Source organism: Primulina eburnea, chromosome 1, assembly GCF_022965805.1.
Source record: "Primulina eburnea isolate SZY01 chromosome 1, ASM2296580v1, whole genome shotgun sequence".
NCBI classification, from domain to species: domain Eukaryota; kingdom Viridiplantae; phylum Streptophyta; class Magnoliopsida; order Lamiales; family Gesneriaceae; genus Primulina; species Primulina eburnea.
In genome coordinates, this window is record NC_133101.1 from 40,075,861 (window position 1) to 40,147,949 (window position 72,089).

The 72,089-nt window shown below is 38.2% G+C and overlaps 1 non-coding gene and 1 pseudogene across 1 annotated transcript; both read right to left on the reverse strand.

The window, feature by feature from the left end:
* Positions 1–24,581: 24,581 nt before the first annotated feature.
* On the reverse strand, positions 24,582–57,795 carry LOC140806979 (uncharacterized; annotated as a pseudogene).
* On the reverse strand, positions 35,957–36,065 carry LOC140815273 (small nucleolar RNA R71). Its single transcript, XR_012114320.1, has one exon. It is a non-coding gene; the product is annotated as a small nucleolar RNA R71 (small nucleolar RNA).
* Positions 57,796–72,089: the final 14,294 nt, after the last annotated feature.

Here is a 72,089-nt window from a genome sequence, read left to right on the forward strand (position 1 = left end):
TAAATGTCTAAGGGATTTTTATGATTTAAGAAAGACATTTAAAAGACATGTTGCATGCTTGGTTTCAAAAACAAAAATGTTATGTTATGCATGATTTTATACAGTAATGACAATGTTAAACATTGAAGGAAGTTAAGTAATTGTGACTCTTCAGGTAACGGTATGTGGTAACGGTAAGAATGGAATATCGTGAGGGAAAAAGGACCCAGAGGGAGCCCATTTATAGGGAAAGGCCCCAGAGAGAACTCGACGATCGTATTTCTATTCGAAAGAGGATAGGCCAGGGCTCAGTTGACCGGTGAGAGTGTTGCTGATGTCCCCCGCCGCCCAGTACTGCGGTTTCATGTAGATGGATCCATCGACTATTGAGGTTTATATCATGTTGAGGAAAGTCACAATTAACGATCTAAATTCAACAAAGGAAAAGGAGAAAGGCAAAATGTTTATGATCATGAAAAATGTTTTATGTTATGTCATGTTGAGGAAAAAAGGAAAAGGAAAATGTTTATGATCATGTTAAAGATTTTATGTCATGTTGAGGAAAAAAGAAAAAGTTAAATTTATGTTTGCATGCCATGAAAAAGTTATTTTTACGTAAAAGTATTTTCACAAGTTGCATGTGGTTTTATGTGTATTATTTGCTATAAAGATTATGGTGTGTTGAGTCTTTAGGCTAACTAGGTGTGATGGATGCAGGTGAGTTTGAGGGAGGTCTTGACGGATGAACTGACTGGACTGAAAGTGCACACAACCCGAGGATCAGCGCTTCTACTTTTTCCGCATTTACGACTTATAACTCATGATTTATGTTAAAGATTTTAAGACTAATTATTTATGATTTGAGATTTTGAGAGGTTTAATATGTGCTATACTTTTCAAACTTATTGATTTTTAGGTTTGATAAAACAGTTGAGGATTTCATTTTATAATTATTGCACTTGATTTTTAAAATGTTAGATGGATGATGTTTTATTTTAAAATGGTAAATCATGTGGTAAATGTACATGGTCAAAAATTGAGTTTTTAGAAAAAAAAAATTTGGTAATTTTAAAGCAATAAAAAGGGTAGACGTTTTAGTTGGTATCAGAGCAATGGTCCTGTAAAGGGTTGTGCCACAATCAGCGCCAGGAAGTTCAGTCGTCAAGCCTCAAAGTTGTAAGTTTACATGCTTTATATGATTTATATGTTGTTACCTGCATGACTACATGAATTATATGTTCACGTCATATGTTTAATAGCTTTATATTAATATATGTTTTATATGCTTTAGAATTTTCATACGTGTTACGATATGAAATAAGAAATTATTTTATTTCAGCGCATGTTGGCTTCGTGGTGGAATTGTACTATGTTGATTTTTGGATTTTAGTATTGACGTTCAATTTTTGGGCCATAAGAAATAGTGAATATTATGAGTGCTTTGGGGATACATAGAATTTTCTAAGAAAATATTTATGATTCGTGGTTACTAGTTGTATTAATTTTGGGAATTTCACCTAAGTAATAATGATTCGAGGATTTGCAACGACTTTGGGAGTAAAAAAATGTATAAATTGGGATTTTGAGTTTGATGTAAGGTAAGATTGACTATAGGAATTGATTTTTTGGGTAAATGAGTGTAAAATTTTGAAATTATGCTATGAGAAACCCATAGAAGAAAATTAAGAATGCCAAAAAAACTTATGGATTAATCGTAAGGGTTTCGAAATTGAAGACCAATTAGGATGATTTTTGAGGAAATTAAGAATTTATTTTTGCAATTGCTAAGGAATTTGGGAACTAGTTTAGCAATAAGTGATAATTGAATGGTTAAATGATAAGAATTTTTGATGATTTAGACTTTTAAGAATATTTGGAACTTTGGGATAACTTGGTTATAATGTTATAAGGAATGTCAATCAAAGATTTTTCAAGATGAATCGATATTAAGCTTAAAAATTTAACCGTTAGCGGATGCGTTTGAAGACTGAAATATGATAATGAATATTTTAAGTATAAAATAAGGAAAATAATATACGATAAATATGTTCATCCATCTTTAATATTGAGAATCGTAAGATAATTGAAATTCGAGGTTATAATAATAATAGCACTAAGTCATTTGGGTCTTTTTAAGTTGCGATTTGAAAATAAGGATTTAGAAAGAAAATTTAATTGGGATCAAGGAGACGTGAGGACCTTCTAGAACTTAAGTTTGATTAGAGTAGCGCAGCGGAAGTGTGGATTTTTGGGATACTAGAACTGAATCTAAACTTTTGGTTCTTAAGGATAAGCGAATTTCGAGGACGAAATTCAATTTAAGGGGGGGAGATTGTAACGTCCCGGAAATTTAAAGGTCCACGCAAACCATATGCATGGAAGTATTAAATTATCTTGTATTTTAATAGCATTATTTAATTATTTTGTGCATAATTGCATGTTCAAAATATACTTTTCTACATGATTGTATTAAATTGTATTTTAAAAGGTTATTCGAGTTACGATCGAGTAACGGAGACCGAAGGCTGAAAAACGTAAAATGTTTTTATTGGTTAATTGTTTTAATTATTTAAAATATGGGTGATGTTTTTTATTATTTTTGAAAATAATGGGTTTTGAGGTGAATTTATAAGCCGGGACGTAAATTTTATCGTGTTGGATTTTTAACAAAAATACGAACGTTTTGGCAACCCGGTTAATAAATTCACAAACTTATTTAAGCAAAATTAATTTTAATATTTTAATTAAGCACCAATGGGCTATTGGGACTAATTTATTTTTCTAATTGGACTAAACCTTGATTAGTGTTTTATTTAGTATTTAAAAAGTGAAAAACCCCACCCTTAACCCTTGCATATGCACGCCCACTTTCAGAATTTGCAATCAAAATTCTTTCCACTAGAAAATTACACGGCATACACAATAAATTGAAGGACAAATTTGAAAGTTTGCAAGGGATTCAAGCCATCGTCTCTTCGTCGTCAACGTCAATTCGGGCGTATAAAATGCAAAGGCACGCCATATTCTCCTTTTACTCATCCATCTCACTTTAGTATTTATTTAAATGTGTTTTGCATGAAAAACAAGTGACATGTTATTTATTTTCGTTTTTTCATGATCATGGAATTTTTGAAGCTTGGGTTTTGTTCCAAATTCATGTTTTTATTTTGTTTAAGGGGCTGCCATGGATAGGGTTTTAATATAGAATGGTTTATAGCCAAAAAAACATGATAAATAATAAGGAAATATCAAGCTGGAACCGAAGGGGAAAAGCTAGAACAAGAGGCGTGAGTTTGTGGAGTCTTGTGTGCATGTGGTGCTTGAGGGGGCTTGATTGTTTGCATGGGGCTGCAGCTTGGTAGGGGCTGGGCTAGGTGGTCTGGACGGTGGCCAAGGAAGGTCCAGTAAGGGTTATGAAGGGCTGGGCTCGGTGGTGGCCTGGGTAGGAGCCTCCTCGCAAATTGGGCAGATGCAGCAAGAAAGAGCGGGCTTCTGGTTCTGGATTCAAGTTGTTCGCTGCAGGGGTTTAGGGGCTGGGCTGGTCTGGGTCGAGTCTAGGCATGGTCTAGGGATGGTGGGGGTCATGTGGGCTCAGTGTTGGCTCGGCTGGGAGAGTCCTAGTTGGGTTAGGAGTCCTATTGCATCAAGGAACACACACACAGAGCATGCAGAATTTTGGGTCTAGGTTCCAAGAAGTTTGATGTGAATCTTTGTACGAACGAATAGCAAACACGATTAAAATCGAATCGCGTCCTCAATTCAATAACGAACAAAGAACCGTTGTTGTCCCGATCTTTTGATTCAAGTATGATTTTTTGATATTCACCTTTAAATTATAAAAACTTAGCAATAAATAATCACGGTTAAACAACTGAGAACAAACGAACCTTTAAAGAATTTGCCCTTGACAATCCCTATGAAATCAATCGAAAAAATCCACAAGAGAGAATCTTGATAAGTTTGATTTTTTGAAGAACACAAAGCAAAGCTTTGAAAAATTTTGAGAGAAAAACTCAAAACCTTGATAAAATATCAATGATAATCTGAAAAGTGTGTAAAATTTCGTCCATCATAGGTTTACATATAAAAAAGATATCAAATCTAGTTACCAAGATAATTAAAACTCTAAATAAGGAAAGAAATATTTTTCTCGGCTGCGGCGCGCTGGGGCGGTGAAGTTTGGCCGCCCTAGCGCGAGACGTTCTGGACAGACGCACTGGAGCGGTGAAGTTTGGCCGCCCTAGCACGAGATTCTCTGGAATTCACCTTCTCGACAGTGTTTTTGGCGCTGGGGCGGTAATGTTTGGCCGCCCTAGCGCGGAAGATTCTGGTCCAAAGTCACGTTCTTCATATTTTAGCACTTGAACCTCCTTCCATTGGCTTCCAAACTTGCTCCCGTGAATCACGAACCCCTCGGGACTTGGCTCCTTGCTTGGAAGCTCTCCTTGATTGCTCATGAGCCCATTCAATGTTTCTTTGAATTTCTTCATTCGTCCCCTCGTAATCGGTCCCTACGGAAACTCTAACGGGTCCCATGCGTTCCTTGGGGCTTGACCTTCCGTGTTCGCATCATCCTCCCGTTCTTGAAAAGGATTTGTCCTCAAATCTAGTTCGTCACCTACATCAAACAACGACAAGTCACTAACATTAAAGGTAGAACTCACGTTATACTCACCTGTTAGGTCGAGTTTGTAGGCGTTGTCATTGATCCTCTCAAGGACTTGAAATGGTCCATCACCCCTAGGTAATAGCTTCGAACGTCGCTTTTCGGGTAACCTTTCCTTCCTCAAGTGTAGCCAAACCCAATCTCCCTTCTCAAAGACCACCTTTTTCTTCCCCTTGTTGGCTTGCTTGGCATATTTCTCATTCTTCTTCTCAATGTTGGTCTTGACCTTCTCATGCAAGCTCCTAACAAATTCAGCCTTCTTTTTCCCATCCATGTTTAACCTTTCACTCACAGGTAAAGACATCAAATCCAACGAAGTCAAAAGATTAAAACCATAAACAATCTCAAATGGCGAGTAATTTGTAGTAGAATGCACGCAACGATTATAAGCAAACTCAACAAATGCCAAACAATCTTCCCAATTCTTTTAGTTCTTTTTAAGAATAGCACGCAAAAGTGTTCCTAAAGTTCTATTGACAACTTCAGTTTGTCCATCCGTTTGAGGATGACATGTAGTAGAAAACAACAATTTTGTGCCAAGTTTAGCCCATAACATTTTCCAAAAGTAACTCAAGAATCTGACATCGCGATCAGAAACAATAGTCCTAGGCATGCCATGCAACCTAACGACTTCTCGAAAGAATAGACCCGCAATGTGAGATGCATCATCAGTTTTGTGACAACCAATAAAATGTGTCATCTTAGAAAATCTATCCACAACAACAAATATAGAATCCTTCCCCTTCTTTGTCCTAGGCAACCCCAAAACAAAGTCCATAGAAATATCAACCCAAGTTTCACTAGGGACGGGAAGTGGTGTATACAAGCCATGTGGTTGTGTTTTAGATTTAGCTTGCCTACAAGTAATGCACTTATCGCAAACACGCTCAACGTCACGTTTCATGTGTCGCCAATATAAATGTTCATGCAATGCACCTAAAGTTTTAGCCACACCAAAATGTCCCATTAGACCACCCCCATGCGCTTCCCTAACAAGTAATTCACGAATAGACGATCTAGGGATGCACAACCTATCTTCTTTAAACAAGAAACTATGATGCAAATAAAATTTGTCATGTGGACCATGCATACATGTTTCAAATACATTCTTAAAATTCTCATCTAGCACATATAATTCCTTCACATGCTCAAATACCAAAACTTTAGACTCCAAGGTAGAGATTAGTACATACCTCCGTGATAGTGTGTCGGCCACTAAATTTTCCTTACCTTGTTTGTACTTGATGATGTAGGGGAATGTTTCAATGAATGCCACCCACTTGGCGTGCCGCTTGTTCAACTTCTGCTGCCCCTTAAGGTGCTTAAGAGACTCATGATCCGTGTGAATCACAAACTCCTTAGGCCTCAAGTTGTGCTGCCACGTCTCTAGAGTCCTCACAAGTGCGTAGAACTCCTTATCATACGTGGGGTAGTTCAAAGCTGCTTCATTGAGCTTCTTGCTAAAGTACGCCACTGGCCGTCCTCCTTGCATCAAAACTCCGCCAATACCTACACCTGACGCATCACATTCAATTTCAAAAGTGTTAGAAAAATCAGGTAAAACAAGTAAAGGAGCATTAATCAATTTGTGCTTAATAAGATTAAAAGACTTCTCTTTCTCCTCGCCCAATTGGAATGGAACATTTTTCTTGATCACCGCTGTCATTGGTGCTGTCAATGTGCTAAAATCCTTTACAAACCTCCTATAGAAGCTTTCAAGTCCATGAAAACTTCGGACTTGACCAACAGTAGTAGGCGATGGCCAATCTCGAATAGCACTTACCTTGTCTTCATCCACTTGTATCCCCTGTGAGCCTACCACAAAACCAAGAAAGACAAGTTTGCTTGTACAAAAATAACATTTCTTTAAGTTAGCATATAGATTTTCAGCCCTTAGTGTGATTAGTACAAGTTTCAAGTGACCAACATGCTCATCCAAGTCTTTGTTATATACTAGGATATCAGCAAAGTAAACAACAACAAATTTTTCTATGTATGCAGGGAAGACAAGTTTCATTAACCTCATAAAGGTGCTAGGAGCGTTAGTTACACCAAAAGGCATGACCAACCACTCATATAACCCGTACTTGGTTTTAAAAGCAGTTTTTCATTCATCACCTTCCCTCATCCTAATTTGGTGATAACCACTCTTCAAATCAATTTTGCTAAAGATACAAGCACCATGCAATTCATCTAACATATCATCTAGTCTAGGTATGGGATGCCTATACTTAATGGTAATGTTATTGATTGTCCTACAATGTACACACATACACCATGAGCCATCTTTATTAGGAACTAATAAAACAGGTACGGCGCAAGGAGACATGGACTCACGCACAAAACCCCTATCTAACAACTCACTTACCTTCCGTTGAACCTCCTTGGTCTCCTCCGGATTACTTCTATAAGCTGTACGATTTGGCAATGCACTCTCGGGCACCAAATCAATTTGGTGCTCAATCCCCCTCGATGGTGGTAGTCCTTGAGGTAGCTCCTCCGGAAATATATCATCAAATTCCTGCAAAAGTGAAACAACAATGCTCGGAAGGGACCCGGCTATATCACTTGTATTAAGGAGGATCTCCTTGTAAAGAATCAACACAAGTGGTTCATGTGTGTGCATCAATTGTTTCAACTCATTTTTTTGGGCCATATATGATTTCTTTTTGGCCTCTTTCCTCTCATTTTCTTTCCTCTCGATTTTTTTCCTCTCATTTTTATTTTGTATGGTTATCTCACTCTTTTGATCACTCTTTTTTTCAGCCATTTCATTTTTACTTTCAAAGGCCATCTCACTCTTTAATTCACTCTTTTTTTCGGCCTCATCTCTCTTCTTTTTTTTTTCAATTGGTCCTCCAGCACTTGCTTTGGGGACGAAGGGAGTAAAACAATGGATTCCTTCTTCAACACAAATGAATACCTATTCTTGAAACCATCATGATACGCCTAGTCACTAGTGCTTCACCTACCACCGCCTCATATCCCTCATCAGGATCCTCTAACGCAGGCATCTCATCATCATCATCACCCTCATTATGAGACTCATACTCACCATAGTCATTTAAGATCATTATCCTCTTATTAGGACACTCACTAGAAATATGACCCAACCCTTGATACCTAAAACATTTAACATCTCTAGATCGATTAAGACGAGTTTCAGATTTACCTTGCAATCCTTGCTTAGGCGCCTCTTGTTTGGTCTCAATTTTGAGCTTGGCCACCACCTTATTCTCCTCACGTTTTACCATATTTGACCGCCAAGAAGATGATTCTAACGCCCCAGATTCGACGACTGTCCTCACTGTATCAAGACGGGTCTTTCCAGCGTGCTTATGTCCTCACTCACACGCACCCTGGGAAACTTCCCAGGAGGTCACCCATCCCAAAATTGCCCCAAGTCAAGCACGCTTAACTTTGGAGTTCTTATGTGATGAGCTACCGAAAAGAAGAGGCACCTTCGTGATATGAGTAGTACCAATCAAATCTTTTAAGCCCTCTTCAACTGTTCAGTCCATTACATTGCCCAGTCTCGGAATCCCTCTCATTCCCGTGTGGGTCGGTTCATTCATGTTCCCTTCACCTAGAAGCCTGCCAGGAGCCGCTCATTGTCCGTGCAACTGATGGCACCGGCGATCACCCCCCGCCCTCTTCGGCCCCGGGCCTCACATGCCCACCAGCTTCCGCTTGGTTCGTCCCCGAACCACACCGTACTAAGAGAGGTCGGCTCTGATACCACTTGTAACGCCCCAGATTCGACGACTGTCCTCACTGTATCAAGACGGGTCTTTCCAGCGTGCTTATGTCCTCACTCACACGCACCCTGGGAAACTTCCCAGGTGGTCACCCATCCCAAAATTGCCCCAAGTCAAGCACGCTTAACTTTGGAGTTCTTATGTGATGAGCTACCGAAAGAAGATGCACCTTCGTGATATGAGTAGTACCAATCAAATCTTTTAAGCCCTCTTCAACTGTTCAGTCCATTACATTGCCCAGTCTCGGAATCCCTCTCATTCCCGTGTGGGTCGGTTCATTCATGTTCCCTTCACCTAGAAGCCTGCCAGGAGCCGCTCATTGTCCGTGCAACTGATGGCACCGGCGATCACCCCCCGCCCTCTTCGGCCCCGGGCCTCACAATGATGAACCCCCAGTTTGATTGGTGCGGCCAACTCCACGCCTTTTGATTTGTTGCTCCACTTTTATGGCCATTTACACCATCTCGTCTAGATCCAAGTAGTGCCGAAGCTCCACTTGATCTTGAATTTCCCTGTTCAAACCACAAAGAAAACGAGCCATGGTCGCCTCACTATCTTCCTCAATATTAGCCCTAATCATGACTACCTCCATCTCCTTATAGTAGTCCTCAACACTCTCCACCCCTTGCCTTAAAGTTTGTAGCCTCTTGAGCATCTCCCTATAATAGTGATTAGGCACAAACCTTTTTCTCATCACTCTCTTCATCTCATCCCAAGTTTCTATGGGCCTCTCATTGTACCTCCTTCTAGTTGTCACTAATTCATCCCACCAAATAAGAGCATAGTCTAAGAATTCCACCACCGCTAACCTCATCTTCTTTTGTTCGGAGTAGTGGTGACACTCAAATACAAACTTTACCCTCTTTTCCCATTCTAAGTATGCCTCAGGATCAGATTTCCCATGGAATGAAGGAATCTTCATCTTAATACTACCCATGTTACCATCTTCCCTATTCCCATCATATCTATCCCGTACGGCTTCTCTTCTTCCTCTACCGAATCCTCTACCTCTTATATTCCTACCCCAATTTTCATTTTGACTCTCCTCGTCTCTACCCAAATCATACTCCTCATCATCTCTACCCAAATCCTTAGGCTTAGATTTACACCCACTAGCACTAACCTCAAGCTTATCTAACCTCTCATGCAAGGGTTCTAATTCATTCCTCATCATCCTACTAAAATGCCCAAATAAGGCCTCCATTTGGAACTTAGTCACCCCTTGGTTTGAATCATCTCCTACCTCCCTCTCCATTTAATTTTTAGAATTGTACTTGCAAGAAAACGTTAGTAGAAAACAAATAGTCCTCACCCAAATTCTCACGGTCACTCCAAAGAAAATTCACTCGTCTCTCCTCCCTTATTTTTTGCTCACAAAAAATACTCACTAGTCACTCCAAAGAAAATTCACTCGCACTCAAGTAATTTCACACAAATGTGATAGTATTCTCGAAAGTGTGCTCAAGCTTTGTATTTGTATATCAAACAATCAAGTTCAACTTGTGAACAATTGTGATCGACTCACTTAGACTGCGTAGACAAGCAATTTGAAGATAAATAATTTTTTTTGACTGTGAGAGGCAATTGATTATGACTCTCTAAAGGAAATAGAACAAGATATCAAAAAGAAATAATGGTGAATTTTCGGAATTTTTGTACTCGTAATTTTTTTTTGGCTTAGTACTTGCTCGAAAATCACCAAAAAAATAGAAATCAACTTTTTTTCGAGAATCATAGATTCACGAAGAGACGCAGAACGATAAACGAAAACAGATCTGGAAACGACGAAGAAATAAATAGATCTGAAAATTGAATAACAAGATACTTACTTGAATTCAATGAACATGAGATCTGATACCAAATTATGTGAATCTTTGTACGAATGAATAGCAAACACGATTAAAATCGAATCGCGCCCTCAATTCAATAACGAACAAAGAACCGTTGTTGTCCCGATCTTTTGATTCAAGTATGATTTTGTGATATTCACCTCTAAATTATAAAAACTTAGCAATAAATAATCACGATTAAACAACTGAGAAACAAACGAACCTTAAAAGAACTTGCCCTTGACAATCCGATTGAAATCAATCGACAAACGCCACAAGAGCGAATCTTGATAAGTTTGATTTTTTGAAGAACACAAAGCGAAGCTTTGAAAAAGTTTGAGAGAAAAACTCAAAACCTTGATAAAATATCAATGATAATCTGAAAAGTGTGTAAAATTTCGTCCATCATATATTTACATATAAAAAAGATATCAAATCTAGTTACCAAGATAATTAAAACTCTAAATAAGGAAAGAAATATTTTTCTTGGCTGCGGCGCGCTGGGACGGTGAAGTTTGGCCGCCCTAGCGCGAGACGTTCTGGACAGACGCACTGGAGCGGTGAAGTTTGGCCGCCCTAGCACGAGATTCTCTGGAATTCACCTTCTCGATAGTGTTTTTGGCGCTGGGGCGGTAATGTTTGGCCGCCCTAGCGCGGAAGATTCTGGTCCAAAGTCACGTTCTTCATATTTTAGCACTTGAACCTCCTTCCATTGGCTTCCAAACTTGCTCCCGTGAATCACGAACCCCTCGGGCCTTGGCTCCTTGCTTGGAAGCTCTCTTTGATTGCTCATGAGCCCATTCAATGTTTCTTTGAATTTCTTCAGTCGTCCCCTCCTAATCGGTCCCTGCGGCAACTCTAACGGGTCCCATGCGTTCCTTGGGGCCTGACCTTCTGTGTTCGCATCAGAGTTTGAGCAAGCTAGGGGCTTGTTTTTCAGGCTGGGATTGCACAGTAGGGTCCCTTAATGGGTTGGCTAGGTTTTGGCTCAAGGTGGCTCGGGCGTGGCTCGAGTAAATTTGGAGATGGCTCGGTGTGTTCGGTATGGTGTCAAAAACGAAAATTAAAAGGCTAAAATTTAATCCATGGGTCCACGAGTGTGGCTCATGACTTGGAAGGGTAGAATAAATCATAAAAATGTTATGTTTAAAATTTGTGAGAAAAATAATGAGTTTTGGATTTATTCGAGATTTAATCGCCGCACAAAACGCTAATTAACGAGTTAATTGAAACGCGTAGTTTAAGCTTTATAAAATTATGAAAAATTAAATTTAAACTTAAATAATTATTATAAGTCTAATTTTTTAATTGGAGAATTTTATATTAAGGTTTGGTTTAATTCGGGATTAAACCACATTAATATGTCTTATTTAAAGATTAATTGAAAAGTCATCGATTTATGCTAAATAAAATATGAGAAAATTCATGTAATTTTTAATAATTATTTGGGACATGTTAGAATCATTGAAATTAAGGAATTTTAAAAAAAGGAAAATTTTACGTCCAGGGTTAAAACGGTCTTTTTACACCTAAAAAATTAGTAAACGTCATGGCAGTACCTTAAATGCTGTTTTTATGATATTATGATTATTTTTAAATGTTTATGAAATGTTCATGACTAAAATATGATTTAAATGTCTGAGGGATTTTTATGATTTAAGGAAAACATTTAAAAGACATGTTGCATGCTTGGTTTCAAAAACAAAAATTTTATGTTGTGCATGATTTTATAAAGTAATGAGAATGTTAAACGTTGAAGAAAGTGAAGTAATCGTGACTATTGATATAACGGTAAGAGGTAACGGTATGTGGTAACGGTAAGAATGGAATATTGTGAGGGAAAAAGCCCCCAGATGGAGCCTATTTATGGGAAAAGGCTACAGGAACCCCGACGATCGTATTTCTATTCGAAAGAGGATAGGCCAGGGCTCAGTTGACCGGTGAGAGTGTTGCTGGTGTCTCCCGCCGCCCATTACTGCAGTTTCATGTAGATGGATCCATCGACAGTTGAGTTTCATGTCATGTTGAGGAAAGTCACAATTAACGATCTGAATTCAACAAAGGAAAAGGAAAAAGAGAAGGAAAAGGAAAAATGTTTATGATCATGAAAAATATTTTATGTTATGCCATACTGAGGAAAAAAGGAAAAGGAAAATGTTTATGATAATATTAAAGGTTTTATGTCATGTTGAGGAAAAAGGAAAAAGTTAAAGTTTATGTTTGCATGTCATGAAAAAATTATTTTTACGTAAAAGTATTTTCACTGTTGCATGTGGTTTTATATGTATTATTTTCTATAAAGATTATGGTGTGTTGAGTCTTTAGACTCACTAGGTGTGATGGATGCAGGTGAGTTTGAGGGAGGTCTTGACAGATGAACTAACTGGACTGAAGGTGAACACAACTCGAGGACCAGCGCTTCTACTTTTTCCGCATTTACGACTTATGACTTGTGATTTATGTGAAAGAGTTTAAGACTATTTATTTATGCTTTTGAGAGATTTTGAGAGGTTTAGTATGGGATATACTTTTCAAACTTATTGTTTTTTAGGTTTGGTAAAACATTTGACGATTTCATTTTATGACTATTGCACTTGATTTTTAAAATGTTAGATGGATTATGTTTTATTTTAAAAGGGTAAAATATTTTATTAAAATATTTTCATGTGGTAAATGTACATGGCCGAAAATTGAGTGTTTAGAAGAAAAAACATTGGTACTTTTTAAGCAATAAAAAGGGCAGACGTTTCACCATGAGTCCCCATGCACAAACCGAGCCACTAGAATCAAGCCAACATGTAGGAAACCCTAGGTTCTTCTTCCCTTGCCATTCCTCAGTTTTCAGCTTTGATGCATAAAAGAGTTTAGAAAACGTGCCTTTGCGTTAAAACATTTGAATATTCAATCGTCGGCGAGGGTGCGAAGTTGGACGACGAAGAACCCAGCTTTTCTTCCTTGGCGATTCTTGAAAAAAAATTTTGTGCGTGCTGTGTGTTTTCGGCTATTAATGGCTTCCAAAAGACGTAGGTGACTTATTTATAGATTTAACTTTGCATGCTAATGGGTTTTGGTTTGGAGCCGCCAAGTATATGAGCAATTGGGCCTACTCAATTTAGTTAATGGGTCCAGTAACTCTTATTTAATTGAAATATAAAATTTTATAAAACTAGTGTAAAGCCCAAAATTAGTATACATAAAATCCATGCATTTATTTAATTTATGAAATTTTATTATTTTACTTATTTATGTTTATTTAATGCACGTTAAAATGTTTTCTTGAGTTTTATGTTTCAGACGATTACTCGAGGCGAGATCGAGGAAAGAAGACCGGGATAATTTTTAGTGATTTTAATTGTGACATTTTATTTTAAGTTGAGGAAGGGACATTTTAAATAATTTATTTTATTCTTAGCAGTTTTAAAAAGACTAATTTAATTATTAGGTGATTTTATAATTTTAAAACTTTTATGAATTTAGTATTTGTGTATTTTATTTTGTTAAATTTGAGGATTTTGTAAAATAGAGAAGATTAACTTTTAATAGTATTTTTAATTATTAATTTAGCATATTATATTCCCCTAATTAACTAAACTCACACACACTCACACTTTCACACACACTCATACACGTATCACACACACACACCAAACACAACACAATTTTTCAAAGTTTTTGACTAGAGAAGGGAAGTTTTTTTAAAACTCTCCTTTCTCAATTCTTCTCTCCATTTCTTCCTCTTCCCCTTTTCCTTCAACAAGCATCTATTCTTTGATATTTCCAGAAAAATTTGGTTGAGTTTATTTCAAGAAAATCGAGCCACGTTCGTTCCGGATCATCTTTCGCTCCGTCTCCGCTTCGGTGTCGTCGTTTCGGTATTGTTTAATCATCAAAGGCACGTATAATCTGTTCTTTCTGCATCGATCATGTCATATTATGTGTTGCGTTGTTTTATGCATAAAAATGTATGTGTGACGTTCGTCGTTTGAGCAGAAAACGATTCGGATCAGTTTTGAATTAATTTTAGATCTAAAATCACATTTTTACTGTCTTCTTAAATACTGCGACTTTTCGGTCATGATTCTGAGAAAGTTTTAAACATAAAAATTGTAGAACGTTTTGATACCTTCGATTTGACAGTAAATCCGAAATATTTGGATAAAAATTGAGTGAGTTATGACCTTTTTCGTGGGACTGCTCAAACTTCGTTTTTCAGAAAATTTTGTGTTGATGTGTTCTTGAAGTTATTTGTTGCAGGCTTCGTTGGGCATCGACGGAATTGTGCTACTGCATTTAGATATGTTGTGGAATGTATTTAGGTGTTATTTGGTGGTTCGTTTGGGTTGGGATTGGCTTGGGATATAATAGAAGTCGTAGGAAGCGAAACGATGCCGAATTACGTGTTATTGTTGTATTGAAGTTACTTGCCGATGTTTGGGAACGTTCGAGGTGTTTGTATGGGTCTGAATCAATGTAATAACATCCTAGGATGAGTTTTGAGGTGTTGGTTCATGGTCCTTAGGCTTGGAGTGAAAGGGTGAATGAATAAGTTAGTGAATTTTCGTGAGTTTGCAAGTCCAGAGGGTACCCGGACCCCTTCACGGACCCCGGCACAGAGTCTGTGTCCTTTTTCCTTCAAAAATACGAATTTCCAGAGCCTACCCGGACTCGTAGACGGACCCCTACACGGGGTCCGTGTACACCCTTTTCAAAAAAAAAAAAAAATTTAAATTTTTTTTTTTTAAGTATTTGCTTCGGGGTTTTATATAATGGTTTAGCACCTTGGTTAAAATTTATTTATGTAAAATATAGGATTTGTTTTGTGGTTTAATGACATGGTTTAGTACGATGATTATGCGAGGTCAGGTCCTGAGTGAACTAGAATGTCATAAGCTACTTATTCACTTTGGTGGTGAGCTCGAGTACCTACGTCTAAGACATACAAGTTAAGTATTTAAAAATTCATGTTAGTATGTGCATCAACGGCCCCAGTCGAAGTCCAACGAATCCCTCAACGCCAAGTAAGTAAGTATGATGACGTGCAAAGAAAATATTTTAAGTTTTGGAGGTATGCTAAATGTCTTGTGACCAAAGTATGTTTAGGATTGGAAAGCGTTAAATTATGAACGGGGACCAATCCGCCCGTTAAATTATGAATGGGTTAGATCGAGGTTGGAAAGCGTTAAATTATGAACGGGGACCAACCAGCCCGTTAAATTATGAACGGGGATCTCATGTATGTGGCAGTGGATACGTCCCTGTCGGCCCAGTACTGTGGTTTGTCTGATCAGGCATTTATTATGTAATGGGTCACTTGCTTTGAAACATCCTCTACGCAAAATGATGAAGTTATGTATGTTCAAGTATGTTCATGTATGCAAGCACGTTTAAGAAAGTTTATGTTGATGGCACGTCTAAGTATGTATGTACGTATGTTCAAGTTTCGTTATGCAAGTTCAAGTTTTAAGTATGTATGTCCTATTTTAAAGTTGCATGTGATTTTATTATGTACTACTCGTTACTACCAGTTTATACGTGTTGAGTCTTTAGACTCACTAGACTTGATCGATGCAGGTGAGTATGTTGATGAGGAGACTGGAGGTGGTGACCAAGGGGCAGGCTGGGACTGAGCGGGAGGCTAAATCTGAGGACCGCCATGTTTAAGTTTTATGCAAAAGTTAAATTACTCTGATTTCATATTTTGATGGGAATACTTTGAGCAAACCTTTTGTGAGCAAATTTTTGTTGTAGTTAAATCCGAGGACCGCCATGTCTTATGGGGGACTTGGTTGAGATATTTTATGGCAGACATTGAAAGTATTTTTACAATAAAGAAAATTTTTAATTATTTCGCAAATTTTGAGTATGAAAAGTACGGTACGTTACAGTTGGTATCAGAGCCAGGTTCTCTCTTAGTACGGTGTGGTTCGGGGACGAACCAAGCGGGAGCTGGTGGGCATGTGAGGCCCGGGGCCGAAGAGTGCCGGGGGGGGGGGGGTGATCGCCGGTGCCATCAGTTGCACGGACAATGAGCGGCTCCTGGCAGGCTTCTAGGTGGAGGGAACATGAATGAACCGTTCCTCACGGGAATGAGAGGGACTGTACAGTTGAAGAGGGCTTAAAAGATTTGATTGGTACTACTCATATCACGAAGGTGCATCTTCTTTTCGGTAGCTCATCACATAAGAACTCCAAAGTTAAGCGTGCTTGACTTGGGGCAATTTTGGGATGGGTGACCTCTTGGGAAGTTTCCTAGGGTGCGTGTGAGTGAGGACATAAGCACGCTGGAAAGACTCGTCTTGGTACAGTGAGGACAATCGTCGAATCTGGGGCGTTACAGTTGGTATCAGAGCCGTGTTCTTGAAAAGGGTTATGCCTACTGCCAGTCACAATAAGCTCACGAAGTCCCATCTCCAGTCTGTAAGTTTTAAAGTTTTGAAATTATGTTATGTAGTAAGTATTTAGTCATGATTCCAGCATGGGCATATTTACAATTTAAGTTATGTGCATCTTATGTAATTTATATTATGTTCATGCATGTTGGGTAAATTTATAACAGTATGCCTCCTAGACGTTTGATTGCCCGTGGAGCAAGGGATGAGGACAGAGAGACTTATGATGGAGAGAGGGCCCCTCCTCCTCCACCACCAGATATGCAGGCACAGATGCTTGCAGGCATGACTCAATTCTTCGCACAGTTTGCGGGGAATTACACTGTAGCAATGGGTGCAGAGGAGAGATCCTAGGCCAGAAGCAGTGTATGAAAGGTTCAGGAGGATGAGTCCAAAGGAGTTCTCGGGTACCACTGACCCGATGATAGCCGAAGGATGGATGAAGTCCATCGAGGTAATCTTCGATTTTATGGAGCTGACCGATGCTTATAGGGTCAGGTGTGACACGTTCCTTCTGTCAGGGAACGCTAGGCTATGGTGGGAGAGCACATCAGTGGCAGTGAATTTGCAGACTTTGACTTGGACGAGATTCAAGGAATTGTTCTTCGCCAAGTACTTCACTGAAGAGGTAAGATCCCGATTGACCAGAGAATTTATGACGTTGCGTCAAGGAGACAGCAGCGTGGCAGATTTCGTCAGGAAGTTTGAGAGGGGGTGTTACTTTGTACCCCTGATTTCTAATGATGTCCAGGCAAAACTGAGACATTTTATGGATGGTTTGCGGCCTATCTTGTGCCGTGATGTGAGGGTAGCTGGACCTACTACATATGCAGTTGTCGTTTCTAGAGCTTTGGCGGCAGAACAAGATCTGAGGGATATCGAGGCGGACAGGCAGGGCAAGAGGCCCTATCAGGCACCACCGCAACACTAGCAGCAGCAGCATCAGCGACCTCAGCATAAGAGGCCTTACCAAGGGCCTCCGGGGAAGAAGTCGTATCAGGGACCGCCGATGGGCAAAGGTCCAGTTCAACAGCAAGGGGCAACTCAGAAGCCCGTTATTTTCTCAGTGTGCTCCTAAGTGCAACCGCCAGCATCCAGGGCCATGTTTGTATGGATCAGGCAAATGCTTTAAGTGTAGAGCCAGTGACCACATGCTGAAGGAGTGCCCGCAGTGGAAACAACTAACTCAGGGCAGAGTGTTCGCGATGCATGCACAGGAGGCGAATCCAGACACTACCTTATTGACCGGAAGTATTTTCATTAAGAGAATACCTACTCAGGCCTTGATAGACTCAGGAGCCTACCCATTCATTCATCTCAGAGACGTTCGCTAGTCACTTAGATATCAAGACCATCGGCCTCGACGTGAATTATTCAGTGACAGTCCCATCAGGGGAAGAGTTGTTAGCTACTAGAGTGGTCAGAAATATCGATCTAGAATTGCATGGCCATTTAGTGTATGCAGATTTGATCCTGCTACCAATGCCAAAGTTCGATATTATTTTGGGAATGGACTGGCTGACTAAGAACAGAGTTCTGATTGATTCCAGAAAAGATCAGTACTGATTAGACCGTGGAATGGAGCAGTTTTTATTTGAGCCATCCAGATGGAGTAGTTTTCCTCGCATGATTTCCTGCATTCAGGCGAGGAGACTGATTTCCAAGGGTTGTCAGGCTTTCTTAACCAGCATGGCATCTGCACCTGAAGTACTCACTCCATCTTTAGCAGACTTCCTAGTAGTCAGGGACTTTCCAGACGTCTTTACAGATGATGTCACAGGCCTTCCACCAGATAGAGAGGTGGAGTTTGCCATTGATCTCATGCCAGGCACAGTGCCAATCTCTAAGGCACCGTATAGATTCGCTCCAGCAGAAATTCTAGAACTTAAGCAACAGATTCAGGAACTTTTAGACCAGGAATTTATCCGCCCGAGTTTCTCACCGTGGGGCGTGCCAGTGCTCTTTGTGAAAAAGAAAGATGGGAGCATGAGACTGTGCATCGATTACCGTGAGCTGAACAAGGTAACGATCAAGAATAAGTACCCGTTGCCTAGAATCGAAGATTTGTTTGATCAGTTACAGGGAGCTACCATGTTCTCTAAGATAGATCTTCGATCAGGGTATCATCAGCTGAAAGTGAAGGATGCAGATGTTCACAAGACTGCTTTCAGGACCAGATATGGGCATTACGAGTTCTTAGTGATGCCATTTGGAGTGACAAATGCTCCAGCTATTTTCATGGATCTCATGAACCGAGTATTTCAACCGTTCCTCGATCAGTTCGTCATAGTATTCATTGACGATATTCTTATATATTCGAAGAGCCATGAGGAGCATAGTCAGCATTTGAGAAAGTGTTACAGGTTTTGCAGAGACACAAGTTGTATGCAAAATTCAGTAAGTGTGAATTTTGGTTGGAGAAAATAGCATTTTTAGGACATATAATATCTAGCAGTGGTATTGAGGTGGATCCAGCTAAGGTGGTGACAAGTTAAAGAATGGATTGAGCCGAAGAATGCATTAGAGATCCACAGTTTCCTAGGCTTAGCAGGCTACTACAGAAAGTTTATTCATGGATTTTCTTCGATAGCAGTGCCACTCACCTCATTGACCAAGAAAAATGTCAAATTCATATGGAGTGAAGAGTGTCAAAAGAGCTTTGATACCTTGAAACAAGCTCTTATCACAGCGCCAGTGTTAGCCATGCCAGCAGGACAAGATAATTTTGTGTTGTACACCGATGCTTCTAAGCTTGGTTTGGGCGCAGTATTGATGCAGAATGGTCGGGTTATAGCTTATGCTTACAGACAGTTAAAAGTGCATGAAAAGAATTATCCGACTCATGATCTTGAGTTAGCTGCCGTGGTCTTTTCTTTGAAGATTTGGAGACATTATTTGTACGGCGAGAAATGCCAGATATTCACTGATCACAAGAGTCTAAAATATTTCTTCACGCAAAAAGAACTTAACATGAGACAAAGACGGTGGTTAGAGTTAGTAAAAGACTATGATTGTGAAATTAGCTATCATCCAGGGAAAGCTAATATTGTGGCAGATGCTTTGAGTAGAAATGTAACAATCTTAGCACAGCTGTCATTGCAGAGATCTCTTCAGTCTGAGATTCAAAGGTTTGACTTGGAAGTTTATCGCGAGGGCAGAGCTCCTAAGCTGTCTAATCTGACGGTCCAATCTTCCTTGTTAGACCGTATCCGAGCAGGTCAGCCTTCAGATGAGCAGTTATTGAAATGGAGGCTGAAAGATGAAGCCAAGGGCAGTGTACTTTATTCAATGTCCGATGGTATTGTGAGTTACAGAGATAGAATGTGGGTGCCTAGTGTTGATTCAATTAGACATGATATTTTGTCAGAGGCACATGCATCTCCGTATTCTATTCATCCAGGAGGTACCAAGATGTACAAAGACCTACAGATTTTGTATTAGTGGCCAGGAATGAAGCGAGACATCCGCAGATTTGTGTCAGAATGCCTCACTTGTCAACAGGTGAAGGCAGAGCATCAGAGGCCAGCAGGAATGCTTAAGCCACTCCCTATTCCAGAGTGGAAATGGGATAATATCACTATGGATTTTGTCCTTGGATTGCCTAGATCAGTTAGGGGTTTTAATGCCATCTGGGTTATAGTGGATCGACTAACTAAGTCAGCGCACTTCTTGCCAGTGAAGACGACCTTCTCTATGACGCAGTATGCAGAGCTTTATATCCGGGAGATAGTTCGTTTGCACGGGATACCAGTTTCTATTGTGTCCGACAGGGATCCGAGATTCACATCATCTTTCTGGAAAAGTTTACATACAGCCATGGGGACGAAATTGTTATTCAGTACTGCATTTCACCCTCAGACAGATGGCCAGTCTGAGCGAGTGATTCAGATATTAGAGGATTTGTTGAGAGCCTGTATGATTGATTTTCAGGCGACTTGGAGTCTAAAATACCACTTGTGGAGTTTACCTACAATAAAAGTTTCCAATCATCAATAGGTATGGCTCCTTACGAGGCTTTGTACGGACGGAAGTGCAGATCACCAGTTCATTGGGATGAAGTTGGTGAGAGAGCAGAACTTGGTCCAGAGATAGTTCAGCAGACTGCAGAAGTGGTGGTCAAGATTCGTGATAGAATGAATACCGCCTAGAGCCGTCAAAAGAGTTATGCTGACAAGAGAAGAAGGGATCTTGAGTTTGCCGTAGGTAATCATGTATTCGTCAAGATAGCACCTATGAAGGGTGTTATGACATTTGGGAAAAGAGTCCGAGATTTATTAGACCGTTCGAAATTCTTGACAGAGTTGGGACACTAGCTTATCGTATTGCCCTTCCGCCGAATTTGGCCGGAGTGCACAACGTGTTCCACATTTCGATGTTGAGAAAGTATCTAGCTAATCCTTCGCATGTTCTGAGCCATGAGCCGTTTCAGTTGACTCCAGACCTGTCTTATGAGGAAAGACCGATTCAAATCTTATACAGGCAAGAACGTAGGCTTCGGAATAAGACGACTAAACAAGTCAAAGTCCAGTGGTTGAATCAATCAGTGGTGGAGGCCACTTGGGAAGCTGAAGCAGACATGAGACTTAGCTACCCGGAGTTGTTTGGTAAGACTTAAATTTCGAGGACGAAATTTTTATAAGTGGGGGAAAAACTGTAAAGCTCAAAATTAGTATACATAAAATCCATGCATTTATTTAATTTATGAAATTTTATTATTTTAATTATTTATGTTTATTTAATGCACGTTAAAATGTTTTCTTGAGTTTTATGTTTCAGACGATTACTCGATGCGGGATCGAGGAAAGAAGACCGGGATAATTTTTAGTGATTTTAATTGTGACATTTTATTTTAAGTTGAGGAAGGGACATTTTAAATAATTTATTTAATTCTTAGCATTTTAAAAAGCCTAATTTAATTATTAGGTGATTTTATAATTTTAAAACTTTTATGAATTTAGTATTTTTGTATTTTATTTTGTTAAATTTGAGGATTTTGTAAAGTAGAGAAGATTAACTTTTAATAGTATTTTTAATTATTAATTTAGCATATTATATTCCCCTAATTAACTAAACTCACACACACTCACACTTTCACACACACTCATACACGTATCACACACACACACCAAACACAACACATTTTTTCAAAGTTTTTGACTAGAGAAGGGAAGTTTTTTTAAAACTCTCCTCTCTCAATTCTTCTCTCCATTTCTTCCTCTTCCCCTTTTCCTTCAACAAGTATCTATTCTTTGATATTTCCAGAAAAATTTGGTTGAGTTTATTTCAAGAAAATCGAGCCACGTTCATTCCGGATCGTCTTTCGCTCCGTCTCCCGCTTCGGTGTCGTCGTTTCGGTATTGTTAATCATCAAAGGCACGTATAATCTGTTCTTTCTGCATCGATCATGTCATATTATGTGTGAGTTATTTTATGCGTAAAAATATATGTGTGACGTTCGTCGTTTGAGCAGAAAACGATTCGGATCAGTTTTGAATTAATTTTAGATCTAAAATCACGTTTTACGTTAATGCGCGGACAGTTAAATTTTGAACCTCGGGTAATCGAATTGGAAAAAATTAAGTTACTTTTCGGGGTCCAAACTCTTCAGATGATGAAGTTATTGTTGCTGTGGATCGCATTGTGCTACTGCATTTAGATATGTTATGGAATGTATTTAGGTGTTATTTGGTGGTTCGTTTGGGTCGGGATTGGCTTGGAATATAATAGAAGTCGTAGGAAGCGAAACGATGCCGAATTACGTGTTATTGTTGTATTGAAGTTACTTGCCGATGTTTGGGAACGTTCGAGGTGTTTGTATGGGTCTGAATCAACGTAATAACATCATAGGATGAGTCTTGAGGTGTTGGTTCATGGTCCTTAGGCTTGGAGTGAAAGGTTGAATGAATAAGTTAGTGAATTTTCGTGAGTTTGCAAGTCCAGAGGGTACCCGGACCCCTTCCCGGACCCCGGCACGGAGTCTGTGTCCTTTTTCCTTCAAAAATACGAATTTTCAGAGCCTACCCGGACCCGTACACGGACCCGTACACTGGGTCCGTGTACACCCTTTTCAAAAATAAAAAAATGTAAAAAAATTTTTTTTTTTTTTTTTTTAGGATTTGCTTCGGGGTTTTATATCATGGTTTAGCACCTTGGTTAAAATTTATTTATGTAAAATATAGGATTTGTTTTGTGGTTTTATGCCATGGTTTAGTACGATGATTATGCGAGGTCAATTCCTGAGCGAACTAGAATGTCATAAGCTACTTATTCACTTTGGTGGTGAGCTCGAGTACCTACGTCTAAGACATACAAGTTAAGTATTTAAAAATTCATGTCAGTATGTGCAGCAACGGCCCCAGTCGAAGTCCAACGAATCCCTCAACGCCAAGTAAGTAAGTATGATGACGTGCAAAGAAAATATTTTAAGTTTTGGAGGTATGCTAAATGTCTTGTGACCAAAGTATGTTTAGGATTGGAAAGCGTTAAATTATGAACGGGGACCAATCCACCCGTTAAATTATGAACGGGTTAGATCGAGGTTGGAAAGCGTTAAATTATGAACGGGGACCAACCAGCCCGTTAAATTATGAACGGGGATCTCATGTATGTGGCAGTGGATACGTCCCTGTCAGCCCAGTAATGTGGTTTGTCTGATCAGGCATTTATTATGTAATGGGTCATTTGCTTTGAAACATCCTCTACGCAAAATGATGAAGTTATGTATGTTCAAGTATGTTCATGTATGCAAGCACGTTTAAGAAAGTTTATGTTGATGGCACGTCTAAGTATGCATGTACGTATGTTCAAGTTTCGTTATGCAAGTTCAAGTTTTAAGTATGTATGTCCTATTTTAAAGTTGCATGTGATTTTATTATGTACTACTCGTTACTACTAGTTTATACGTGTTGAGTCTTTAGGACTGACTAGACTTGATCGATGTAGGTGAGTATGTTGATGAGGAGACTGGAGGTGGTGACCAAGGGGCAGGCTTGGACTGAGCGGGAGGCTAAACCCGAGGACCGCCATGTTTAAGTTTTATGCAAAAGTTAAATTACTCTGATTTCATATTTTGATAGGAATACTTTGAGCAAACCTTTTGTGAGCAAATTTTTATTGTAGTTATTTTGAACAACCATGTCTTATGAGGGACTTGGTTGAGATATTTTATGGCAAACATTGAAAGTATTTTTACATTCAAGAAAATTTTTAATTTTTCCGTAAAATTTTGAGTATGAAAAATACGGTACGTTACAACTAGTTTCCCAAAAATAACTTTTTTGATCTTTTAAAAACTCCTTGTTTGCCCAAAACCGGCTTCCTGGGAAAAATCGAAATCGACTCGTAAAATAATTCTAACTCCAACATTTTTAGAAAAATCAAATCATTTTTAATCATATTAGGAAGCCTTGAAAATATTTAATGAAAAATAATCATTCTTGTTTTGGTCGTCCCCGGTCCCCTTTCCCTTGAATATTCTGGTAAAATCCTTCAATTTCATTAAATCATATCATATAATCATGCAATCATACCTTAATCTTTTAATAAGTATCATGCAAGCATTTAAAATCAATTAAAAAAAACTATCAAGCAATTAAAGTAATTTGCATGCATGTGGTTTACGTAGGTTGGTTTTTGGACGTTACAAATCTCCCGTCTTAAATAGAATTTCGTCCTCGAAATTTGCCTTGTCTTGATAAATGAAAAGCTTGACTCTCCTAATCACTTCGTATTTAACCCTCTTAGCTTAATCCCTACTCTTCATTTCAGTTCTCACAATCTTAAGAATCATATTTCTATCCCAAAAATTTTCAAATGTTTGCTCCTGAATCCTGCTCAAGTAGTACATTAACCCTATTCTCCTCTAAGTCCTTCATTAACCCAATCAATTCTCTTAACCAATTTTAACATTTCATGCAATAAAAGCATCTAAAACATGTTAAACAACTAGGTTACCTAGAAATCAGTGTGGTGTCGGCTCAGCCTCTACCTCAGCCTCCTCAACTTGCATCACATAGACCCTTCTAGCAGTTAGTTGCTCGAGCTTTGGGCATTCCCCAGCCTTGTGTCCAAAATCCTCACACTTGAAGCACTTGTAAGTGCCCCACCTGCACTTACAATAATTTTGACGATTGCACTCCTTGCACAATGGTTTCTCATCAGCCTTCGGAACGTTCCTTATAGGTGGTTGTCCTTGTGATTTTGGTGGTTCTGGTTGCTTAGTTGGTCCGTATAAGTCTTCTTTTGTTCTGACTAGCTTGCTGAGCACGATTCCTCTTTCACTGCATCTCCCAATCAAGTTCATTGAGTGACTACTCGGCTCTAAAAGCTTTGACAACAAGAGTAGTATAATCAGTAGGATCGCCAAGCATCAAATCACGACGGATAGTCGCCCTCGATCCATCTAGGAAGTGTCGTAATTTTTCAGCAGCATCATTCGCAATAAAGAGCACAAAGTGACATCCCCTATCAAACTTCTGTACAAATTCAGTAACAAACCAATCCCCCTGACGGAGACTCATAAACTATCTCTTGAGCCTAAAACAAACATCAGCAGTGAAATATTTATCATAGAATACCCTCTTGAAATCCTCCCAAGTCAGTGTCGCAAAATTAACTCCTCTCTCTACTCCCTCCCACCATAAAAAAGTGTCGCTCTTGAGTAGATAGATGGTACAAAAAACTCGGTCAGCATCCGCCATAGCCATACAATGAAAAATCACCTCGAAGATTGGATCCATCCGTCAGCAACAAATGGATTAGTAGTGCCATGAAAATCCTCGGGGTTCATCCGTCCTAAATCGCTCATTTGCAGCAACCGGTCTAACCCTCGCTCCATTTCCTATGTGTTGCTCTAGTAAACGTGCCATACCGGCTAATACACGGGCACTAGCATCCTGATTAGGTGGAGGCTGTGAAATCTCTTCCTCATGTCTATCCTCATCATTCCAACAAAAAATCCTTCCAGGAGGAATCTCTGTATACGTCGTCCAAACCACATAACAAATATGAATTCCACATTTTACATGCAACTTATATTTATATCATGTATCATAAAAGCATTTAAAAAAAATTAGCATATAAAATATAAGGCAGTAAAAATTCAGATATTTGAGGCGTGACTTCTTGAGCTTCTCGAAGTGACAGTACACAACCCTTTTGGGAAAAACCATGGCTCAGATACCAACTGAAACGACCTCGACTTTTTTAAAATAAAATCATAAAATCGAAAAGACCAAATAAAATAAACTTAAAATTTTCATAAATCATAATAATTTAATATTTGTAATCTCAAGTGCATAAAAATATTCCTAAATCAACAACTAACCAAAAATCATACGTCGACCTTTAAAAAGATCAACTAACATAAAATTAAAGCATAAAAATATCTCTAACAAATTCCTTAACATAAAACTTTCAAATCTTTTATCTATCAAGCTAGTGCGGAAAATAAAGGTCCCTCGAGAGTATACTGCCGCACTCGATCCACTCAAGCGACATCGCATCCTCAGGTCATCAAATCCTGCATCATTCAAATCTAGTGAGTCTAATGACTCAGCACGTTTTAAACATGAGTAACAAATAATACATATACAATCAGATGCATTGAAAATCATAATTTTACTTAAAAAATCTTTTGAATATAAATAAACCATTTAAAATCATTTTTAGCATAAATAAATCGTACATCGAAAAACCATTTTAATCGTAAAGCTTTCAATCATTTATCATTTTGGGTGAAGTTTGATCCTTGAAACTGACTGATAAAGATAAAAAATTGTATATTAATTTAATGTTTTATAATATAAATATATAGTTTTTGTTTTATTTAATGTTTAAAATATTATATGTTTTTATAATAAATTGTATAAAATATAAGTTGTTGTGTAATTATAAGTTTTTACTATTTTTTACAGGTTTGATAAAACAAGAATAAACTTGACGTTGCAAATGGGATTAAGATGATTCTTGGACCTATAGAAAGTTGATGTCAATATCTACAATATTGGTGGCAAGCATGAGATAAAAATCTTCTCACAAGTGGAATAAAATTAAGCAATAATAAAAGTTATCAAAGAAGTGGCAGTTTTACCATGCTCTAGTATTTTGACCATATCTCTCAAATTATTTGGTCAAATGGTTAAAAAAATACCACAATTCAAACAACTCAGATATCTACATGTTTGTTTTTATGTGAAGAATAAAATTCAGATGGGAAGATTTTCAAAAGTGATGTGTATTAAAATATTAATTTCTTGGAACACCAAGGAAGACTTATGTGTAAGAAATAATATTTTATTTGTGGTTGTCTCCCCAAATTTGGCTATAAATCGGGGTGCATTGTAATGTATTGAGATATCCCTCTTTTTATAAACAAGCTTTTGAGTTCATAATTTTTCTCTCTTTGTTTTTCCTTTATTTCTTCATTTAAATATAATTAGCATATTAAATTCATATTCAAAGTTTTACACTTTGAATAATGAGTAGCTAACTTCCCAAAGTTGAGATGAAAAGGTGAAACTCTTGGCATGATAATAAGGTTATTAAAAGGTAAGAATCTATGTTTTATATTATTTAATCATTATTTATTGTTTATGTTATATTTATTTCTTTAAGTATTATTATACCCTACTTATAAGTAGGAGTTTTGATTTATTGTTGCTATATGTTACACTAAATTCTTGGAACCATTTAAATGTTAGTTTGGTATTACCAACCATTTAAAGTGGATGCCTTGATTTATTATATATGAATATCATAATATTACTTTCTTGGTACCATTTAAATGTTTGTTTGGTTTACCAACTATTTAAAGTGGGAACCTTGATTTTGTGTTTACACACACACACACACACACACACATATATATATATATATATAGCACAATAAATACTTGACAACATTTACAAGTTTTGGTATATATTATATACATATAAGATAATAATATATAACATAAAAAAATATGATTATTTAATATATATTGGAACCATTTAATTAAGTGGATTTCAATGAAGTTCATTAATGTTAACTTTATTAAAATACCAAGAGTGGATTCTTTAGTCTCAACTACTTAAATTAAAATTTTAACAATTAAAAATTACCAATTAAAGATTCGAACCATTAAAAGAAAAAAAACAAAAACAAAAACAAAAAGACATTGTAGTGGACTTCCAATTACTTTAGCTTCCATGTGGATACGATATTCGGACACAACATATTATACTACTTGTGGACAACCTGCTCTTGGGAGTGCAACAATCAAAGTCGCAACAAGTTTTTGGCGCCGTTGCCGGGGAAGTATAATTTAATTTCAAGTCTATTTAATTTCGTTTATAGTTTATTTTTCTTTATTTGAATTTTTATTTCTTTTGTGTGTTTTTATTCTTTTGCATTTGTATTTGCATGAGCATTTGGTCACGTACACTTAGTGGTCGACTCATTCGAAATAACCCTTTATTTTTACAAAACATGGCGGAAGAATCCATCCAAGAAAATGAAGATGAAATTCAATCTCAACATGATCATGATAGACGAAGAACACTTAGAGATCACATGAATCCTACACGTACTAGTGCACCTTCATGTCTAGTTTTTCCCCCTGATGCATCTCATTTCAATTTTAAGCCTGGTATTATCCAACTTTTACCCAATTTTCATGACTTAGATTCTGAAAATCCATACATGCATTTACGAGAGTTTGAAGAAGTGTGCAACACATATAATGATCGAAATTGTGACACCTCTATCCCGTAACAATAAAAATACGCAGCGGAAATAAATTTTTCTTTAAAATATGGAAGGAGTTTCAAAATACATATCATAAAAATGTTTACAAAATAGCAATACATGATCATTTAAATGACATAACAAAATACAAAATATCATTCCTATGATCATGCCAAAATCTTCCTTCCAACGGTGTATGCATATGACCCCTATCCACAGTCAACGTCCAGGGCCTCCACTCTGATCTGCATCACATGAATAAACTGAAATGAGAATAAATCTCAGCAAGTGGAACTCTACATAGCAATGATACATAGTATACTCTGTAAAACATGACTTTGAAATCATAAAATACCATCAACTCTGAAACATGAATACTGTAGCAATAACTGTAGCAATAGCATATCAATAAGATAGCAATAAGATGGTATTCTCTTTTCTCTGGTTGGATTGATATCAATAGTATCTCTGCTGTGGTGCTAATATCCCAATCGATATAAACCGATAACTCTGAGGGATAAAAGCCTATGGTCGTTGATCAACTAATTGCATGCAATGCTCTGACTATGATTAATCAATCCAATAAAACATTTGAACTCTGAATAGCATTTAAAGCCGTCGTTTCACAATCTCTTATTTTCTTTTGTATTCTCTTTTAACAATAGTGAGACATCAATGCCTCCAATAGATAATCAATGGGATCAATACATAACAATGAATCAATTGAAGGGAATATCACTTTGAAACCTTTAAAACACAATACATATAACATCATGTGAGCAAATGAATGAAATTCCACTTACAACCAATAGAACACCTCCAAACTATACTCTTGGTACACCACCTACAACAATAATCCATAAACAACACCAAAATCAACTCTATATCCAAAAATACAAGTTAAATAATCCATTAAACCAACAAAACATCAAACCTAAGTCAACTCTTAACTCACAACCTTAATAGAATCGCACCAAAAACTTACCTAAGCTTCCTAGCACCAAGGAGAACGTCGATCTCAAGTCGAAAATCCAAACAAATCCAAGAATCAAAGGTAGGAAGCAAAAGGAATGGATGAAAACCCTTGCTAGAAGAGAGAAATCTCGAAATGAAGGGGAAAAGATAAGATAAGGTATGGCCATCAACTCCAAAAAGTAACTTAAAAACTCGCCCATACCTATACCGCGGGTGCGACAACACAAGGGCCGCGGGTGCGCTGAGCTCTCGGCACAACAAAATAAATCCATGCACGATGACCGCGGGTGCGGTGCTACAATTACCGCGGGTGCGGTCTCACCGCGGGTGCGGTGCTTACACTGCCGCGGGTGCGGTGATGCCACGGCCTTCCAAAACCAAAATGATGAATAGTACACCGCAGGGGCACTCCTCTAAGAGCGCGGGTGCACTCTTGCTACGGCAATGATCAAAAATCAACGCAACTAAAATCGATCCGAAACTCTGAAACGAACAACCAACAACTTCTAACACCTCAATAACAATAATAACCAATAATACTATAGCCCAAAACACAATTCTAAACATCTAATCACATAACCCAAATAACATACGAAACTTAAATCGTACCGTACACCGGGCTCGGCTATTACAATCTCCCCTCCTTAGAGGAATTTCGTCCGCGAAATTGACGTCACTGCACGAACAACTCAGGATACTTCTCTCTCATCTCATCCTCTGGTTCCCACGTAGCCTCTTCGATCAAATGGTTCCTCCAAAGGACTTTAACGATGCCGATCTCTTTATTCCTCAAAACTCTAACTGTGCGATCCAGAATCTGGACCGGAATCTCTTGGTACGTCAAACTCGGCGTCAAGTCCAATGGTTCATGGTGAAGAATATGGGAAGGATTCGCAATATACTTCCTGAGCATCGATACGTGAAAAACATTATGAACTCTATCAAGATCTGGCGGTAGGGCTAATCTGTAGGCTCTGTCACCAACTCTGTCCAAGATCTCAAAAGGACCAATGAATCTCGGACTCAACTTACCCTTCTTGCCAAATCTCATCACACCCTTGAGAGGTGCTATCTTCAAGAACACGTGATCGCCAACCTCGAACTGCAAAGGCCTACGACGAACATCTACATAGCTCTTCTGTCTGGACTGTGCTGTCTTCATCCTCTCACGGATCACAGCAACAACATCGGCCGTCTGCTGGACCAACTCTGGTCCCAACATCTTTCTCTCGCCAACCTCATCCCATTACAAAGGCGATCTGTCACTTCCTGCCATAAAGTGCCTCATACGGTGCCATCCCAATCGACGCCTGGTAGCTATTGTTGTACGTGAACTCCACAAGTGGCAATTTAGAATCCCAGCTACCAGAATAGTCAATAGTACAAGCTCTGAGCAAGTCCTCTAAAATCTGAATGACTCTCTCTGACTGACCGTCGCTCTGAGGGTGATAAGCTGTACTGAAAGCTAACCGTGATCCCATAGCTCTGTGCATACTCTTCCAAAACTCGGAGGTAAACCTGGGGTCACGATCAGACACGATCGACACAGGGACACCGTGAAGTCTAACAATCTCATGCAATATAATCCTCGTCATACTGCTTCATGGAGTACGTCGTCTTGACTGGGAGAAAGTGCGCTGACTTAGTTAACCGATCAACAATGACCCAAATGGAATTATAACCTTTCTGCACTCTGGGAAGACCAGTCACGAAATCCATCGTAATGTGCTCCCACTTCCACTGAGGAATCGGCAAAGATAGCAATGTCCCAGCAGGTCTCTGATGCTCAATCTTCACCTGCTGACAAGTAAGGCACTGAGAAATGAACAAAGCAATATCTTTCTTCATACCTGGCCACCAGTAGAGTCGACGAAGATCCTGATACATCTTCGTACTGCCTGGATGAATCGAATATGGCGCAGTATGAGCCTCTGTCAAGACATCTCGCCGAATATCATCGCCAATAGGAACACAGATACGGCCTCTGAAAGTCACCAATCCATCACCATTCATCGCAAACTCTGAGTTACCCCTCTCCTCAGCTCTAGCTCTCAACTCTAGCAACTGCACATCGACAGTCTGCTCTCTACGGATCCTGTCCGTCAAAGTAGCCCGAATGACCAACGCTGAAAAGCGAGCAATGGTTCCGGGGACTACCAAAGAAATATCCTCTCGATGCAAGTCCATCAGCAACGGCCTCTGAATCAAAGAACTCAAGGAAGAACTAGATTTACGACTCAAAGCATCAGCCACAACGTTCGCCTTCCCTGGGTGATAACTGATAGTCACATCATAATCTTTGACCAGCTCTAACCACCTCCTCTGCCTCATGTTGAGCTCTTTCTGAGAAAACAGATACTTCAAACTCTTGTGGTCTGTGAAGATCTCACACTTTTCGCCATACAGATAATGTCTCCAAATCTTCAGGGCGAAAACCACAGCTGCTAGCTCCAAATCATGCGTCGGATAATTCTTCTCATAGTCTTTCAACTGACGAGAAGCATAAGCAATGACCTTACCTCGCTGCATCAGCACTGCACCAAGGCCTCTCTTCGACGCATCAGTAAAGACAACGAAATCCTCTGAACCACTGGGCAATGAAAGAACAGGAGCTGTCGTCAATCTATCCTTCAACTCCTGGAATGCACTCTGGCAATCGATAGACCACTCGAACTTCACAGTCTTCCTCGTCAAATTGGACAATGGCAGGGCAATCTTGGAGAAATCTGAAATGAAACGACGATAATAACCCGCCAAACCAAGGAAACTGCGTACCTCTGAGACAGTGGTAGGAATAGGCCATTTCTGAATCGCCTCTATCTTCATCGGATCAACAGCAATGCCATCCTTCGAAACGACAATGGCCTAGAAAAGAAATCTGATCCAGCCAAAATTCACACTTCTTCAACTTGGCAAACAGCCTCCTCTCTCTCAGCAATTGAAGAACAACTCTGAGATGCTCTGCATGCAGCTCTCTGGTCTTGGAATAGATCAAGATATCGTCAATGAAGACAATGACGAAGCTATCCAGATAAGGCTTGAACACACGGTTCATCAGGTCCATGAAGACTGAAGGGGCATTGGTCAGACCAAAAGACATAACCATAAACTCATAGTGACCATACCTGGTCCGGAACGCTGTCTTAGGGATATCGGACTCCCTAACCTTCAACTGATAGTAGCCAGACCGAAGATCAATCTTCGAAAAGACAGTAGCACCATGAAGTTGGTCAAACAGATCATCTATCCGAGGCAACGGATATTTGTTCTTGACAGTCACTTTGTTAAGCTCCCTGTAGTCGATACACAGCCGCAAAGAACCATCTTTCTTCTTGACAAACAGAACCGGAGCTCCCCAAGGCGAAGAACTCGGACGAATAAAACCCTTGTCTAAAAGATCCTGCAACTGAATCTTCAACTCCTTCATCTCAGTAGGGGCCATCCTGTACGGAGCCTTAGAGATAGGAACCGTACCAGGAGCTAGATCGATAACGAACTCAACATCTCTGTCCGGCGGCAAACCCGGAACATCATCCTCAAACACATCGGCAAACTCCCTCACAACATCAATATCATCAATATTCAACTTAACCATACCATCAACATCCACAATAGAAGCAAGAAACCCATCGCAACCTCTACATAGCAATCTCTCAGCCTCAAGACAAGAAATAAAAGGAAGGACCAGCGAAGTACCTGAGCTGGCGAGAACTCCTCCCTGGCCATCATCTTCCTTGGTCATCGAAAAGATACGACCCTGCACCTTCCCTTGGCTAGCTCCTTGTGGACAATTCCTGGCAACGTGGCCTGCCGTGCCACAACGATAACAAGTATGAGTGCCAAATCTGCACTCTCCCCTATGATGCTTGCCACACGTTCGGACACAAAGGCTTCTCGGGATCAACTGGAACTGGCGGTGGTCTAGGACTCGGCTCCATCTTGCCCTTGCCCTTGAAACGATCCCTGCCCCTCTGATTAGAACCCTGGCCTCTCTGAGCAACAGCTTGATGCCTCTCCTGCCTCTCTCTAGTGATGTCCTTCTCATCCTGCTACTGCCAACAATGCCTTGGACACAATCTCCTTGAAAGTCACAGCCTTGGACATGTTGATATCACGACGAATCTCTGCTCTAAGGCCTCGAATGAAATGAGCGCCTTTATCTTTATCATTGGATGCAATGTACGGAGCAAATAGGCAACCCTCCTCAAACTTTAGAATATACTGACCAACATCCATGCTCCCCTTGTCGAAGCTCCAAGAACTCCGTAACCTTCCTCGCTCGAAGTGCGTCGGGGAAATACTTGTCGTAGAACAGGTCAGTGAACTCTGACCACTTCAGTGTCGCAACATCAACTCCAACTTTGGTCGCATTCCACCAAATGCGAGCAACTTTAACCAACATGAATACAGCACAGCTGATACGGTCTCTATCCTCGTAGTGGAGATGATCGAAGATCGCCTCTAGAGCCTTGACCCACTCAACTGCAACTAAAGGATCAGTGCTCCCTGAAAACTCTGGTGGATCCATCCTCTTAAAAGCAGAAAAGACGGCATCAGTGCCAACAGCCTGTGCAACTTGCCCTCTCACTTGACCTCTGTCCTGACATGCTCCTTGCAATTGGAGCAACTGCTGAATCTGATCGCTATGAACTTTAGCCTGCTCCTTAAGCAACTTGCCGAACTCGTCGATAACTCTCGAGGAAGAACTATCCTCACTCTCTGTCGCCTTACGCTTAGGAGGCATACTCTACAATGGGCTCACAAAAGACATATCAATATATAACAATGGATAGATGCAAGAAAACATACCCGGACAGTTGAAAGTAGACGAAGTCATATGCATTGGTCCGAAGAACACCGCTCTAATACCACTAAATGTGACACCTCTATCCCGTAACAATAAAAATACGCAGCGGAAATAAATTTTTCTTTAAAATATGGAAGGAGTTTCAAAATACATATCATAAAATGTTTACAAAATAGCAATACATGATCATTTAAATGACATAACAAAATACAAAATATCATTCCTATGATCATGCCAAAATCTTCCTTCCAACGGTGTATGCATATGACCCCTATCCACAGTCAACGTCCAGGGCCTCCACTCTGATCTGCATCACATGAATAAACTGAAATGAGAATAAATCTCAGCAAGTGGAACTCTACATAGCAATGATACATAGTATACTCTGTAAAACATGACTTTGAAATCATAAAATACCATCAACTCTGAAACATGAATACTGTAGCAATAACTGTAGCAATAGCATATCAATAAGATAGCAATAAGATGGTATTCTCTTTTCTCTGGTTGGATTGATATCAATAGTATCTCTGCTCTGGTGCTAATATCCCTATCGATATAAACCTATAACTCTGAGGGATAAAAGCTTATGGTCGTTGATCAACTAATTGCATGCAATGCTCTGACTATGATTAATCAATCCAATAAAACATTTGAACTCTGAATAGCATTTAAAGCCGTCGTTTCACAATCTCTTATTTTCTTTTGTATTCCCTTTTAACAATAGTGAGACATCAATGCCTCCAATAGATAATCAATGGGATCAATACATAACAATGAATCAATTGAAGGGAATATCACTTTGAAACCTTTAAAACACAATACATATAACATCATGTGAGCAAAGGAATGAAATTCCACTTACAACCAATAGAACACCTCCAAACTATACTCTTGGTACACCACCTACAACAATAATCCATAAACAACACCAAAATCAACTCTATATCCAAAAATACAAGTTAAATAATCCATTAAACCAACAAAACATCAAACCTAAGTCAACTCTTAACTCACAACCTTAATAGAATCGCACCAAAAACTTACCTAAGCTTCCTAGCACCAAGGAGAACGTCGATCTCAAGTCGAAAATCCAAACAAATCCAAGAATCAAAGGTAGGAAGCAAAAGGAATGGATGAAAACCCTTGCTAGAAGAGAGAAATCTCGAAATGAAGGGGAAAAGATAAGATAAGGTATGGCCAACAACTCCAAAAAGTAACTTAAAAACTCGCCCATACCTATACCGCGGGTGCGACAACACAAGGGCCGCGGGTGCGCTGAGCTCTCGGCACAACAAAATAAATCCATGCACGATGACCGCGGGTGCGGTGCTACAATTACCGCGGGTGCGGTCTCACCGCGGGTGCGGTGCTTACACTGCCGCGGGTGCGGTGATGCCACGGCCTTCCAAAACCAAAATGATGAATAGTACACCGCAGGGGCACTCCTCTAAGAGCGCGGGTGCACTCTTGCTACGGCAATGATCAAAAATCAACGCAATTAAAATCGATCCGAAACTCTGAAACGAACAACCAACAACTTCTAACACCTCAATAACAATAATAACCAATAATACTATAGCCCAAAACACAATTCTAAATATCTAATCACATAACCCAAATAACATACGAAACTTAAATCGTACCGTACACCGGGCTCGGCTATTACAGAAATTGTAGCATGAACACCATTCGACTTGAGTATTTTCCTTTTTCTTTAAAAGATAAAGCTAAAACTTGGCTACAAAATCTTAGATCGTGATCCATTCGAACTTGGGATGAATTGCAACAACAATTTTTGAAAAAGTTTTTTCCATCTCATAGAACAAATTCTTTCAAAAAGCAAATCATCACTTTCACTCAAAAACAAGGAGAAAATTTTTATCAATGTTGGGATAGATACAAAGAATTACTTAATCTTTGTCCACATCATGGTTTTGAAATGAGAGTTGTTTCTCAATTTTATGAAGGCTTAACACCTAAAGATAGGCAAATGGTTGAATTTATATGTAATGGAACATTTGAAGATAAAGATTCAAATGAGGCAATTGAGTATCTCGATTCATTAGCTGAAAATGGTCAAAATTGGGACACTATAGGTACAATCGAACCATCAAACAAGATTCAATCTCCCACATCTGGTGGAGGTATGTACACCCTGAAAGATGAACATGATCTCCAAGCTAGATTTACCTCTTTGGCAAGAAAAGTTGAGGCACTTGAAATGAAAAAAAATGGTCAATTAAAAGCTATTCAAGAAATTGCGTGTCACGTCTGTGATACAAGTGATCATTCTACAAAAGATTGTCCCACTTTGCTCTCTTTTAAAGAATGTCTCCATGAACAAGTCAATGTTTTGAACAATTTCAAAAGGCCAAATTTTGAACCATTTTCTCAAAATTACAATCCAAGTTGGCGAAATCATCCAAATTTTAGTCCGCAACCACATTTTCAAAATCAACAAAATTTTCAAAATTATGAACCTTATGTTCCTCCACCGAAAAGGAATTTGGAAGATTTATTGAATTCTTTCATTGCAAAGCAAGAGTCTATTAACACTCAAACTGCCCAAACCATGACAGATTTGAAAGATACTCTTGCTAAATTTGCATATTCACTTAATGTTCATCAAAAAGGTAAATTTCCTTCACAACCACATCCTAATCCCAAGGATCATCATTCACAAACTGGAACTTCTTGAACTCAAACGATGGATCAGGTAAAATCTATTATTACCCTTCGAAGTGGTAAGGTTGTGGAAAAATCCATTCCTTAACCTTGTGAAGATGATGATAAATCAACTCCAAAAGGTAAGGATGTGGAACCCATAACTTGAGAAGAGGAGGTTAAACAGACAGTGTCACCACCATTCCCTCATGCATTGAAAAATACAAAAAAATCAAATTTGAATTCAGATATATATGATATTTTTAAACAAGTAAAATTTAATATTCCTTTATTAGATGCAATAAAACAGGTACCATCATATCCAAATTTTTGAAAGACTTGTGCAATGTGAAAAGAAAATTGAATGTGAAAAAGAAAGCATTTTTAGCCGAACAAGTAAGTGCAATCATTCAAAATAATAATACTTTGAAATACAAAGACCCTGGTTGTCCTACTATTTCATGTATTATTGGAGAACGAAAGATTAAAAAAGCCTTGCTTGATCTTGAAGCTACTGTGAATTTACTTCCAAATTCAGTTTATCAAGAACTCAATCTAGGCGAGTTAAAATCTACTTCGGTAACACTTTTACTTGCCGATATATCTGTTAAAGTGCCAAGAGGTTTGGTAGAAGACGTGTTCGTCCAAGTTGATAACTTTGTATATCCTGTCGATTTCATAGTTTTAGATACACAACCTATCGAAGCTTGTAATGCAATTCCTGTAATTCTGGGTCGTCCATTTTTAGCAACTTCTAATGCTCTTATAAATTGCAGGAATGGAATAATGAAGTTGTCATTTGGTAACATGACCTTGGAGCTCAATGTTTTTAATCTTTGTAAGCAACCACATGACAAAGGAAATGAAAGTGAAGATGAAAATCTTATTGAAACTCTTCTGGAAGAAAACATTCAAGAAGGGAGTACTCATGAACAATTAGATATTTGTTCAATTGAAACTGTTAAAGAAAATATTGAAATTGATCTTGATGATTTTATCAGGTATCACTCGTTACCAGGATCAGAGAAAGAATTTGATGCAAAATATGATGACAAAGACGAACCACCCATATTGGAGTTAAAACCCTTGCCAGAAGAATTGAAGTATGCATTTCTTGGAGAAGATGAAACATATCCGGTGGTAATTTCTTCCAAACTAGCAAGTGATCAAGAAGGTAAATTAGTTGATATGCTTAAAAGACATAAAAATGCAATTGGTTGGACACAAAAAGATCTCAAGAGCATTAATCCACTAATTTTCACTCACAAAATTCACTTAGAAGAAAATGCAAAAACATCTCAACAACCACAAAGGAGATTAAATCCACACATGAAAGATGTTGTGAAAATTGAAGTTCTCAAACTACTTGATGTTGGGATTATCTACCCTATTTCTGATAGTAAGTGGGTAAGCCCAACACAAGTAGTTCCAAAAAAATCTGGCATAACAGTGATAAAAAATGAAGAAGGTGAATTGTTAACAAGTCGAGTCCCATCTAGTTGGCGGATGTATATTGATTATAGAAAATTAAATGACGCCACTAGAAAAGATCATTTTCCATTACCATTTTTGGATCAAATTTTAGAAAGAGTAGCAGGTCATTCATATTACTGTTTTCTTGATGGATATTCAGGTTATTATCAAATTCCCATTGCACTCGGAGATCAAGATAAAACTACATTCACATGTCCTTTTGGAACATTTACATTTAGAAGGATGCCATTTGGATTATGCAATGCCCCAACAACATTTCAAAGATGTATGCTAAGCATTTTTAGCGACATGGTTGAAAATTGTTTGGAGATTTTCATGGATGATTTAACTGTTTTGGAATACATTTGATAATTGTCTTGAAAATTTGGAAAAAGTTTTAAAAAGATGCGAGGAAAAAGGTCTTATTTTAAATTGGGAAAAATGTCATTACATGATTACTTCTGGGATTGTTTTGGGACATTTCGTGTCATCTCATGGAATTGAAGTTGATAAAGCCAAAGTTGATGTCATTGCCAATTTACCCCCTCCAAAAACCATTAAAGAAATTCGCTCATTTTTGGAAAATGCTAGATTTTATAGGAGGTTTATAAAGGACTTTAGTTGTAAGGCCCGAGAATTTGATTACCGTAATCTGAAATGATTTGGGTATAATTACCGTAATCTGAGATTAATCTGAAATGATTTATTGATTAATCAAGGTAATTATAGACAAAACGGAGTGGACCGAGAAAGGTGAGAAAAGATGTGAAATATATCTGCAAGGAGGTGTGCTCGCACACATGCGCGACGTGATGCGCGAGCCATGCACGGAGTGGACAGAAGACCCCCGCGCATATGCGCGGTGTATGGGCGCGCATATGCGCGAGGTGTCCAGTAGCCTAAGGAAATGCTCGGAGCATATGCGCGACGTGAACGGCACATATGCGCGAGCAGGGCAGAGAGTGCAGCGCACATGCGCGGCAGAAGGCGCGCATATGCGCGTGTAAGTGGAGGCACGAGACAGTAGGTCTCGCGCATATGCGCGATGTCAGTGCGCGCATATGCGCGAGTAGTCCAGTAGCCGGATAAAGCTTCCGGCGCATATGCACGAACTTTGAGCGCGCATATGCGCGAGTCATGCAGAAGGAATGTTTGACACTTGGTCTCTATATGCAACATGTATATATGTAAGTATATATACATATGTATACGTATGAATTCATTTCAGAATTGAGAAGAACGAAGAAAGAAATCGAGAAAAGTCTCTGTGAAGTTATAGAAAATCCTTACGCCTTTTGTGCAAAATCCATCCGTCTGATTTTGAATCCGACTTCAGTACCAAGTTCCTAGCAACGTAGGCTACAACTGGACGTAAGTTTTACTACGTTTTGAAATTATGATGTTGTTGGAATTGAATACACGTCATATATGATGTTCTGAATATGTTAGACATCGTAGAATCAAAGGCAGATTGAAAAACAGACTGATTATGGAATTGTTATGATTTTCGGAATCGATTTGACTGAGATGCGATATCAGATTTGTACTGTGACTGAGATTATGAATTGTGGCTGATATTGATTATGAGTTCTGGTATTATGTCTGTGATGTTGAGACTGACGGGATTATCGAGACTGTATAGTTATGCCGTCAAAACATCAGTTGATTGATATAGATCAGTTTCACTAGTGACTTCGATTATATCGGGATATTATCGATATGGATTAAATTGTATATGATCCGATATTGATCAGTTTATGTTTTGATTTGAGTATTGATCAGAACAGGTTCTGAATTGAGTTATATATTGATATTGTGTCTGTTCGGTATTGTTATTATCAGATTGAGAATGGAGAGAGTTGAATTCAGGAATTCGTGTTCGTCAGAGCGGGAAGATAAAGGTATAAGTCATTGTGTATTGGGAGATCGACTTGAGTCGGTTTAGACTTGAGTTTCCCTAAATCATATGCTTTATTTTATTGCATTGATATTTGCATGTATTTGATTGATATACTTGTTTTCTTGATATATAGATAGCAGGTATCCGATTACTTGTTCTCTTGATATATAGACAGCAGGTATTAGTCGAGTAATCTTATCACAGAAGTGCCTAATAGTGGTGGGATCGCCACGGGCACATTGCACAATGTCATGAGATAGTATATTGGCGGTAGTGTCATAGTCTGTCACCGGATAATTGGCTATCGATGTAGATAGAATTGTAGCTCCTTCTATTACTGGTGATCGGTACTATATCGATGTGGATAGAATTATAACTTCTTCTATTACTGTTGATCGATGTCATATCGATGTGGATAGAATCGGAGTTTTCTTCTATTACTGGTGATCGATACTATACCGATGTGGATAGAATCAGAGCTTCTTCTATTACTGGTGATCGATGCCATATCGACGTAGGATAGAACTGGAGTCTTTTCTATTATTGTTGGTTGATATGGAATACCAATGTCTGGAAACCGGGATCCCTAGGCTAGGATTGAGTCTAGTCTGAGTCGTGGAATTACGAGTATTGTCGACAGTTTGATATTGATTATATTTCAGCTTTTGATATATATTGATGTTATCTGCCATGCTTTTATGTTTATCATATGATTGCATGTTTCGTTGATTTATACTGGGATTTATTCTCACCGGAGTTATCCGGCTGTTGTCTTGTCTTTATGTGTACGTCAATGACAACAGGTGGGACAGGTTCATGGTTGAAGAGATGAAGAGAGATCGTGATTAGAGTGAAGATTCCGGACTTGGATTAAAGATAGGGTTGGAAACTTGATATTAGATGTTAAACCTTAGTTGAATAAATGTATGTGATACAGGATTTGTACTTTTATATACTGAGATGTATATATATGTTTTATTTCACTACGTTCCGCATTTTAATAAAAAAATTTAGACCCTGTTTTATAATAGATCAATTAGTCCCAATGATGATTAAGAACATGATTAACGTCCGGGTCCCCACATTAGTTCAATCTCTAAACCCATTTGTAACCTCTTAACAAAAGACACTGCATTTGAGTGTACTCAAGAATGTCAAAATGCTTTTGATAAAATCATTCGACATTTAACATCAGCTCCTATCATGCAACCTCCTGATTGGTCTGTACCATTTGAAATCATGTGCGATGCGAGTGATTATGCAGTCGGTGCAGTACTGGGTCAAAGAAGAAATGGTAAGCCTTACATGATATATTATGCAAGTAGAACTTTAAAAAATGCTCAAATGAATTACTCCACAACTAATAAAGAACTACTTGTTGTAATATTTGCATTAGATAAATTTCGTTCTTATTTGATTGGATCAACGACTATTGTGTTTTCTGATCATTCTGCTATTAGATATTTGTTGACCAAACAGGATGCAAAGCCACGACTGATACGATGGATTTTGTTGCTACAAGAATTTGACATTGTGATCGAAGATAAAAAGGAACCGAGAATGTCGAAGCCGATCATTTATCGAGATTAGTAACAGGATCATCTTGTATGACACCAATTAACGATAATTTTCCTAATGAATATCTATTTTCAGTTACTACTACAGCTTGGTTTGCTAACATAGTAAATTTTCTTGTGACAGGAAAAATGCCACCACAATGGAGTTCCCAAGATAAAAGAAAATTTTTGAATGAGGTAAAAAACTTTTATTGGGATGATCCGTATCTGTTCAAGTACTGTCCAGATCAAATTTTTCGACGTTGCATACCCGACAATGAGGTAAGTAGTGTCATTAAATTTTGTCATTCAGAAGCATGCGAAGGACATTTTTCTTCAAAGAAAACGGCTGCAAAAATCTTGCAGTGTGGATTTTATTGACCCACTTTGTTTAAAGACACCCACGAAATCTGCAAGATCTGTGAAAATTATAAAAATTTGTGTGATTTCAAAAAAACACGATGCCTTTAAATCCTATCATTGAAATTGAAATCTTTGACTGTTGAGGAATTGATTTTATGGGACCTTTTGCATCGCCGTTTGAATACTTGTATATTTTAGTTGCAGTTGATTATGTTTCCAAATGGATAGAGGCAATTCCATGTCGAACAAATGATCATAAAATGGTCATCAAATTTTTGAAAGAAAATATTTTTAGTAGATTTGGAATTCCTCGAGCCATGATAAGTGATGGGAGAACTCACTTTGTTAATAAATCATTTGCTTCATTAATGAAAAAATATGGTATTACTCACAAAGTAACTAATCCTTATCATCTTCAAACAAATGGACAAGTTGAATTAGCTAATAGGGAGATAAAGAAAATTTTGGAAAAAACTGTTAACTCAAATAGAAAAGATTGGTCTCTACGACTTAATGATCCACTTTGGGCATATCGAACAGCTTTTAAAACATCATTGAATATGTCTCCCTATAGGTTGGTTTACGGAAAATATTGCCATTTGCCTGTGGAATTGGAACATAAAGCTTATTGGGCGATCAAAACTTTTAATTCAAGCAAGGATGATTGCAACAAATTGCGCAAATTGCAACTTAATGAACTTGATGAACTCAGAAATGATGCGTATGAGAATTCAACGATTTATAAATCAAAAATCAAATCATTTCATGATAAAAGAATTCTTAGAAAATCTTTTGAGATTGGTAAAAAAAGTTTTGCTTTATAATTCTCGACTTCACATATTCCCAGGAAAATTACGATCAAGATGGACATGCCCATATGTTGTAAAGCATGTGTATCCTTATGGAGCTGTGGATATTGAAAATCCTAAAAATGGTGATGTTTTTAAAGTGAATGGACAAAGGCTTAAACCATTTTTGGAAAATGAAATCTTTCAAGAAGAGTTTATTTCCCTTTCTGATCCTTAAATTTTTATGTTGCATTTAATTTTGTTTGTTTTTATTTCAGGTTTCCTTAATCTTTTTATTTTCCAGGTTAAATGGCGGATAACGGTACTCCATGACTCTCGTAGTCGGTTAAATTAGTTTCTCACAATTGCTGATACAAAAATAAAAAAAAAAACATTTCTTTTCTTTTCAAAATGGATGAAAAATCTCAAAAATTTGTAAATATTTTCCTTCTTTTTCTGAAAATGTTCAAAGAAAAATTTATGGAGGTAGGTGTGAAAGATTGAGATTGTTAATGCAAAAGGAATTCCAGAAGATATTCGTCTTGTAATAGAAGCTAAGGTCCGATTAGGAGGAGAAGTTCCACAATCATTGCTAATTCTGTATTTGCCTGAATTAGGAAAAAGCGCTTATGCGAAAAAACGAACGGCCAAAGGTTAGGGGTTTGTCATAGTTTTGCAAGATGGACTTGTGACAAATGATGCAGATCTTTGGGATGTGTTTCCGATAACAGAGAAGATAAAATTGGTTTCATTAAGAATGGGCTGAGTAAGGAGTCTTTAGATAACTTCTTATTGACTCTTGAGACGCATTCTAGTGGACATGTGCATATTGAACTTCTCCGTTTATGGAAACAATTTCAAGATGAGCGTCATAGTCTTGGGAATCCGACTAAAAAAGATCCTGTTTGCCAATTTATAAGAAAATTTGATTGGAAGCATATCCTTGACTCATAGAAGGTGTTGAAGCCGTTTCTGGACGTAAAACCAGAGGAAAATTGTGAGCCACAATAACACTACTGTTTATATGCATGTGTGTCATTATCATTTTTACTATTTATTCTGTTTACAACTATGAGCCATAGTTTTTTCATGATAACATATTACCCCTATAAAATCTCTCATCTTTCTCTCTATTTTTGCAGACCAAAAAGAAAGTATAAACATGATTGGATCATCTGCACAAACATTGAAAAATATTTGTGTATTTTGTGGGTCGAGTTCTAGAAAAAATGAAGTATTTGTAGAAGCAGCGAATAAACTCGAAAAGATATTGGCTGAGAGAAAAATTCATTTGGTATATGGGGGAGGTAATATTGGGTTAATGAGATCTGTTTCAACATCTGCTTATCTTGGAGGAAGTCAGGTTTTAGGAATTATTCCTACAGCTTTAGTTGAAGGAAATATTACAGGTGTTACGATTGGGGAGGAATTAAAAGTTTCTTCTATGTATGAAAGAATCACAAAAATGATTGAAAATTCTGATGCTTTTATCGCACTACCAGGTGGTTTTGGTACATTAGAAGAAGTTTTTCATACTGTTTCTTGGGCACAGCTTAATATCCATAATAAACCTGTGGGCTTGTTGAATATCAAGAATTATTATGACAGTTTGTTGACATTTTTTGATAAAGCTGTGGAACATAATTTCATTTTAGAAAATTCACGACGGATGCTCATCTGTGCTTCGACTGCCGACCAATTAATTGATAATTTGGAAGCTTTTGTTCTAAGCCTGATCCGATGATAAAAAATATCAATTGGTCGCAATCAAGCAGTAAGAAAAGAAAGTTGGATCATTGATTCAAAAATCGTGGATTGGTTTGCGTTTGTTTCAGTTTGTTATCTTCAATAAAATTCCAGATGATATCTCTTTCATTATGTACTCTTTATTAATAGTTATTTTGACATTAGGGACAATGTCATATTCTGATTGAGGGGATAACAAACTTAAAATTTTAAAAAAAAAATTAAAAAAATATTTTAAAATAAAAACATGTTTATTGTTTGTATCTTAGTAATTTTTGCAAAAATATCATACATTACATATTTGAAAGGTTTAGATTAGAAATTGTAATAATCTATCTTAGGATGTTTAAATTTTTATTTGAAAAAAAAAGTCAATTTTAATATTTCGATCACTATAAAAATATGATTTATGAAATCTTTTTGAATGATTAAGCATTGTGATAAAAGCAATTATTAAAGTATATGGCCCAAGATATACCTGATAAGAGTGCCTAAAACTTTTAAACTCATACATATTTTGTGAGTGAGTGGAGAGGATTGAGAAAACAGCTTGCGAGCCTTTGTTGATCATCAGAGAGGCTATCTATTGTTTAGATCTTGTGTTCTTATTTTAAAAAAAAAAATTGATATTTCCTGAAGAAAAAAAAGGAAAGATGTTGAAGATTTATGTAATTTTTAAGTTATATTCTACGACCCATTTATCTCTCATAAAAATACAAATAAAAAAAGAACAAAAAAAGAGAAAGAAAGAGAGAAATATATTTTACAAATTAAATAAATATGTGGTCAAGAAGCATAAACTTAGTCTAATTCTATGATGTAAAAAAAAATAGGAAAACTTAAATAATAAGAACAACTGGATTTTAAATCAATAGATTTCCTATCTTTTGATTAGTTTGGCTCGTTTGTCTGTCTACATTCTGTAAACCATTTTCCTGAGCATTTATCTGTATTCCAACTCCATGAGAGAAATCTTTCCCATAAATTGAAACAATTATTAACCTGTGAGAATATGGAGTTGAGACTCTTATTAGGAATTTCTGAAGGCCATGTACATTTAACTACCTGAAAATAAGCTTTGAATTGATCAGTTCAGATTATTTCATAAATTATAATTATAATGATCTTGATATAACTTTGACAGTTTTCAAATTTAATTTAAACACTTGGAATAGTTCTGATTACATTTCTATTTAAATTAATCAATATGTTTTGTGTTGCTATTAACGCTTAAATTGCTAGGGACTAGCAATAAGCTGGTTGGGGAGTGTGATAAAGATAAAAAATTGTATATTAATTAAATGTTTTATAATATAAATATATAGTTTTTGTTTTATTAAATGTTTAAATATTATATGTTTTATAATAAATTGTATAAAATATAAGTTTTTGTGTAATTATAAGTTTTTACTATTTTTTACAGGTTCGATAAAACAAGAATAAACTTGACGTTGCAAATGTGATTAAGATGATTCTTGGACCTGTAGAAAGTTGATGTTAATATCTACAATATTGGTGGCAAGCATGAGATAAAAATCTTCTCACAAGTGGGATCAAATTAAGCAACAATAAAAGTTACCAAAGAAGTGGCAGTTTTACCATGCTCTAGTATTTTGACCATATCTCTCAAATTACTTGGTCAAATGGTTAAAAAAAATACCACAATTCAAACAACTCAGATATCTACATGTTTGTTTTTATGTGAAGAAGAAAATTCAGATGGAAAAATTTTCAAAAGTGATGTGTATTAAAATATTATTTTTTGGAACACCAATTAAGACTTATGTGTAAAAAATAATATTTTATTTCAGGTCATCTCCCCAAATTTAGCCATAAATAGGGGTGCATTGTAATGTATTGAGATATCCCTCATTTTACGAACAAACGTTTGAGTTCATAATATTTCTCTCTTTGTTTTTCCTTTATTTCTTCATTTAAATATAATTAGCATGTTAAATTCATATTCAAAGTTTTACACTTTGAATAATGAGTAGCTAACTTCCCAAAGTTGAGATGAAAAGGTGAAACTCTTGGCATGATAATAAGGTTATTAAAAGGTAAGAATCTATGTTTTATATTATTTAATCATTATTTATTGTTTATTTTATATTTATTTCTTTAAGTATTATTATACCCTACTTATAAATGGGAGTTTTGATTTATTATTGCTATATGTTACACTAAATTCTTGGAACCATTTAAATGTTAGTTTGGTATTACCAACTATTTAAAGTGGGAACCTTGATTTAGTATTTACAAATATATATATATATATATATATATATATATATATATATATATATATATATATATATATAGCACAATAAATACTTGACAACAATTACAAGTTTTGGTATATATTATATACTTATAAGATAATAATATATAACATAATAAAATATGATTATTTAATATATATTAGAACCATTTTATTAAGTAGATTTCAATAATGTTCATTAATGTTAACTTTATTAAAATACCAATAGTGGATCATTTAATATCAACTACTTAAATAAAAATTTGAACAATTAAAAATTATCAATTAAAGATTCGAACCTTTAAAAGAAAAAAAAAACTAAAACAAAAAGACATTGTAGTGGACTTGCAATTACCTTTGCTTCCCTGTGGATACGATATTCGGACTCACCGAATTATACTACTTGTGGACAACCTGCTCTTGGGAGTGCAACAATCAAAGTCGCAACAGTGACTAGCTGTTATACTTTGATCGACTGATCAGTATTCAGCTCAACATGGTCCATGGGGTTGGGCATTAGGATCCGCCATGGAAATATCCCTCGGGGCCTTGTCCCGTACACGGGGTCTCTTTGGGGCCTTGTCCTTTACGACATCCCCAATAAATTGTAAGTTCACCGTTATTTCTTAAAACAAATCCCTCACATAACATATATCATTTGTCATAGTGAATTCACATCCAAAAAATATTTTTCATTTTCTTTTAAAAGCATAAAATATCATAACTTTCCAAAAATAGCATCATTAACATTAAAAATTGCACAGCTTTAACATAAATAATAAAATACAATATTTATATTTTAAATATCATAAAATATCATTTAACATGCGTTATGATCCGACGCTGCCAAGCTTTTACGAACTCCCATGTGTCAAATGACCGTTTTGCCCCTAGACATAAAACTTTCTCGATTTTATCTTTTTCTTACTTTTAATGACATGAGCTTATCCCAAATAATTATAAGCTTAAATCAAATTTTTCCTAATTTTATTCAGCTTAATTCAAAACATTTCTTTTAATTTTTTAATTAATAATTCGTGTGGCGTTTAATTTCCGAATAAATTCAAAACTTAATATTTTTTTCCCAAATTTTAAACATAGACTGTTTATTACCTAAACTACCCATGTGAGCCATGAACCCCCGTCGACGCATGGTTCCAAATTTTGTTCTTTAATTTCGAAATATTGGCCCATTATCAAGACCATCGAGCCACTGTCGAGCCACCTCAAGCTAGGCCCGAGCCAACCCACCTAGGAACCCTACTGAACAACCCTGACCCTTAGAACCAGGCCCTAGCTCGCGCACGGACCCTGCACAGAAGATGCAAAGCTGCGTGTGTACCTTCCCTTCTTGCCTAATACTCCTAGCCAACTAGGACTCTTCTACTCAAGCCACCACCGAGCCCACCTGACCCTCACAGACCCTGGACCACGCCCAAACCAAACCAAGCCTAGCCCAAGCCCCTGAACCAGCGCTGCGAGCCACTTGAACCACAAGCACCAGTCGCGCGCTTGAAGTGCTCTCTCAAGTTTTCCATGTGCCATCACCGAACCAAGCCACACCAGCCCCTGACCCAACCCTGGACCTTTTTCTTTAGACCCTAAAGGACCGACCCTGAACCTCCCTACCCTAGCAGCGAGCCCCCTTGGCTGGTGCCATCCCCACAGCTACTGCTAGGAGCCCTTGCCCCACGGGACTCCTCTTAATTTGCGACCAAGGAGTCTTAGCCATGCTAGGACTCTTCCTAACCCTGACCCACATCCATCCTAGGCCCCAACCCAAGCCTAGCCAAGCCGTGAGTCCCCATGCACAAACCAAGCCACTTGAATCAAGACAACATGTAGGAAACCATAGGTTCTTCTTGTCACGCGCCGATACCAAAGCGTCGGTGACATCCAACATTGTTTAACAATTACTTGAAAAAAATAAGTCTCGTATCCAAAATCCAATTAAACCAGTCTTTTTCATAAATAAAATATTGTCTTGACAATGACAATAGAAATTATATCAGAGTTGCGGAAGCAAAATAAATACAAAGGAAATACAACTTTTAATCCTGGATTTCTCGATGCGTTCACCAACCCCAGAATGATTTTTCCTCTTCATCATTCACTTGTTCCTCAGTCTTATCTGGAAAGAGATGCAAGGGGTGAGCGTTTTGGGAAACACTCAACAAGTGGGGGCCGATCGATTTCCACAAATACATACATATAGATAATTTTAACTCATCATTTTAACAACTTTCAAAACTTATTATTTTTACTTATCAGAACCGACTCAAGTTATCCAAAGACTATCAGACATTTCAGAGTAAATCAGAATCAGATCAGAAGCAAATCAGAATAAAAAAACATTTTTACTCTTCTCGTTTTTATGGTCAAATAGTCCCCAATATGTTATTTCTCTAAGGGGTGAGGCCAGAACATGGTTTTATACCCACCGATGGGGGACAGACAGAACATGGTTTTATACCCAACGATGGGGGCCAGAACATAATCAAAATTATCGTTCCATATCCATTTGAATTGTAATAGTGTAACAGAGACTCGGATTTATCAAAAAAACTTATCAAAGTTTGGACAGAAAGCGGCAGAATCAAAGAATATCAAATTTCAGAATAAGCTTAACAGTCATCGATCGAAATTTTAAATTATGTAGACACTGAATTTTTAAAAATACTGACACAAATACTAGCATGTCATGTTATTTTATATGCAAAGTTCGAATTATAATAAAATACATAACAAAAACCCACTTACAAATATTTTAATCGTGCGGTACGAAACTTTGTTCAAAATTTGACGAATGATGACCGATTGTGGACAGGAACTCCCTGACACTATACGTAGCACTTTACTACACAAAATAGCTGGAACGATCTTCCCTATTTATTCAAAGAATATGATTGATCATGCTGAGAATCTGAGAATTGTATTGAAGACTCTAAGAGCTGAGAAATTGTATACAAAGTTAGCGAAATGTGAATTTTGGTTTAAACGAGTTGTCTTTTTGGGGAACATTATATCGAGATATGGTATTTCTGTTAATCCTAGCAAAGTTGAGGCTGTGATCAATTGGCCTAGACCGACATCAGTGCCAGAGATACGTAGTTTTATGGGTTTAGCAGGCTATTATCGTCGATTCATTAAAGATTTCTCTAGTATTGCTAAGCCGATTACTCAGCTAACCCAGAAGAATGCCCCTTTTTTTTGGTCAGAGGCGTGTGAATCAATTTTTCTGGAGTTGAAAAAGAGATTAACCAGTGCTCCGGTTTTGACTATTCTGTCAAATACTGGTGATTTTGTTGTCTATTGTGATGCTTCTCACATGGGACTAGGTTGCGTTTTGATGCAGCAAGGACATGTTATTGCTTATGCCTCGAGACAATTAAAATCACATGAGACTCGCTACCTGATTCATGATCTTGAATTGGCTCCCATTGTATTTGCATTGAAAATCTGGCGACACTATCTATATGGTGAGAAGTTTGAAATTTATTTTGATCACAAGAGTTTGAAATATCTATTTTCATAGTCAGAACTGAATATGACACAACGAAGATGGTTTGATTTTCTGAAAGATTTTGATTGTGAAATCAAATATTACCCAGGGAAATCAAATGCAGCAGCTGATGCACTGAGTCGAAAGGTATGTTCTTTATCCTTATCGACGATTGGTGTCTCTAACTTGATTGAAGATTGTTGTCTTTCTGGATTAGTATTTGAGACAGATTGTAAAACTATGAGACTTTGTACCATTCAAGTTGAACTAGAGTTGATTTTAAGAATCAAATAAACACAGAAAGTCGATCAGAATATTCAGAATTCGATTACGCTGGTCAGATCAGGGCATCAATCAGAATATCATGTTCGTAATAATGTGTTATATGTGAATAATCGTCTTGTTGTGCTAGATGTTTCAGATTTGAGACAACAGATTTTGACAGAAGCACACGGTAGTAGTTTTAGTATTCATCCTAGTGGCAGAGAGATATACAGTGCTTTGAAGAAACAGTTTTGGTGGAAATAGATGAAATCAGATATTGCAGATTTTGTGTTCAAATGCTTGAATTGCCAACAGGTAAAAGCAGAAAGAAAGAAACCAGGAGGTCTACTTCATAGCTTAGCTATTCCAGAATGGAAATGTGATCACATTTCCATGGATTTTACTACGAAGCTACAACGATCCTCCCGAGGTTGTGATGCGATTTGGGTCTTTATTAACATATTTACCAGATCAGCGTGTTTCATTCCATACCGAATGACATACAAACATGATCAGATGACAGAAATTTATGTGAGAGAAGTGGTTAGATTGCCTGGAGTGCCAAAGTCCATTGTTTCCGATCCTGATCCTCGATTTACTTTGCACTTTTGGCACAATTTGCAAAAGCTCTAAGTACAAAATTACATCTGAGTACTGCATATCATCATCAGACAGACGGACAATCAAAAAGAACTATCCAGACATTGGAGGATATGCTTCGAGCTGTAGTGCTAGATTTTGGCAGTAGTTGGCAGGATTCCTTACCACTTTGTGAATTCTCATATAAAAACAGTTATCAGATGAGTATAGAGATGGCTCCGTTTAAGCTTTGTATGGTAATAAGTGCAGATATCCCCTCTACTGGGATGATATCTTAGAAATACCTGAAATTGGGCCTGATATGATTCGAGATATGACTGAAAAAGTAAAGTCGATTCAACAGAGAATGAAAACAGCTCAGGATAGACAGTCCAAATATGAAAATATTCGACGTCGGCCTTTAGAATTTGAGTAAGGAGATAGAGTATTTCTGAAGATTTTTCCTTTCATAGGTGTTGTCAGATTTGGCAAGCGAGGAAAGTTGTCTCCACGTTATATCGATCCGCATGAGATTCTTGAGAAGATAGGTAATCATGCCTATCGACTCGCTCTTTCTCCGTCTCTATCTGGAATACATGACGTCTTTCATGTGTCTATGCTACGGAAATATCTTCCTGATGCTTCTCATGTTCTTCAAGCTGATGAGGCCGAACTCTATGAAACTCTGAGTTATTTTTAAAGCCCACTTCAGATTCTTGATCGTAAAGAAAAACAGCTCAGAACGAAGACTATTCCATTTGTGAAAGTTCAGTGGAGTCTTCATGGCATTGAAGAAGCTACCCGGTAGACTGAATCAGATATGAGACAGAAATTTCCAGAGTTGTTTCACTGATGTGAGTTTTTTATTTGGCATCTGTTATATGTTCTTATTTATGTGATTTGATTGCCTGCGATTTTGAGGACGAAATCATGTCTCAGAGGGGGAGAATTGTAAGGCCCGAGATTTTAGTATCATAATCCGAGATGGTTTAATTGAAATATTGATGCGATAATGGAAGGCCAAGCTCCGAGGAAGGCGTGGGAAAGCATATGATTGTGTGGAGGACAGAAGATCTCGCACACATGCACGGAGATGAGGCACGCATATGCACGAGCAGCGAAACGTAGAGGCAGAAGACCTCGCGCATATGTGCGAGACTAGGCGCGCATATGCGCGAGCTGGTGAATTTTAAAGTGCCGAGACAGAGAGTCTCGCGCATATGCGCGAGCATCGGCCGCACGTATGCGCAAGAAGTGCTGGACGTGAACTTAGAGGGAGAAACATGTCTTGCCATGCATTTAAATGATAAGCTTCTTCATTCATCTCAGAATTTCAGCCAAGGAAGAACCGAGACCACCATGAAAAGTTCTCAAGCTTATTTCTTAAATTTTATAATTTTGATTGTACAAGATCCGGCCATCCGAATTTCAATCCGAGCATAGTTCCGTGCTTCTCGCGTCAAGAGCTACAAAGAGATGTAAGTTTTATTACTTTCCTGTATGGTTCGAAAATTTGGTGTTGGAGAAATAATAAATTGATTGATATTATGTGTTCTCGAGATTATGGTACACATATAATTGAAAACGGATCGAAGAACGAACAACGTATGCAATTGTTATCATTTTCCAGCCTATGTTGAATGAGTTGTGCAGATTTTGAGAATTTTAGTTGTATTTGCCGATGGTTATGAATTGTGGTCTATTGATGTTTGAGTTGCCGGTATCTCGAGATTGCGCTGTTATGCCGTCGAAATTTAATTAGATTGAGTATTGATCAAATCAAGTATTGCTTTGAGTTGTAAGTTGATATTGCGCTTCTCGAATATGTCATTACAGATTTGGTATTGAAGGCTTCGAACTCGAGAATTCAACTTCGAAAACGGTAGAAGAACGAGCAAAGCACAATTGAGATTGGTTGCGTCAAACTAGAAACCGAGAAAAGAAAGGTATAAATCAATGTTAAACTGGGTAGATAACTTGAGTAAGATATGACTTGAGTTTCCAAAACCACATACTAAATTGTCATTGCTTTGATGTGTTTGAAATTCTTGAGATTAATACTCTTCGTCTATTGATTTATAGAAAAGCATGTATTATGAGATAGACATCTTGAATGAGTCTTTGGCAGAGGTGCCAAGTCACTCGACTTTTGGTTTATATCGATGCGTTTAGGAGAAAGATCGACTCCTATTGTAGATACTCGATATAGTGTGCCAAATTCCGGGAATAGGGACGTACCACCACCTCGAATGGGAGAGTAGGTGGGACACTTGTTACGTTATTGTTCAAACCGGGATCCCTAGATAAGAGTCGTGTCAAAGATTAAGAGTTAAAGAGTTTGATTTACAGCTATGTATCGATTTATGTTTTGTTAGACTACGATACATGTTGTTTGACAAATGTTTTATTCTTTTGTATATGTTTGTATGAAATGCATGTATACGTGGTTTATACTGGAAAATATATTTCTCACCGGCGTTATCCGGCTGTTGTTGTGTTTGTATGTTTGCATGACAATAGGTGGGACATGATCAGGGTCGAGAAGAGCATGAAAGATCAAAATTAGAGTGGTGATCCGGGCTTAGATGTAAAAATGGTCGTTCAACATGTGAAATGTTGTTAATAAACACTAGTTGTTATGACTTTATTTTGACAAGTTTTGTATCTTTGATCATGTTGTAAATATTGCACTTGATCTTGTAATTAAATAAGATGGAGCATAACTTGTTGTAGAAATTTGTACATTTGTTTATGAGGTGCTAGATATTTTTTTTAAAAAAAATTTCGACCTAGCTTATATAATTGATCCATTTAATCCTAAAGATGAGTAAAAAAATGAGTTAGCATATGGGTCCCCACATGTTAGTACCCTACCAAACCTTAGAATGGTCCCTTACCAAGCCCCAGCCATTCCTAGCCGAGCCCACCAATAGCAAACCCCAAAGCCGCACCCCTTGATCAAACCATACCAGAATTCGGTTCTCGCTTGTTCGTTTCGTTTTTTGCACACTTGTGTAAAACAACCCTTAATCCATACCTAGTCATGGCAGCTCCTAAACCACATAATAAACAAGTTTTTTGATAACAACACATGCCTTAATAATCACCTATGCTGCAAATCCAAAAATATAACATGACACAACTTTTTTTCATGCAAAACACAATCAAATAAATACTATGGTGTGATGGATGAGTAAAATGAGAATTATGGCATGCCTTTGCATATTAAACGTACGAATATTCGATGATGATTGAAGAACAACGGCGAGGATACGTTGGCTTTATTTTCCATATGTTTTATATGATTGCATTGATACATTGTATATACTGGGATATTTATATATCACCGGAGTTATCCGTCTGTTGTCTTGTCTATATGTGTGCATAGCAACAGGTGGGACAGGTTCAGGGTCACAGAGGTGAAGAAAGATCGAGATTAGAGTGGTGATTCCGGACTTTGCTATAGATAGGTTTTATTACTTGATTGTAGTAGTTGAACCTAGTTTTGAACTAGATGCATGTTATACAGGATTTGTATTATTATACTGGTTTGTATAATAGAATGATTCCATTACCTTCCGCATTTAAAAAAAATAATATTTAGACCCTGTTTATTCTAATTGATTAAATTAGTCCCAATGATGATTAAGAAGATGATTAGCGTCCGGGCCCCCACAAGAGTGAATAACAAAACCTGGCGGTTGTTCAACATATACTTTTTCCTGCAGCTGGCCATTCAGAAATGCACTCTTTATGTCCATCTGGTAGACTTTAAAATTCTTGAATGAGGCATAAGCAATGAAAATTCTGATTGCTTCAAGTCCTGCAACTGGTGTATAAGTTTCATCGAAATCTATTCATTCTTCTTGCCTATATCCTTGTTCTACAAGTCTCTCTTTGTTGCGCACAACTAAACCATCTTCGTTCAGTTTGTTTTTGTATATCCACTTTGTACCTATAATGGTTTTAGAAACTGGTCTTGTAACTAAGTTCCAGACATTGTTATGGGTAAACTTATTTAGCTCTTCTTGCATTGCATTTATCAAGTTAGGATCAGCAAAAGTTTCATCAGTTTTCTTAGGATCCAGTTTGGAAATGAAAGCAGAATGAAGAAATAAATTAAAATTTTGATTCCAAGTTCTTACCGAATCAGATGGATTAACTATCACCAATTCTGAAGGATGTGATTTATTCCATCTGTATTCAGTGTTTGTTGCATCCATCTCAGCAACTGCTTTAGTTGGCAACTGAATATTTTCTTCAGTTTCAGTTTTTGCTATATCAGTTGGTAATTAATTGTTATCATTTTGCTCCACCAACTGATTATCAGTAACAATTTCTTGTTCAACTGATTGATCCAACACTTCTGTTTCTGGTGTTTGAAGGATATTTCGATTAATATGATTCTATTCTTCATTATCATCCTCCAAACTGATATATGTAAAGCGATCAACTAGCTCAACTGGATCAGTTGGCTTATCAGTTAGCATAAATTCATTAAATACAACACGAATAGACTCTTCTACATTCAAAGTGCATTTGTTAAAAACTCTGTAAACTTTACTAACTGATGAATACCCAAGAAATATTCCCTCTGTAGATTTAGCATCAAAAGCTTTTAAATGATTTTTTCCATTATTAAGAATAAAACATCTGCAGCCGAATATTTTGAAATAAGAAACCACACTTTTGCGTCCATGCCAGATCTCATACGGTGTTTTCACATGATTCTTATTAATCATTGATCTGTTATGAGTGTAACATGCAGTGTTTACTGCTTCTGAGCAAAACCTTTGAGAAATAGCAGAATCAGGAAGCGTTGTTCTAGCAACTTCTTTAAGGGTCTGATTTCTTCTCTTAGCTACACCATTTTTCTAAGGAGTTCTTGCTGCGGAGAGCTCATGCTTGATTCCATTATATTCTAAAAATTGTGAAAGATTTTGATTAATGAATTCAGTCCCTTGATCAGACCTTATTCGACCAATCCCAACTTATTTTACATTTAATAATCTTTTGAAAAGCTTAATCAGTTGTGCAGCAGTTTGGTCAATGGATTTAAGAAAGATAACCCAAGCAAATCTTGAGAAATCATCCACGACTACTAAGGTGTATTTCATTCCCCCTAAGTTCATGACTGTTATAGGACCAAAAAGATCAATATGTAGCAGTTCTAAGCATCGGAAAGATGATTTACAACCCTTGTTTTTAAATCAAGATCTTACTTGCTTACCAAACTGACATGCTGAACAATTTTTATCATTTGAAAAATCTATTTTGGGAAAACCAGTTACAAGATCCTGGTTACTCAGATAGGCAATAGATTTCAAGTTTAGGTGGTTCAATCTCGTATGCCACAACCAGTTTTTAGAAGATTTGGAAGCTATAAAACTAACTGTTGCATAAGGTTTATCAGTCCAACTGACTTTGTAGGTATTCCCACAACAATTGCCATTTAGGATGACCTCATCAATTTAGTCTCTAACTGAACAAGTGTGTCTGTCTAACTGAATTGAAAATTTATGGTCGCATAACTGACTGATACTAATCAAGTTATACTTCAAATTATCAACTAGTAAAACATCTTTAATAGTAAAGTTATCATGGATAAGCTTATCCTTACCCTCAGTTTTACCTTTGGAGTTGTCTCCAAAACTAATGTTTGGACCAGTGTATTTGTTCAGTTGGGATATCAAACTTGTATCCCCTGTCATATGACGCGAGCATCCACTGTTCAGATATCAGGTTGATTCTTTGTTTGCACATGTCACCTGCAATCACATACAATACATAATCTTGGTACCCACAACTACTTGGGTCCTAAACTAATTAGTCCTTTAGGAACCCAAACTTGGACTAGTCTAAATGACTTTCCAGTTGCTGTGTTCCAGATAGTTTTTCTCGGCTTGTGCATACTTGATGTGTAGTGTGCAGATGAAGCAATATGAGTTTTAGCCTTCTTCAACTGGTTGTGCAGCCGATATCTTTTCTAAACTAGCTTCTTGTTATAGTAATTGGAGTAGAAATTTGAATAGCTTCGGTATTTATTGTTGAACATTTTTTATGACAGACTTTGTGGGTCAGTTGAAATTTTTGGGCTATAACCAATACCATACCTTCTAGCCTTGTTCTTATTTTCAATAGGCTGTATAACTGGTTTACTTGGCTCTGGTTTTTCTTGTACCACGCCTGATTTTACAAAGTGAATATAATACCTTTTTTCATGTTCAGTTTTGGCTGAGTATCACTGGTGGAAGCTTCATCTTCGTTGCTGAACCCTAAACAAGTTTTATCAGTAACTGATTTTTTCTTATCTTGTATTTCAGCTAGTGCAACAGATGATTTGTTCCATGTCTTAATAAGCTCAGTTTGCTTTGAATTCTCAAGCATCAACTGCTGAATCATAGATTGATTCTTGTTCTTTTCAGCATTCAGCTCAGAAATCTCCCGTTTAAAACTCAACAGATCAACCGATTCATCAGTTTCAGTTATATCATCTTTGGGATCATTGGGATCATTTTTCTTTGCACTGGCCTTCTCAAAAGATAGGACAAGCTTGTGATACTCATTCACCATGTCATGAAGTGTAGAAATAAGTTCTTCTCGTGTGAGCAAGCATTAGGTTCTTCCTTGGAGTTGTTTATCTAATATTGTCTTTGAAAATTTCCTTGATTTCTTCTCATGAATCTTCCAAACATTTTGACGAATAATGACACAGCTTCATTACTTAATTGATCGCTAGATTTGTCAACTGAACCAGCTGGTTCAAGTTTGACAGAAATTAGGGCAGTTGTAGCAACTGGTGTAGAAGGTTCCCCTTCTCTGGTTTGCAACTCAAACTCGTAGGATTTTAAATCAGCAAATAAATTATGAAGTTCGACCTTTTTCAGGTCCTTTGGTTCTCGCATTGCCATGGTCTTAATGTAACGAACCGTACTTTTTTTTTCTACTTAAAATTTGCGGAAAAATTAAAAATTTTCTTGAATACGAAAATAAAATCAATACGGTCGTCACTACATTATCCATTCACCAATAAAAATCTTTTTAAAAGAAAATCTTGCTCCGAACCTCTCGCATTAAAACATAAAATCAGAGTATTAATATTTTCTTGCTTAAAATCTTAAAATAACGTGGGCGGTCCTCGGGTCTAGCCTTCTGCTCAGTCCAAGCCGGCTCCTTGGTCCCCACCCCTCGTCTCATCATGATCATCCTCACCTGTATCGATCAAGTCTAGTGAGTCTAAAGACTCAACACGTATAAACTGGAATAGCAAGTAGTACATAATAAAACCACATGCAACTTTAAAATAGGACATACGTACTTGAAGCTTGAACTTGCAAAATGAACTTGAACTTGCATACATACTTAGACGTGCCATAACTTAACAGCTTTCATAAACATGCTTGCATAATTGATCATACTTAAACATACATGACTTCATTTTACGTAGAGACATGATTCAAAGCAAGTGACCCATACATAATAAACGCTTGATCAGACAAACCACAGTACTGGGCTGACAGGGACGTATCCACTGTCACATACATGAGATCCCCGTTGATAATTTAACGGGCTGGTTGGTCCCCGTTCATAATTTAATGCTTTCCAACCACGATCTAACCCATCCATAATTTAACGGGGTCGAGAGGTCCTCGGCCACGTTCACCGACTTCTAAACCCATTCATAATTTGGTCACAAGACAATTAGCATACCTCAAAAACTTAAAATATTTTCTTGCACGCCAACATACTTACTTGGTGTTGAGGGATTCGATGGATTTCATTTGGGGCCGATGTTGCACACTAACATGAATTTCAACTCTTATCTTGCATAACTTAGACGTAGGTACTCGAGCTCACCATCGAAGTGCATAAATAGCTTATGACATTCTAGATCACTCGGGACTTGACCTCGTTTAATCATACTAACCAGGACATCAAACCCCGTAACAAACATTAAGATGCCGTGTGAACATTTCCCAACCATAAAAGACATGAACTCACTATTAGAACTTGAAAGGAAGAAAGAACAAAATATTTGGCCAGAAGGGTCCGCGCTCGGGCGGTAAAACTTGATCGCTCGAGCGGCAGGGTCTGTGCTCGGGCGGTAACAAATTTCCGCTCGAGCGCCGAGGTTACTGGGAAGAACACTCGGACAGAAAGAATGGTGCTCGTGCGGCAGAAGTTACCGCTTGGGTGCCGAGCAACTGGACTCCGCGACTCAGAAACTTAATCTCCCCAAATTCGATCACATCGACAGTGAATAATGCTTTGAGACTCGTCCTAGGATACTATGGCACTGACTCAACTCCACCTAACTTTCCAAACGTCTCCAAAACAACCACGCAATTACAAGTACACAATAAACTCGTAAACACGATCTTTGACAACAAAACGGTTATGAACAACTACTCAATCTCCCAAGTGCCTAACGACACAAAACGAATTGTCAATAACCATACCCACATCAATAAAAATATACCTATACGCAGCAGTGATCACCCGTCGATCTCCAACGAAGGCTGCAACAATAAAACATCAAGAACACAATTTACGTAAAAGTCGCAGTTTGAGCAGTCCCACGAAAACGCCATAACTCACTAAATATTTATCCAAATAGTTCAAATTTTATATCAAATCGAAGGTATCAAAAAGTTCTACATTTTTTGCGGCGAATGTTATCTCAGATTCTCGACTGAAAAAACGCAGTAACTCAAAATACAGTAAAAAAAGGGATTTTTGATCTAAAAACTATTTCAAAACGCATCGATAAATTCTTGCTCAAACTACTACACACCATACATGGATTTCATGCATAAAAACAACGCAACACATACTATGACATGATCGGCGCAGAAAAAAGAGATTATACGTGCCTTTTGATGTTAAAAGTTACCGAACCGGCGATACCGAAGCGGAGATGGCGCGAGGCTTGGTCCGGGACGATTGCGGCTCGATTTCCTTTGAAGAAAACACAACAAAACCTTGCTGGAAATTCAGAGGAAGGGGCGGCTGTGCTTGGCAATAAGAACCCTGGCTTTTCTTTTCAAAAATCTGAAATAGGGTGTAGGAAATTGTGTGTGTGTGTTTTTACGGTTTCTAGTGTGTGAAAAAGTGTGTGTGTGTGGGTGTAGGCGTGAGTTTTGCTAGGTAATTAGGGAAAAATTTATGCTTAATAATAATTAAACCACTAATTAAAAGTTAATCAAACACTTAACTCAAAATTTTCTTGGAACCAAAATACACACAAATTTTATAAAATTCTCTAATTAGCACAATAAAATACACAATGCAAATTTTAAAATTCTAAAATCGCTAAATAAATAATTTGGGCTTTAAAAATTCTAAAACTTAATAAATTATTTAAAATGCCCCAAACTCAACTTAAAAATAAAATACCAATTTTTTTTGAAATTGCCAAAAATCGTCGTCGGGTTTTTTCCTCAATCCCGCCTCAAATAATCGCCTGAAACATGAAACTCGAAAAAATATTTTAACGTGCGCCACAATAAACATGACTGGTTTAAAGTAATTCATTTTCATAAATCCTGCACTGATAAGATCAATTTAAATTAATTATATGATTTACTAATTAAATAAATACATGGGTTATACGTGTACTGCATTTGGGCACTACAGTTCCTCCCCCACTTATAAAAAATTTCGTCCTCGAAATTAAGTCTTACCGAACAACTCCGGGTAGCGAGTTCTCATATCTTTCTCTGACTCCCAAGTGGCCTCTTCCACCGATTGGTTTAGCCACCGGACTTTGACTAGGTTAGTCACTTTGTGCCGGAGTCTGCGCTCCTGTCTGTCTAGGATCTGAATCGGTCGCTCCTCATACGACAGGTCTGGAGCTAGCTGCAACGACTCATAACTTAGAATATGAGAAGGATTGGCTAGATACTTTCTCAGCATAAAGACGTGGAACACATTGTGTACCCCGGCCAGATTTGGCGGAAGGGCTACACGATAAGCTAATGTCCCAACTCTGTTCAAAATCTCGAACGGTCCAATAAACCTCGGTCTCAGCTTGCCTCTCTTCCCATATCTCATAACATCCTTCATGGGTGCAATCTTCACAAAAACGTGATCACCAACGGCAAACTCGAGATCCCTCCTCCTCTTATCAGCATAACTCTTTTGGTGACTCTGGGAGGTCTTCATCCTATCTCTAATCTTGACCACCATATCTGCAGTTTGCTGAACTATCTCTGGACCAAGATCTGCTCTCTCACCAACTTCATCCCAATGGACTGGTGATCTGCACTTCCGTCCATATAATGCCTCGTAGGGGGCCATACCTATAGATGCTTGGAAACTGTTGTTATAGGTAAACTCTACTAGAGGTAAATTTGATTCCCAAGTTCCCTGGAAATCGATCATACAGGCTCAGCAAATCCTCTAAAATCTGAATCACTCGCTCAGACTGGCCATCTGTCTGCGGGTGAAAAGCTGTACTGAACAACAACTTTGTCCCCATGGCTACATGTAAGCTCTTCCAGAAGGACGACGTAAACCTCGGGTCCCTGTCGGACAAAATCGAAACTGGGAACCCATATAAACGGACTATCTCCCTGATATAAAGCTCCGCATACTGCGTCATGGAGAAAGTCGTCTTCACTGGCAAAAAGTGCGCTGACTTAGTGAGCCGGTCCACTATGACCCAAATAGCATTAAATCCTCTGACTGATCTATGCAATCCAATGACGAAGTCCATAGTGATACTCTCCCATTTTCACTCTGGAATAGGGAGCGGCTTAAGCATTCCTGCTGGCCTCTGATGTTCAGCTTTCACTTGCTGACAAGTAAGACATTCTGATACGAATCTGCGGATGTCCCTCTTCATCCCCGCCCACCAATACAGAATCTGCAAGTCCTTGTACATCTTGGTACCTCCTGGGTTAATTGACTACGGAGATGCATGCGCCTTTGACAGAATATCCTGTCTGATCGAATCAACACTAGGCACCCACATTCTGCCTCTGTATCTCACAATCCCATCTGCCACTATGTAAAGAACACTGCCCTTGGATTCGTCTTTTTGTCTTCATTTCAGTAATTGCTCATCTGAAGACTGACCTGTCCGTATACGGTCTAGCAGAGAAGACTGGACTGTCAGATTAGACAGCCTTGGTGCTCTGCCCTCACGATAAACTTCCAAACCAAACCTCTGAATCTCAGACTGAATAGGTCTATGCACTGATAACTGAGCTATGACTGCAACTTTCCTGCTCAAGGCATCTGCCACAACAGTATCTTTTCCTGGATGGTAGCTAATCTCGCAATCATAGTCTTTAACCAGTTCCAACCACCGTCTCTGCCTCATGTTTAGTTCCTTCTGTCTGAAGAAATATTTCAGACTTTTGTGGTCAGTGAAAATCCGACACTTCTCACCATACAAGTAGTGTCTCCAAATCTTCAACGCAAAGACGACTGCGGCTAATTCTAAATCATGCGTTGGGTAGTTCTTCTCATGCACCTTCAACTGCCTGGAAGCATAAGCTATAACCCGACCTTGCTGCATCAACACTGCGCCTAATTTGAACTTAGATGCATCGGTATAAAGCACAAATTCACCTTGTCCTGTCGGCATGGCTAGCACTAGCGCCGAAATAAGAGCTTGTCGAAGCTCTTCTGACATCATCACTCCACACGAATTTAGCATTCTTCTTGGTCTGTGAAGTTATTGGCACTGCTATGGATGAAAATCCCGGAATGAACTTACGGTAGTAACCGGCTAAACCCAGAAAAATTGCGGATCTCTGATGCATTCTTTGGCTCAACCCATTCCTTCACGGCTGCTACCTTTGCTGGATCCGCTTCAATACCACTGCTAGACAGTATATGTCCCAAAAACGCTAATTTCTGCAACCAAAACTCGCACTTACTGAACTTCGCAAATAACTTGCAATTCTGCAAAACCTGCAATACTGTCCTCAAATGCTGGCTATGCTCCTCATGGCTCTTCGAGTAAATGAGAATGTCGTCAATAAACACTATGACGAACTGATCAAGGTAGGGCTGAAATACTCGATTCATGAGATCCATGTAGATTGCTGGAGCATTCGTCAATCCAAATGGCATTACTAAGAACTCGTAATTCCCATACCTGGTCCTGAAGGCCGTCTTGTGCACAGCTGCCTCCTTCACTTTCAGCTGGTGATACCCTGATCGAAGGTCTATCTTAGAGAACATTGTAGCTCCCTGCAACTGATCAAACAAGTCTTTGATTCTAGGAAGTGGGTACTTATTCTTGATCGTCACCTTGTTCAACTCACGGTAATCGATGCAGAGTCTCATGCTTCCATCCTTCTTGTCACAAAGAGTACTGGTGCGCCCCACGGTGAGAAACTAGGGCGAATGAATTCTTTGTCGAGAAGCTCTGAATCTTCTGCTTGAGCTCTAACATCTCAGCTGGAGCTAATCGGTACGGTGCCTTAGAGATTGGCACTGTGCCTGGCATGAGATCAATAGCAAACTCCACCTCTCTCTCTGTTGGAAGACCTGAAACATCGTCTGGGAAGATGTATGAGAATTCACTGACTACTGGCACGTCGGATAAAGATGGAGTGGGCACATCAGGCGCTGAAATAATACTGGCCAAGAAGGCCTGACACCCCTTGGAAATCAACCTCCTCGCCTGCATGCACGAAATCATGCGAGGGAAGCTTCTCCATCTGTCTGGCTCAAATAGAAACTGTTCCATGCCCAACGGCCTAACCAATACTGATCTTTTCTGGAAGTCAATCAGGACCATGTTCTTTGTCAGCCAGTCCATTCCCAAAATAATGTCAAACTCTGGCATCGGCAGTAGAATCAAATCTGCATACACGAGGTGGCCCTGCAGTTCTAAGTCGATATCTCTGACCACGCTAGTAGCTAACAGCTCTTCCTCTGATGGGACTGTCACAGAAAAATTTGTATCTAGGCCAATGAACTTTATGTCCAGATGATTAGCGAAAGTCTCTGAGATAAAGGAGTGTGTGGCTCCTGAATCTATCAGTGTCGTTGTGGCTAATCTCTTAATGAAAATATTCCCTGAGAGACGTTAGCACAACACGAAACTTACATCCCAAATTACTAACATTAACCTCAAGCATAGAAGGAACCAATACTCCAATTGACCCAAAAGTATTACTAGCACCACTAAAATCTCCAAATAAAATTTCACATGCAAGGCAAAATAATACTGAGCTTAGGTAGAAAATTTTACCTGTCAGTAGTGTAGTGTCTGGGTTCACCTCCTGAGCATGCATGGCGAAAACTCTCCCTCGTGTTGGTTGCTTCCACTAAGGGCACTCCTTCAGCATGTGGTCATTGGCTCCACATTTGAAACACTTTCCCGACCCATACAAACACTGTCCCGGATGCTGGCGATTGCATTTGGGACACACTGAGAAAATAACGGGCTTCTGAGGTGCCCCTTGCTGCTGAACTGGACCTTTGCCCTTCGGTGGTCCCTGATAAGGTTTCTTTCCTGGTGGCCCTTGGTAAGGCCTCTTGTTCTGGGGTCGCTGATGCTGATGCTGCGGCTGTGGTGGTGCCTGGTAGGGCCTCTTGCCCAACCTGTCAGCCTCGATATCTCACTGGTCTTGCTCTGCCGCCAAAGCCCTAGAAACGGCAACTGCGTATGTAGTAGGGCCAGCTACCCTCACATCACGGCGCAGGATTGGCCGCAATGCATCCATGAAATGTCTCAGCTTTGCCTGGACATCATTCGAAATGAGGGGTACGAAGTAACACCCCCTCTCAAACTTTCTGACAAAGTCTGCCACGCTGCTGTCCCCCTGCCTCAGTGTCATAAATTCCCTGGTCAGGCGGGAGCGTACTTCCTCAGTGAAGTACTTGGCGAAGAACACTTCCTTGAATCCAGTCCAAGAAGAAGTCTGCAAATTCACCGCCACCGATGCGCTCTCCCACCATAGTCTAGCGTCCCCTGACAGAAGAAACGCAGCGCACATGACTCTATCTGCATCAGTCAGTTCCATAAAGTCGAATATTACCTCAATAGACTTGATCCATCCTTCAGCGACCATCAGGTCAGTGGTACCCGAGAACTCCTTTGGGCTCATTCTTCTGAACCTCTCGTACACTGCTTCCGGTTGGGGTCTCGCGCCTGCACCTGCTGTTGTGGCCTGGTTCCCCGAAAACTGCGCGAAGAACTGCGTCATACCAGCAAGCATCTGAGCCGGCATATCTGGAGGTGGAGCTGGAGGATTGCCCTCTCCTCATTACAGGCCTCTCTGTCCTATTCCCTTGCTTCACGGTCAACCACACGTCTAGGAAGCATTCTGTTCCAACAATTACCCAACACGTAAACCCAATATGCATAAACATGATATCAATGACATAAGATGCACGTCCTACAACTTTAAAATATGCACATGCTGAAATCAGAACATAATACTTACTACATAACATAAATTTGAAACTTTAAAACTTACAGACTAGAGGTGTGACCTCGTGAGCTTCTTGCGACTGGCATTAGACATAACCCTTTACAAGAACACCGCTCTGATACCAACTGTAACGAACCGTACTTTTTTTTTTCTACTTCAAATTTGAGGAAAAATTAAAAATTTTCTTGAATACGAAAATAAAATCAATACTGTCGTCACTACATCATCCATTCACCAATAAAAATCTTGTTAAAAGGAAATATCTCGCATTAAAACATAAAATCAAAGTATTAATATTTTCCTGCTTAAAATCATAAAATAACGTGGGCGGTCCTCGGGTCTAGCCTTCTGCTCAGTCCAAGCCGGTTTCTTGGTCCCCACACCTCGTCTCATCATGATCATTCCTCACCTGCATCGATCAAGTCTAGTGAGTCTAAAGACTCAACACGTAAAAACTGGAATAGCAAGTAGTACATAATAAAACCACATGCAACTTTAAAATAGGACATACGTACTTGAATCTTGAACTTGCAAAATGAACTTGAACTTGCATACATACATAGATGTGCCATAACTTAAAAGCTTTCATAAACATACTTGCATACTTGATCATACTTAAACATACATGACTTCATTTTGCGTAGAGACATGTTTCAAAGCAAGTGACTCATACATAGTATACGTCTGATCAGACAAACCACAATACTGGGCTGAAAGGGACGTATCCACTGTCATATAAATGAGATCCCCGTTCATAATTTAACGGGCTGGTTGGTCCCCGTTCATAATTTAACGCTTTCCAACCACGATCTAACCCGTTCATAATTTAACGGGGTGGAGTGGTCCTCGGCCACGTTCACCGACTTTCAAACCCATTCATAATTTGGTCACAAGACAATTAGAATACCTCAAAAACTTAAAATATTGTCTTGCACGTCAACATACTTACTTGGCGTTGAGGGATTCAGTTGGATTTCATTTGGGGCCGCTGCTGCACACTAACATGAATTTCAACACTTATCTTGCATAAATTAGACGTAGGTACTCGAGCTCACCACCGAAGTGCATAAATAGCTTATGACATTCTAGATCACTCGGGACTTGACCTCGTTTAATCATACTAACCAGGACATCAAACCCCGAAAAAAACTCTAAGATGTCGTGTGAACATTTCCCAACCATAAAAGACATGAACTCACTATTAGAACTTGAAAAGAAGAAAGAATAAAATATTTGGACAGAAGGGGTGACGCTCGGGCGGTAAAACTTAACCGCCCGAGCGGCAGGGTCCATGCTTGGGCGGTAACAAATTTCCGCTCGAGCGCCAAGGTTACTGGGAAGAACACTCGGACAGAAATAATGGCGCTCGAGCGACAAAAGTTACCGCTCGGGCGCCGAGCAACTGGACTTCACGACTTAGAAACTTAATCTCCCCAAATTCGATCACACCGACAGTGAACAATGCTTCGAGACTCGTCCTAGGATACTATGGAACTGACTCGACTCCACCTAACTTTCAAAATTTCTCCAAAACAACCACGCAATTACAAGTACACAATAAACCTGTAAACACGGTCTTTGACAACAAAACGGTTATGAACGACTACTCAATCTCCTAAGTGCCTAACGACACGAAACGAATTTACAATAACCATCCCCACATCAATAACAATATACCTATACGCAGAAGTGATCACCCAGTCAATCTCCAACGAAGCCTGCAACAATAAAACTTCAAGAACACAATTTACGTAAAAGTCGCAGTTTGAGCAGTCCCACAAAAAACGCCATAACTCACTCAATTTTTGTCCAAATAATTAGAATTTTATATCAAATCGAAAGGTATCGAAAAGTTATCTCAGATTCTCGACTGAAAAATCGCAGTAACTCAAAATACAGTGAAAAATGGGATTTTTGATCTAAAAACTATTTCAAAACGCATCGATAAATTTCATGCTCAAACTACTACACACCATACATGTATTTCACGCATAAAAACAACGCAACACATACTATGACATGATCGACGCAGAAAAGAGAGATTATACGTGCCTTTTGATGTTAAAAGTTACCGAATCGGCGATATTGAAGCGGAGATGGCGCGAGGATTGGTCCGGGACGATTGCGGCTCGATTTCCTTTGAATAAAACACAACAAAACCTTGCTGGAAATTCAGAGGTAGGGGCGGCTGTGCTTGGCAATAATAACCCTAGCTTTTCTTTTCAAAAATCTGAAATAGGGTGTAGAGAATTGTGTGTGTGTTTTTTTATGGTTTCTAGTGTGTGAAAAAGAGTGTGTGTGTGGGTGTAGGCGTGAGTTTTGCTAGGTAATTAGGAAAAAATTTATGCTTAATAATAATTTAACCACTAATTAAAAGTTAATCAAACACTTAACTCAAAATTTTCTTGGAACCAAAATACACTCAAATTTTATAAAATTATCTAATTAGCACAATAAAATACACAATATAAATTTTAAAATTCTAAAATCGCTAAATAAATAATTTGGGCTTTAAAAATACTAAAACTTAATAAATTATTTAAAATGCCACAAATTCAACTTAAAAATAAGATATCATTTTTTTGAAATTGCCAAAAATCGTCGATGGGTCTTTTCCTCGATCCCGCATCGAATAATCGCCTGAAACATGAAACTCGAAAAAACTTTTAACGTGCATCACAATAAACATGAGTGGTTTAAAATAATGCATTTTCATAAATCCTGCACTGATAAGATCAATTTAAAATTAATAAATTATTTACTAATTAAATAAATGCATGGGTTATACGTGTACTGAATTTGGGAACTACACTTAACGTCCCATTCCTGGGGAAGACCTCTGACTACTTTCATTGCTACCTCTTTATTTGAATATAAATTTCTGAGCGCATTCAATTCGTTTACTATGCTGCTGATCCTTTCATCATATTCATGCATAGGTTCTCCAATCTTTATCTTGATATTTTCAAAATTTTGAACAGCAACAGATAGCTTATTATCTTTGGTTTTCTCATTGCCTTCACAAATCAGAATCAGTTTCTCCCAAATTTCTTTGGCAGTTTTGCACATTTTTATCTTGCTGAAAGTGAATTTATCCAGCATTTTGTATAAGATGTCTTTAGCCATGTTGTCAAAGTTGGATTTTCTCTTGTCTTCAGCTGTCCATTCATCTTGAGGTTTTTCAATACGACATGGTGCCCCATCAGTTATGTTCAACAACAGTGTTTGGCTTCAATATTTTCATGGGTCTGTGTCTAATAACGTACCATATGTCATCTTCTTGTGCGGCTAGATGAGCCTGCATCTGATTTTTCAATCATCAAAATCTTATATAGAGAACATTGGAATTTTGTTGCATGAAGACATGTTGATCAGTTTTTATATAGAAATATTCAGGAACAACATTCAAATTGCTCTGATACCACTTGATACGATCGGTTAAAGGTGGAAAAGTATTTAGAAGGATGGGTTGAATAAACACTTACAATTTTCACAACCTTTTCTCTTTTATGAGTCAGTTTAGTGATAAACTGATACTCGGGAATTTCGTAAGTCAATAGCATTCAGTTAACAAAGAATGTGCGGAAACAAAATGACTGCTAGATAGAATAAAAACTGAAATAAGAAGACACTAAATTTTATGGATGTCCGGAGATTTCAAACACTCCTACGTCACCCCCTTATATATCAAGGATAGGATATACACTAAAAGACTTTGATCGATACAAACAGTTGTACAGACCCACCTCAGTTTGGACTTAACAATGTCAAACTGAAACTCTTAGTTACAAATTAGTTTACAATATTCAATAGAACTGAAATAATTTAGCACAGCTGATCTCTTCAAGATCAAGTATTACAGTTTTTGCTTGAAAGCTCGAAGTATAGCCTGAAAGATATGAATGTATACAATAAACGTGAGCTTTGATGTTTGCAAGGATTTCAGTAGAGTAACAGAATAGTAAATCGATTAGTTGATTGTGTTGTGTTCCGAGAGTTGTTTAATGTTGTTTTTCAGCAGCTCTTCTCTGCTATTTATAGGCTTCCCTCCAATGGTAATATTAAATATGATTTGAAGCTTTCTATCCGTTGCTTGCCATGTCAACATTCTTCTGACAGTAGTACACTGCATCTTTTCTGAAATGCGGCGATCCCACTAATTTTTGTATTTATATTTTGTCGGTTGAATGTGTTTTTCCTTAACTGATGACGTGTACAGCTGGGATCAGCTGATCGAATGTAGTTGATAAGCTCACAAATGTTTGTAGTAACTGATCAGTTCCAACTGATCCGTCAGTTGTCTGCATAGTTCAGTTGTTGGTTCAGTTGCCTTTGAAAATTTGCGTATTATCCTTCTGTTACTGGCAACCGATAGTTTTCATATTTTAGATCAGTTGGTTTAATCTATTAAACGTCCAGTTTGTCAAACATCTGAAATTTAGTTTCCAACATTCTCAATTCCAAAAATTAATTCTTACAACAGTCATATAACCCATTTGTTGTAACATTTTCATGTTCGCAATCGTAATTTTGATGTTAACAAAACTTTTTTATTTGTTTCTAATAAGTTTGCCTAAGTGTGCAGGTAGCTGTAACTGATCAGGCTTCGAACTGATCAGTTGTCAAGCCAAAACTAGAGCTGAGATCAGTTACGAGCTGTCAAAATGACAAACTAAAGACGTCCAACTGATCCTACAAGCTGAACAAGTCGAACTGAAATGTAAACGAACAATTCAATTGATTGTCCATCTGATGGGTGGTTCAGCAGAAGATCTTCAGAAGCTCGGCCAGCTGATGAAGTGTTCAACTGATGAAGAGCCCAGCTGACCAGTTCAACTAAAAGAGTGAAATCAGTTCAACTGACGAGTCAACTGATTTCACCAGCCAAACTAAAGATTAGTTCAACGTACAAAGGTACAAAAGCTATTGTACGATAAAAGTACAATAAGAGACGTTGTATCAGAGCTTAAAGCCAAAAGTTCCGGAATGGATTTTGAGGAACAGATTCAAACTGCAACGGTCACAATAATTGAGTCTCACTGTACGTTCAGCCAAACGCCTATAAATAAAAGCTGAAGCTCAATGAAGTAAAAGATGAGAATTGACAAGTGAAAAGAAGAAGGCACACATTTTGCATATCAGCTTTGAAGAAGCAATCAGCCCAAAGAGAACACTTCAATGTGTTATCGGCTTAGATTAGAAGCATATTTCCCTCAGTTTGTGAGAACAACTTTCGGGTAGTTTTTAGATATCAGTTCTCTCTCACACACACACCCCACCACTCAAATACAGTCTTGCACAAAGACAATAAACTTGTATATGTAATCTTTCTCACATAGACTTTAAAGGAGTGTTGGCTGGAAGGTGTTGGCTTCAGTCTAGACTAGGAGTTCAATTAGGCAGTGGGTAAGTCCTAAGATGGGTGGGTTATTACACTTGCTGTAATTAATCAAAGTCTTCTAGTGCTTCTACCCGAGGAGGTAGAAGGGGTGACGTAGGAGCAGTTGAAGTCTCCGAACATCCTTAAACATATCTTGTGTACTCTAACTGTTAACCCCTAGCTTTAAACTTTCTTTATCAGTTCGAGTATCTATCAGTTCAGTTCTCACCATAACTGAGCTGATATATGCGAGAACTGATCCCCTTTATTTTCAGTTATTCAGTTACACAAGATTAAACGCTTTAACCGATCAGTTTTCTTAACGAATGATTACTTCGAGTATTTTCCACTTTATTTAATTTCAAACTCGATCTAATTCATCGGTGTAACCATTCTTAGAACACGAGCTATTGCAGCTCATCACGTTTTTAGAGGATTTTCCCGATCCAACACCATTCAATCAAAGCGATAAATTAAAATCTTAAACACAAAGGGTTCCGGTGATCAACATAGAAACTGGCTCCGCCTTAGCCTCCTCGACATGCATCACAAATGCTCTGCTAATAGTGGGGTCCTTCTTCCTATGGCAATCTGCCGCCTTGTGACCCTCCTCTTTGCATACGAAGCATCTGAAGGTTCCCCACATGCATTTGCCGTAGTGTAATTTGTTGCACTGCTTACATGGCTGCCCTTCCTCTAGCTTAGGAGCCCCTGGTGCTTGTGGTGGTCGTTGTAGTCCTGGCCTCCTAAACTGCCCCTGGGGCTTCTGCTGCCTCGGTGGCCCTGTAAACTGCTTCTTTTGTGGTTGGGAGCTAGGTTGGGCATCTGCCTCTTCCTCTATATCTCAAAGTCTATGTCCCTCAGGGCCTTCTCCACCTGAAAAGTACAGACGGTGGCCTCATCGTATCTAGTTGGCCTCATAAGCATCACATCCTAGGGAAAAGTCGGCCTCAGCCCATTCATAAAATGCCTCAGCTTCTGAGCGGCATCTCTATCAATGAGGGGCACAAAATGGCAGCCCATGTCAAACCTCCGGATGAACTCTGCTACAGTCAAGTCCCCCTAGCGGAGACTCATGAACTCCCTCG